Below are 72,089 nucleotides of genomic sequence, written 5' to 3'. Positions count from 1 at the left end.
ATAAATTTGGATTTTATAAATTTGATTAAACTAATACAAAAATTAACAATGCTAACAAATTTCTACTTAACAGGATGGAATTAACTCTTTTATTTTAATTATAAAATTTGAAAATAAGTATTGTGGAATGTTCTTGGGAACCTTTGTTTATCCAATTGAAACCATTTCACTGCTTTTTGATTGTTATTGTATCTGAAACAGAACCAAACATGTTAGAAACAATTCAAACAAATTGTTTATTGATAATATTGATTTAAATTTTTTGTAACATTACCTCTAATAATATTCATTATTTTCAAGATATTGGCAGATAGGCAGTCCTTTCAACAATACCAAAAACATATTAATTCTTCGTCGAATTACACTTTAGACAATAAAGAAGATTTGATTCTCTGAATTTTTAAATATATGTTTGCTGAAGTGAAAACAATAGAAAGTTATGATTTGGGAATATTGTGATTATTAATATAAATTGTAACAATACTTCTAATTACCTCTATTTACTTTCATTGTTTATTAAGAACATATGGCAGCTTATTCTTTTATGAACATATTGCTCAAATATTATCTTAATTGTTTCTTGTCAGTTCAGCCGAATTTCATCCACCGACTTTTAAATCATATTTTTGCTAAAACTAAATCATAAAAAATTAATACTAAATCATTTAATCATCTCTAACTATCATAATGGGGTATACCAATTCCACGACACATGACACGAGTGTCATCATTTAATGTTGTAAAAAATGTTATTCTTCTTCAAATCATTTTTTTGTGATGATGGTGGATTATTATTTTATATTCTAACTTTGCATTCATATTCTTTATTTGAGCAAATATCTTTATTATGTTCTGAGTCATTATATTTCTTCAATTGAAAACCTTTGTATTAGTTTTTGTTCCTGTTTAGCCGAACTATATTGTTGTTACTGAAGGGGCTACAAATATTAAATATGTATTTGCATATCTCATTTTTACAGTTTACTAACCTGTTGACTCAACATTGCAATAATCATTGAGGTTATGATTTTTTTGTAGAATTTAATTATTATTTGATAAACATACATTTGATGAAAACATCTACAAATAACAAAATACGCGAATAGAATTTCCATTAAGGACCAACTATATACTGAAAAAAACCAATCATTATTATAATAATATATAAATTAAAATAATTTACACATGTTTTATATTTATACTTACCTTGATCGATTCCATTTTAAACATTTTAACTGCACACTGCATAACTAATACGTTCTACATTAATCATATAAAACAATAATCATATAAATAATGATTAAATAATTGTTTCAAAAGAATGAAATAATTTGCTTGTCATAGTTCAATATGAAGCGTCCTTATAATCATAGACAGAAAAGTAAAATATATAGAGTCACGAATAACTTTCAATTGTGATTTCGTGCATAGAGTCTCGCATAGATAAAAGAGTAGAACACGTAACCTATCTTTTTGACAGTTTTGTGAAACAACTGTACCACACCGTCCATTTTGTATGTTAAATCTACAAAACAGTGTAACTTAACGGTTACGTTATAAAGAAAACCATGCAATAACGTTTAAAGGTTATAATTAAACGTAACATTTCGTTTTATTAACGTAACCATAAAATACGTCACAACGTTTCTTCTGTGCTACGTTACTTTAACTTTAACTTTTACTTTAACTTTTACATTTTTAAGCACAGGTGACACAACTGCCTCGGGAATGTACGCACAAACTACTTTTTCCGTGCAAAATATATTTTATTTCACAAATATTTAGCTATGCTCTGTTCAACAAAAACAAAAAAACAAGTTGGTGTATATATAATAGTGCAAAATTGTGTGCCATACGCTAGTTACTGATTTAAGACCTTATTTAGGTAAATTAGCTTTGTTTTTTATATATGTGTATGTGTCTGTATATGTATATGTGTATATATATATATATATATATTATATATATATATATATATATATATATATATATATATATATATGTATATATATATATATATATATATATATATATATATATATATATATATATATATATGTATATATTTGTGTATGTATATGTGTATATATATACGTATTGTGTGTATATATATATATGTATATATGTACGTGTTTGTACATGTATATCGTTTATATGTATGTTTACGTATATATATATATATATATATATATATATATATATATATATATTTCAAAGTAACTAGCAGCCCATTTGTCGAAATAAAAAAGGTAAAAAGTATTAAAAACTTTTATTTATACGTTTCGACACAAGATGCGCGTCATCAAGTCGAAACGTGTTTTTTTATTATAGGATTTACTGTTCGGAAAAGAAACAATCAATATATTGAAAAAATCCAGGACTTATCTATTGAATATATATATATATATATATATATATATATATATATATATATATATATATATATATATATATATATGTATATATATATATATAAATTCCTGAAATAAAATAAGAAATCCATTTAAAGTGTTATGGATGTAAGATTCACTTTAACAAAGTTACAAAAAATGAAAAGAGATTCAATATTTCTCCAAAAAAAGCTTATCAATTCGATAATTTTTATTTTAAACATGATGCATCTATAAAAATATTAATGAGGCGCCCTAGAATAAGTTTGATTAGAAAACGAATAACATTCTATTTTATTGAAAATTATCTAGGATAAATCATTAAAATAAATTGCCGTGACAATTTTTCGGTAAAATCCGAAATTTTCCGGTAAAATTTCGGTAAATTAAATTTTGACATTCTGAAAAATTTGCCTCCCCCCAAATTGTGCCGCCCTAGGCCCGGGCCTCACGGGCCTATGAGGTAATTCAGCACTGATTAGGTTTGTTGCAAGGATAAAGAGTAAAGACTTTTGCAGCAAGATTTACAACACTTTGTATTTTACTGAATTAGACCAAAAACCAAAGATCATTTCTAATTGGAGATATCGTTGTAGTAGGTGTTTTCATACATTTGGTGGCTTTCCGTGAACAGAAAAATCGCTTGAGTGGGATGCCACATGATTATTTTGTAGATCAAACAAATATTGTTTAAGTTTTTTATATGTTTATTCAGTTTAATTTTGTCACCACAAATATGAGTTTTTTGCCGCCTTTTACGCAGTTTCCTTTTACAAAATATGTGTCCATTAGCCTTAAGCGGGCACAAAAATGCTTAACAATAGCATTTTTGAGGCGAAAATAGCAAACCGGATCAATGATGTATTTGTTGAGAATACATATTGCATTATCAATATAATCTTTGCTTTTAGAGGTATTTTGAAGCATAAATTGTTGATAATCTTTTTAGAACATATTTACCAATTAGTTATTTTATTTGTTAATGATATATTTTAAGAATGTAATTTATACTTTATGCTAAATGATACTATTCATATATACACTTTTTTATTATATATGTTTATGTCGTGCGAGTATGTATTGCATTTGTATATATACAGTATACTATATATATAGATACCTTGTTTTTTAGCGTGATAACTTAATGCTTGTGCATGGTTGCCAAGAGAGGCCGAAATCACACCATTTGTTTTCTGTTCGTCCGAAAGCATAGCTAGGGCATAGCATGCTCCTCTTTCCTTGAAACTAAAGAAAAAGTTATAAATTAATTTCCCTTATAAATATATTAATGTATAATTAATATTTACATGTATGTACATATGTATATAGCAAATATCACATATTGTATATATATATATATATATATATATATATATATATACATATATAATATATATATATATATATGTGTATATATATATATAATATATCTATATATATATAAAAGAGGATCGTTTAAGTTAGAACACTTATAACTCACGAACGGCTGAACAGATTTAGATAAAAATTGGCAGGAAGGTAGTTTAGAACCAGGAAATACATATGTGACACTTTTTGTCCCGTTTTTCATTCCAATTCAAAATTAGTTATTTATAAACTATTCATTTAGTTTATGACATTTGCTTTCAATTGTCAACTGCCATTTGGTATTATATATATATATATATATATATATATATATATATATATATATATATATATATATATATAACAAAGTCTAATAATCGGGCATAACATCAATAAAAACATGAATTTCTTTTAAAAATTTAATTTAAATCCATACGTTTCGGCTATAATCCTAGCCTTCATTCAGTGGAAACTAAAAATAAAATTAAAAACTAAAACAATTGCATTGGAGTGAAAAGAAAAAATAAAATAGTAATTAGTACTTACAATTAGTTGATCTTAGTGTTAAATTGGAAAATTTTAATAATCCATGGTATTAGGATATGGCAATGCACTACACTATGTATCATAAACATTAACTTGAAATTACACAATATTTTCACAAAATACTGATTTGAAAAAATCACAATGGATAGTGTGTTATTCGTAGACTGGTTGAAGATGTAATGGAGAAAGACATTTTTTAAAAAATATTTTTACCAAGATTCTAAAAAAGTGTGGAACGAATTGCGAATCCTTTGCACGAACGCTTTTATTGTTTTGTAAGAAATTTGGAAATGTTATCTAAATAGAAGAGATTTGTGTCGCACAGCGTGTTGAGTTCATTCCGTTTATTTATTGTCTTATTGTTATAAATAGTTAAAAAAGATCCCTCTATAATTCTTCGTTTAAATAAATTTTGTTCGAATTGTAGTACAGTCGGATTAGAAAAGTCCATACTGTGTTTTAAAGTGTATATATGGTCTGCAAGAACAGCTTTAAATTGTTTGGGGTTTTTTGAATTGTTTTTATGTTGTTGTAACTGTTTATTGAGGTTCTGGCTAGTTTCTCCTATGTAAATTAAATTACAGTCTAAACAATTTATTTGATAGACGAGATTTCTGAGTCGTTCGATATTAAATGGGGTTTTTGTTTTGGTAAAAATAGTGCTAGTAGTTGTACTAAAATTGGTTACAAGTCGAAGTCCAGATTTATAAAAAAGTTTTTTCCAAGGAACATACAATTCTTTAATGTATGGCAAACATATTACACCAGAATGAGTTTCTGAGTCAGGCAAATCGTTATGTACTGTGCAATTGTCCATTTTATTCAAAAAGTACGTTCGTCTGTTACTAGTTACGGAATTTATAAGTTTTAGGGGATAAGAGTTATCTGTTAGAATTTTTGTAATTAATTTGATGTTGTTGTCCCAAAATGTTTTGTCCGTTAGAAGTATTGCGTGGTCCGTTAGATTTATTATAGTACCTATTTTCATTTTGAGTGGATGATAAGAAAAGTAATTAAGGTAACGTCCAGAGTTAGTTGGTTTTTGGTACCAATTTGTTATTAGTTTGTTATCTGTAGTACGTATAAGTTTTATGTCTAAGAAACTTATCGAGTTCATTGTCTCCAATTCCACTGTAAATTTTAATTTTTTATTGACGTTATTAAATTGATCAATTATCATAGTGACATCATCACTAGGGATACAAGTGATAATGTCATCTACATAACGGTAATAAAAAATATGTTTATAGTAATTTTTAAAAATTGTATTTTCAAGAAGTTTTAACGATATTTCTGCTAGAGATGGACTTGCTGGGGACCCCATTGGCGCCCCAAAAATTTGATAATAGAAAGAGTCATTGAATTCAAAATAAGTGTTAGAGACAATGAACTTGACGGTTTCCCTGAACCAGTGTAAAGATAAAGAAGTCAACGGGGAAATTTCATTCCATCGGATTGTTATTGCGTCTAAAATAAGGTCTAGGGGTACATTAGTAAAAAGTGAGACTACGTCTAAGCTAATTAGTTTGTAGTTGTCTGGTATATAATTTATCTTGTGTTTTAAGTCAGTAACGAGTTCATAAGAATTTTTTATGTAGTGTGGTGATTGTTTTGTTATTGTAGTTAAAATATTACTTATGTATTTTGAGAGTTTATATAGGGGGGTATTAATGTCCGAAACTATTGGTCTAAAAGGTAAATTATTTTTGTGGACTTTGGGAAGGCCATAAAGTCTGGGAAAATATGGGTGTAAATTTTTCAGGTCAGAAGTTATTTCTTTTGTTAGTTGTTTGTTTGTTGTAAGTTTGTCTAAAAAATTATGGCACGTGCGGTTTATGTAGTCAGTTGGATCGTTATTGGTAATTTTGTAAGTATTAGTGTCAAGTAATAATTCAGATATTTTATTTATATAGTCTTGTTTGTCTATGATAACAGTGATGTTGCCTTTATCCGCTTTAGTGACCACTATATCCGGATGATTTTTGAGAAATGTTTTGCATGCTTTAAGGTCTCTAGGAATATTATCGTAAGTTGTATTTTTAGTATTAAAGGAATTAATATGTTGGATGAATTTTTTACAAAAAAGATTTCTAGTGTGAATTTTGGTTTTCGGATCTTTAATTTGTTGTAAACCATATTCTAAATTACTAAGCAATTTAATAAAGTTAAAATTACGACAAGTAGCAGGAACTGAAAAATTCGGTCCTAAAGCGAATATGTACAATAGTCTGTCTGGTATGTCGATAGAAGAATAATTTTTTAACCATTTATCAATAATATTTTTATCTAAAATTATTTTGTTATTTTCTAATTTGTTTTGTAATAGTTTATTAAATTTGTTAGTATACGAAAGTTTCAAACTATTGAATTGTTTGTTGTTTCTAATTGTTTCTAAATATAAAAAGTTTTCAAAAATATCGATTTCTACTATGCGACACAACCAATTTGTGATTTTTTTAATCGTATTTCTAAGATTACAAATATTTTTGATACACCTGTTAATTGTGAGTGTAATGTATTTCAAACTAACTTTTTGTAAACTATTGTATTGGGAATTATTACTAATGAATTGGAATTTTTTAATGTCTATTTCGTAAAATTTAGGAACAATTTTTTCTTTGCGACATCTTAATAAAAACACTTGTTTGTTGAAATTTATGATAAGTTTGGAATTGAGCTTAGAAATTTTTTTAAATTGTGAAAAAATGTAGAACCCGTAATTGCGCCTAATAAATTCAAAAAATGACAGGTTGTGATCTGCAAAATGATTTTGCTTTCCTTGTAATCTTCAATTGTTGTCCTGTAGAGTGACCATTTTCCTATTATAATGACGTAGTGGTTCCATGGATAATAATTGTGTAGTTGGAATTTTAGTATTTTATCTTGTATAAAGTACTGAGAGTAATGAATCCTTTTTTCAGCCCAGGAAAAATATTTTGTATGATTCTGAATCAGAATCATACAATATATATATATATATATATATATATATATATATATATATATATGATACGGTTTTTAAGCCACAAGTCGAAAAAATAAAACCAGAACGTAAATATAAATCTTTTTAATACGTTTCGAGCTATTCTGCTAGCTCATCATTCAGCTAAAATACAAACAGAGTAATAAAACAAAGTAACAAAATAAAATAAAACAGAATTAAAATTATACATACCAAACCAGTTTTACAAATTAATAAACATACCAAAATTATTTTATGCAAAATTTGACAATTAAAACATGAATATTTTGTTCTAAAAACAAACAAATATATACGTATTTTTGAACACATTTCGTATATATAAAAAGAAAATATATAGAAAGAAAATAATAGAAAATATCAAGTGGTAATATATTGTTAAAATATTAAAAAAAATCAGATTTACATATATTAATTAAATTTTGATAGCTGTCAAAAAGAAAAAAAGAAGAATTTCTCTTATTAACACCTTTTCTTATTATCATCTTTTCTAAATCAATATAAAGGTATTAATTCCTTACCATTTTTAGGCAGTTTTACTTATTTTTTAAAAAAGATATTTTCTGAAGAAGATTTCCTTTAGTTTCCAAATTTGAAAATACTCTAAATTCTTTGTATACTCCTTTAAAATCAAAAACACCATATAATATAATTGTTGACTCCGTTTACAAGGTGAATTGTATGATTGTGAAAAATTCTATATTGGGGAGAGTTCACAATATATATCTAAGAGAATGCTTCAACATAAATATAATTCAAACAATAAAAATCAATACAAAACAATGCTTTCAGACCATATGCTAAATTTTAAACACACCTTTGACTTAAACAATCCCGTTATTTTATATATTGAACAAAATGTTTAGCTGAGAAGGTTTGCTGAATCTGTTTTAATTTTTTTAAATTCTCATTGTGTTAATAAGAGAAGTTCTTTTTCTTTACTTTTTGACAGCTATCAAAATTTAATTAATATATGTAAATCTGATTTTTTTAATATTTGAATAATTTTTTACCTATATTTGTAGGAAATCAACAATAAAATTATTTCTTTTAAATAAATAATTAACAATTATAATGTTATGATAGTGCCTTTGCCCAATCGTATAAACAGTGAAGTGAACTATAAAACTCAGTATGGCTGACAAATCATATTTTTCTCAAACATGATGCTCTGAAATATAAGATAATTATATACTCAATAATAATCATAAAACATTTTCTAGAATATATTTATTCTTAATTTACGTTATATAAAATCAGAACCTAAATTTGGAATCGATCAAAGGTACATTTTCTCGAATAACTTATTCCCAGTTATATAGTAATATATAAAGGTACGGGGTTGAAAGTTCCAGAACCGTAGTGTCAAAAACCAATAAAGCTAAAGCATTGTTTAATAACAGTATTTGAAAGTAAAGAGAAAAAGATGTATTACTAGCTATAACCTTGATTTGTATGACTTTGATATTGGGAGATAAATGCATGATAATCCATAGTAAAAGTATTTTCTTCTGTTGGTACTTTTTTAGCATTAGTTAAAAATGTGATTATTTTGTAAAATACCTTTAAAATTAAAATAAGACATTAAACCTGTTTGCCATCTGGCCTTTCCAAGTTATCCCGCCTATAGGGTAAAAAGGTTAGGATAACCAATTTTTGAAAGACAGAAAAAGAACACATTTTAACAATGATGAAGTAGCTGGTGGTTTTACTGAACGTTGTCAAATAATTGTTCGTTTGAACTGTGTCATTTGTTGTGATAAAATTGGTTTGATTTTCATAATAAAATTTATATTTGCTCAAAGTCAAATTGGATCTTTGTGCCTTGCCCTTCTCTACATATATACTTTTTATTACTTTTACTTTAATTCATGGTATGTTACTTGAAACTTTTCAAAAAGCAGGTCAAAGAAGATATATATATATATATCTATATATATATATATATATATATATATATATATATATATCTATATATATATATATATATATATATATATATATATCTTATATATAAAATTCTTCTGTAACAATGTAAGTTTCATTAATCCTCCTAAACTGTAATTCGGATTTTCATAAATCTTCCTGAAGTTTGTTCGGGAAATTTTCTAGAATGTTTTGATTCATAGAAATATAGTTAGATTGTAGAAATAAATAGAAAAAATTACAAAAAACCGCTTATCATTGTTTGCCCTTGAAAATATTTGAAGCTTAGTTTGACATTAAAAACAATTGAAGACTGTCATTTGCCAAACATTTCTATTCACTTATAGGCTAAGACAATATTGAAATATAATAAATTCATGATTAAAAATAAAGAAAATGTAATGTCTACATTATTATTGTCGAAAAGCAGCTGAGAAGTGCCAAAAATTAAAATGATATAAGATGCAAATAATATAACATGCGTCTGACAGTCTGCGCATGCGACTGAAGCGCACGGCCAATCGTGTTCTCAGCGTGCGCGTGGTTTGCTTTTGCATGCAATAATTTTGTTTGCGCACTTTGCGAACAGATTCGCCGTACGAATTCGTGCAAAGGAGACGAGCCATAAGTGATTGCGCTCAAAAATATTCAATTTGCAGTCGCTTTGCCTCACTATACTAAGTCACAATACAGAAAAATTACTTATTCAAAAAAATCATTTAGAAGTTTCATTGTGTCAAAAATTCATATGGTTGGCAATTTGTACGGAAAATTTACTCAATGGTGCGCTTTGGGTCTGAACTTTTTTTTTACTGTTTTCCAATTCGTTTGGAATTTTGGAATTAGGCTCATTTTACTCTCAAGTTCAAAAGTGAAAACAATTTAGATCCCTTTGCACTATCTGGGGGGTGCAATTTCTTTTCAGTGGTGTAATAACGATCGGTGTGGATAAAAGAACTAATTATAAGAGAAAAATTTATAATAATGTTTTTCAAAAAAGCAAATACTTTTCAAGTTACTGGCTACTGTAAATTTGTTTCTTTTTTGCGTTTTTCATCGTTTTTTGCTAATATCTTCAAAAATATACATTTTAACAAAAATTATGTAATGAACAAAATTATATCAATAAAAATCCTAATAAATCGCTATTTTACAGTGTTCTAGGAACAATATTAAGTTAATTATAAAAATGGGTTTTTATAGTTCTCCAAATAAGCTTTAAAAGAAGTACTTTTGCGTGTAAAATGAGTGAGCTATTATGCAATTAAAAGACGCATACAATATTTGTTTTTTCATTTAAATCAAATAGTTTATGAGTGCCATTTCCACCAAAATTAAAAATAATTGTTTTCCATCTAGAATTAACTTGGTTTGAGAGATCTTGATGGATTCTAGAGAATACCATAACATTAGTACAAACGATTTTCAAAAAACTCATGATTTCATAAAAAAATCCATTTAAAAAAAAAATAATTTCTTATTATAATATCTCTGAAAGAATACGTATAAAAGTATATATATGAAAATTCAAGGTATTTTTCAGACTAATTATTGCTTTTTATTATTTTTTTGTTACACAAATATTGATAGAGTTCTAATTGTTTAACGAGTGCGCGGCTGTCCAACCGGAGTGTCTTTCGAGCCATTTAACTCTTCGCCGTTTCAAAATAAGAAAAGTCACGGTAAAATTTATGATAGAGAAAGTTGTAGCTCATTTAATAACCTTTTAAATAGTATATTACAAGTTATGATAAAATCAGAATTAAAAGAGTTATAATCCAATTAATGCGAGGGGTGGTGACAAAATGCAAATTGTTCTCACTTCTAAACTTTAGATTAAGATTAGCTGGGAATACGCTTTTTTCCTCTCCATTTACTGCAATAATTTTGTTGATAGTAGGTTGAATAGAGCACATGTGAACAAAATTTGACAAATTAATTCACTTCAAATATGAACTTGATAATAATGTATATTGAATTATTAGTGTGAAAAATGCAATTTAGATATTAAAATACTAAAAGCCAGTTAAAATATGGTACGAAATTATAAAAATTGTAGGCAACATTATTGAAGTAATTAATTAAGTAAGTAAGTAATTATTTTGGGTAGAAAAATCCAAGGTGATATTGTACCTTGACCGCATGCTATATATTAATTCTTTCTGAATTTGTTATACTTTTTGAAAGATTTCAATTTTCAACACGTGTATCTATGCTATGACAATAAATACATGGTGATAAATTTGGAAAATCAATGTTTTAGCCGTGAATAAACAAAAAATCATTCATTTAAACATCCACATCTACAGGTATGTCTAAAAATATTGTATAACCATTAAATTCAATAAAATAAATTGAGCTATTGGAAATAAATTTATTCTATAAATCGCAGTGTATAATTTTTAATATATAATTTTATTGAACATATTTTAATATTTGTTAAAGGGATAATTGAAGTGTTAACTGTGGGAATTGGGAATAATCGTTTTATTTGAAACAGTACTACATTTAACATCACTCCTATATTGGTGTAAATAGTAACTCGAAAAACAATAATGATTATTTTTAACTGAACGGTATAAATATTAGTATAGGATATTAAAAAAACGTAGAGGTGGGTACAGGACAACGTCTGTCGGGTCATCTAGTATATATATATATATATATATATATATATATATATATAATTCATTTTCTATCTCTCCTTGCAGAAATTTGAAAAATTTGTATAAGCTCAGTACTATTATTTACAATTATACACAAAATCCAGAATGCAAAAAGAATCTGAAAAGCTTAAAACATAATCAATAAGTCGAAATACCAAAAAAGACTTGGATTGGATTATACCATAATTTTTATAGAAAGTGTATGAAACTTCCAGTTTGATTGTATTGACAAAATATAGACAAACTAATGGAGTTTATAATACCAGCATTCAAATAACACATCCTTATACACTTAAAATATTAATATTTTTGATTCTCTAGAAATTGTTTAGAATATACCTTACTTAGCAATACAATGTTTGCCGGGTCAGCTGGTATATAATATATATATATATATATACGAGTATATACATATATATATATATATATATATATATATATATATATGTGTATATATATTATATATACTAGCTGACCCGGCAAACATTGTTTTGCTAAGTAAGGTATATTCTACGGCCATGGTACTTATTATCCTGGTAAATAAGTCGATAATAAGCACCATGGCAGCAGACAGGGAGCATCAGCAAACAATTTGGCAACCGCCATATACACTTAGCCGCTAACTCACCAGCGAAGGGCCACATACACTTAACCGCTAACTCACCAGCGAAGAGCCACGTACACTCAACCGCTAACTCACCAGCGAAGGGCCACATACACTCAACCGCTAACTCACCAGCGAAGGGCCACATACACTCAACCGCTAACTCACCAGCGAAGGGCCACATCTAATCAACCGCTAACTCGCCAGCGAAGGGCCACGTAAGCAATCAACCAACTCACCAAGCTAACACAGCATTCAAAACGACCACGGCCACAAACAAATAAAATTAATCACACAATCTCAACCAAAAATTTACAAGAAAGTTCAAGATGGCAGTCAGAGATGCGAAACAATCTTTTTCATTGGAGCGGAGTGATGTAGCGGCCTGTCAACACGCATCGCATTTCTACTGGACAGATAGGCTCATATACTGACAGCACGGAGAAAACAAAATAAATTCAAGTGTCAGATCTGATCTCGCTTTTGTTTCCTCCCTATTCGAATTTGCCAAAATTTATAATTCTTGAAACTTTTTCTTTTCAATTATAAATAAGAAAATACCAATCACATTTTATAAACGATCAATATGATAACACATAGTGTCGTCAATATCAATCTTACGTAAAATAAACCAAATATAAATAATATTTCATGGAATTTATTATTGTCTACAATTTGGAACAATTCTGGTATTTAATATGGACAACACATCCATATTTTAAACAATAATAAATAAAGCTTATTTTGAGCTATCAAACCCCATTTTCATGTCTAGCCTAATATTGTTTCTAGAACACTTTATTCTAGAACATTTTTCTCTTCCAATTAGTTTTTTTTCGATATCCGACGTTATTTTGAAAGAGATACAATTGCACACCCGAGAATTGCCAAAGGAGTCTAAATTATTTTTATTTTTAAACTTAAGAGTAAGATGAACCTAATTTCAAAATTTTATGCAAATTGGAGCACATTACAAACATTGAGACCCAAAACGCTCTATTGACTTGAGTAAATAGTTCGTATCCAATGCCAAATATATAAATTTTTGACACAATAAAACTTCTATATAATTTTTTGAATAAGTAAATTATTTTTGTATTGTGATTTAGTAAAGTAAGGCAAAACACGACTGCATTTAAAAGTTAAAAAATAATAATCTGTCAGATTGAATTATATGCTAAATTTGATGTGCAATCACAGACAGACGCATGCGCAGACTGCATCACCTGTCAGGCGCATGTTGACTGTGAATCTTATACTATTTTAATTTTTGGCACATCTTAGCTGCTTTTCGGCAATAATAATGTAGACATTACATTTTCCTTATTTATAATCATGAATTCATTATATTTTAATATTCCCTTAGCCTATAAGTGAATAGAAATGTTTGGCAAATGACAGTCTTTATTTGTTTTTAATGTCAAACTTAAATATTTTCAAGGTCAAACACTGATAAGCGGTTTTTTTGTAATTTTTTCTATTTATTTCTACAATCTAACTATATTTCTATGAATCAGAAAATCCTAGAAAATTCCCTTAACAAACTTTACGAGAATTTATTAAAATCCGAATAATAGTTTAGGAGAATTAACCATTCATACCCCATTACAGAAGAAATTTATATATATCTACATATATATATATATATATTGAAATGTGACGGCGTGGTTGTTGACTTGGTTGCTTCTGGGTCCTTCTAGCTATGTAGGGGTAATCCTAGCAACCCAAGATCAACTCGTCCACAGATATATGATAAGCGGGGTACTGGTTTGATAAGTCTCCTCGGAACGGGGTGGTTTCCTAGAGGTATTAGCTGGAAGACTTGGTGTAAATAAAATACAAGCTCTTCCGTAATTATAACCACTTTATTGAACAACACTAACAATATGACATTCAATGTCTAATAAACTAGAGTCACTTACAGTGTCTAGGATTTTACTAACTTTTACAAGAACTACTCGACTATTATATACTATAATATCTGGGTCATTAATAATAAAACAAGGTGTTTTTGTAATGTACTGTTTATGGACTAAATAAATTTTATAACAAACTTACTGTTGCTGTCGCAATTGAAACAATTTTTGTTTACAATTGCGCAGGACAGTTGATGCTTCCCCTAAAAAGTCTGACAGTCCCTTGGCAGACATTAAAAAAAAAAAATTATTATTATTACGGCCTGTTCCTCCGTTTGAAAAATTTTGTCGTCCTCGATAAAATCAATTAAAGTGCCACCTTGGTTTATTACTAATGCCCTTCTGAATAAATATAAATTATTAAAAATTTTAATAATATTAATTTTAGTATAATAATATATACATATTCTGATGATTATGTAGTAATTAAAATTTCATAACACAATTCTATACATTATAATATATCAAATTTCATTAGGTGTCAAATTCTGCATTTCTCTAGCCTCGGTGTTACTTTTCTGTTGAGTTGTGCGCTTTGTTATTATGCAAGCTATTAGCAATACCACTACAACTATTGATATTTTAATTAAAATGTATACATATTTAGAGTTGCTACTAGTGTGTGGTATTGCTGCTTCTTGTTCTCTTGCAAATTGTTCTATATTTCTTGCAAACTGCTTTAACAGCTCATCATTATTGATACTATTCGAAAATCTGTAATACTTTGGAACTGTGTCAAGTGAAATGTTTCCAATTTTCAGTTCAATCCCAGATACATTTATTTTATTCATAAAATTATGTGTAACTATATTTTGAAATTTAGATTTAGCTCGAAGCGTAATTTCATGGTTAACTAACTTACATCCATCCGCAAGGCTTATCAGTCCTGTTCCTGATATCTCAGTAATATTTCTCGTATTTCTACAAGAAATACTAATGATTTCTCTTCCAGGACTGACAAATCCCCACGTATTTGCAGAGTGTAAGTTGAAAAATAAAGTGTGATTAAGTTTTAAAAATTTTGTCTTGCAACAATCTGGGATTTGCCCTTTCGAAAGAAACATTTCACTTTCACAATTTTTTCCATCTCTTAAATTGTATATGGGTTTGTTGATTTCCCAAATGAACTGATTATTATCAACAATGATGAGCTGATTAACTTCATTATCGTTCAGCGTTACATATTGAGTCAAATCTTTTTTGATCATTATTCGCGACGACTTCTGTTCAATAAATAAATAATTATTTGAACCGACGTGTTTCGGAATTGCGGTTGCCTGATATAGATCAAACTCATTTTCCGAAACAAGTGGTAATTTGATCTTGAAATTTAATTTATTATTAAAAATATAAATATTAATCTTTGCAATATTATAAATTTGGAGAAAATTCTTATTTAAAATACTAGAAGGAAATCTTAATGAATTTTCTAAATTTGGCGTGATTTTAAAGATTTGACTCTTTAATTGTCGTAAAGACATGACGTATGGGTGCATCTTCCCATGCAAAGCTGAAACGATAATTTCAGTTAATTTATTCTGATAGATTATAAAATTTTCTATATGATAATTGAAAATTATAAACATTTTCTCTATCTCCATCATTATATTAGCAATCTGCAACTCCTTTCCTGTTTTGTTAATAGTTTCAAAAATTTTATCAAAAGTGATTTCGATACTTTCAGTAATTTTATTCAATTGTTTTGTCAAATTATCTAAGGCTTTGAATTCCGACTTGTAAATTGCTACTTGTTGCTTATTTAAATTAATTAAATGATTTTGATTTTCTTGTAAAATTGAAATCTCTTGATCATAATACATAGCGTCGGACTCTGTCAAAGTACCAAAAAGTTGTTTAAAGACTGATCCAATAATGTTTAAAAGTGCGCGCTTGCTTCTTGTGCTGTCGCTTTCTTCTATTAAATCAATAATTATTTCATTTTGTGAATTTATACTTCTAAGTACATTATTGGATGAGTCTAGGAAAGGCTTGCAGATTTCTTCATATAATGATGTGTTGCATCTATTACTAAAAATATCATAAGTTGTTAAAATTCTCTTTAGATTCAACTTATAATCAAATAAATTATGTGAAATTATTAATTCAAAATAATCTCCGCACAACTCAACGTCACCTAGTCTCTCGTAATATATTCCGGGGCTATCAATGTAAGTAATATTGAAGGGGAGAGCCGTTTCGCCCGGAACCACGAATGCCGTGAGAATTGCCAGAGATATTGCCAGAATTTTCGAATTCATCCTGTTGGGAAATGGGTTTTGTACTTGCAAATTCTATTAAAATTTAAATATTGAATTTTTTCAAATTATTATTATGAATATTTATTATTTTACCCTTTACGTCTATCATTGAATTTACACCCTCTTGTTCTATTACCTTAAAAGGTCCCTTATAAATGGGCATAAGCTTTTTACACTTGCCTTTGTAAGGTGTTCTATCCTTCATAAGAACCAAATCTCCAACAGAAAAATTTGCTTCATTAACATATTTATCAAAATTTTCTTTATTCTTTTCTTTAGATTTAATTAAATTTTCGCGAGCAATCGAATTGATCTGTTGAAGCCTGTTTTTAAATTCATGTAAAAAATTTTCATAAGTGTTTTGAGGCTTTGGTTCTTTGTTTACAAATGAAGGTAAGTCCACCTTACGCCCATACACGAGTTCAAAAGGAGAAAATTTAGTTGAACAATGTGGAGAGGTGTTATGTACAAATACCGCGTATTTAACCCATTGGTCCCAGGTGGTTTCATCCTTGCTAATGTATGACCGGATGAAGTTCAAAAACATATGATGGCATTTTTCCAATGAGGCGTTAGATTCCGGATGATACATGGATATATTAATCTTGTCAATTTTTAATAATTTACATGTATCTTTAAATAAAGTGCTCATAAAATTGGTTCCTTGATCAGTCACCACAGCTTCCGGAATTCCAAATCTTAAAATTACTTCGTCTACGAATGCCTTAGCAACTGTTTTCGCCTCCTGGTTAGGAATAGGAATAGCGCCAGCGAACTTTGTTAGATCGTCTATGAACGTCAGCATATATTTGTTTCCATCATTAGAAATCGGGTATGGCCCACAAATGTCCAGGCAGATGCGTTCGAATGGGTACACCGAAGTAGTAGTCACTAGGAGTGGCTCTCTCGTATATCTCGATGATTTACTAACTTGGCATACCTCACACTTGTTAATAAAATTTTCCACATCTTTTTTCATGTTTGGCCATAGATATGCTTCTCTTATTTTGTTGTATGTTTTAACTATTCCTAAATGTCCTCCTATAATGTGATTGTTGTGATATTTCTCTAAAATCCTGTTAATTTCGTTCTTTGATAAATTTACTTTAATAAAATTATTATACATTTTAATTTTGACATTTTTATCTTTAAATATAAATCGAAATATTAATAATATTTCTTCGGCTTTTAATGCCTTGTAATCTTCTAATTTGGTTGGATTAGAAATATTAAATTCCTTGATATCCTTCTGTTCAGCGTAATTTAGTAACGTTTCAATGCAGCTGAAAAAATCCTTTAGTTTTACTGGCTCATTTTGTTTATTTGTTATAAGATAGATGTAATGACAACCATTTTCTGTAGTGTGTATTGCTGAGTGTACTTCGGCGTTTTCGGTAAAGTCATTTCTTCTTTTTGGTGTAAAAATGACTCTTGGAGTGCCCTTGGAAGATAAGTTAATGTTATCGTCGGAGGTTGTAACGTTGTTGTTGATAATTGATCCATTGTTTTTGATATCGACGAATTTGTCATAAGCATTTCTCAATAATAACACAATCTTTTCTTCGATATTGCAATCTCCGTATTTAGTGTCGTACCTTGATAAACAATCTGCGACGACGTTCGCCTTCCCGGGTTTGTACTTGACGTCGAACTCGTACTCATCCATAGCGAGCTTCCAACGTATGTGTCTGGCCGTGGGATCCTTACAGTTATATAGATATGTCAGTGGCTGGTGGTCAGTGTAGATAATAAACTTATGTCCATATAAATAAGGCCGAAACTGTCTAACACTCCATATGATAGCTAATAACTCCTTATCTATTATGGCATAGTTCAGTTCCGCCTTGTTAAGCTTTCTGGAAGCAAAAGCCACTGGCATCTCTCCTGCTGGACCGTCTTGAGCCAGAACCGCTCCTATGGCTTCACCGCTGGCATCCGTCGTCAAGATAAACGGTTTATCAAAATCCGGGTATTGTAATATTGGCGCCTTTATAATAGCTTCTTTTAAAAGATTAAATGCTCTATCTTCCTTTTCACTCCAATTCCATGCCTTATCCTTCCTCAGCAGTAATGTTAGTGGATTAGCAATCCTTGCAAACTCCTTAATAAATTTCCTATAGTAGCCTACCAAACCTAAGAACATTTTAACTTCTTTAGGATTTATTGGTGCTCTAAAGTTTTTTACTGCTTCCACTTTATCAGGATCTGGAGTAACGCCTTTTTCTGAAATCACATGCCCCAAATAGGTCAGCTCCCGCCTTAGGAACTCACATTTTATTGGCTGGAGTTTCAGGTTATGGTTACGAAGCTGCTCGAATACATCTCGTAACCTAGAATTGTGCTCCTGGAGTGTCTTACCGTAAACGATAATGTCGTCCATATACACTAATCCTTTAAAACCTTCGACTCCTGCCAATACCATGTTCGTTAACCTTTGCAGGGTGCTTGGTGCATTCTTAAGTCCAAAAGGCATTCTCTTGTATTGAAACTTCCTTCCGATAGCTGAAAACGCTGTCTTAGCTCGGTCTTCTTTATTCAGTTCCACTTGGTGAAAACCGCTTGCTAGGTCAAGGGTTGTGAAAAACCTCGATTGGCCTAAGTGGTCCAAAATCTCAGCTATATTAGGCAACGGGTAAGTGTCGCTGACCGTAATTTCGTTTAGTTTCCTAAAGTCCACACAGACGCGCCACCTCCTATTGCCGTCTATATCCTGTTTTTTTGGAACCACTAGTAGAGGGAAATTCCATGGGCTATCTGAAGTTTCTATTATATCATTTCTCAGCATCTCTTCTATTTGTTTCTTAATTTCGGCATGCTGTGCCTGAGGGAGTCTATATTGCTTTATAAAAATAGGTTTATTACTTGTAGTTATGATCGAATGTTTTGTGGATTCTGTAAAAGATAATTTATCTCCCTCAAGATAGAATAAATCATAAAAGTCCTCACAAATTTTCAAAATAGAATTTCTTTCATCATTTTCCATATGACTTGTTCTTATACTTTCTTTTACTCTTTTAATTCGATCAAAATTACACTTTATATTATTAGAATTTATATTCAAAATATTATATTCGGAAATAGGATTCAAATTGGGAGAGATTAGATTATTATTAACATTAACGTCATAATTATTTGTATTCAAAACTTTAATTAATATTTTACCATCAATGGGTTTAACTAAACAATTAGCTATATAGACTCCTTCTAGGATTTCAGCAGCCTTACAGAAGAGATCCTTTGCCTTATCTGTAGTAAATGAAACTGCCTTTTCGGTCCTAGCTGGAATCAAATGATTAACAGGAACATCTATAAGACCATTATTTTCTTCTTCAGAAGTTTTAATATTATGTGTGGGATTTTTACCCATTTTATCATTGTGAGAATCTAAGTCTCTATTCATATCCGTGTCTCTATCAGTTGCGTTATCGCAGGGCCCAAAATCTGATAGTTTAACCTTTAACGCACGAACAGAATTTAATTTGTGATTTTCATCCATTGTACCATTGAGGCTTCTTGAAATATCACTTGGAGAATTGTGTTCTGATTCCATCAATTCCCTTGTAGTCTGGTCTGGTATCCTGTTATGTTTATTAATATTCGGATCTAACTCTCTATTATTAATTCGCTGGTTTTTCTTCCTATTTCGACTTTGTTTGAAATTTGATAGCGCAGTGTGTTTGTCATCGCACACCATTGCCGCGTGCTCTTGACCGTCAACCTTGCGATGTGTTGTTTTTGCGGATTCAGCATTTCGCGTCTCTTGGTTATTGTTTGAACAAAAATTAATACGAATCAGTTGATTATTGACATTGATAGAAAGTGTGTTGTGTGAAAAATCTATAATGCCGTTAAATTTTAAAAGAAAATCTAAACCGATTATACCATCAGTTTCAATGCCAGTGTCACCGGAAATAACAGTGAACTTGTGCTCGAGATTGATATCGTCAAATTTTAAATTTAACGGTATCGAACCCAATGTGTGCACGTATTCTCCTGAAATTCCGCGCAATCTTGGCATATCATTCGTGTTAATATAATCAGGTGAGCAAAAATTATATTTTATTAAAGAAATATCGCTTGCTGAATCTACAATAAAAACACACTGTATACCATTTAAGTTTAATATGACCTTATTACTCTCATTAATCCTTTTGCTTGACAATCCAAAACTTCTATATACCCGAGTGCAGGAGTGATCGCTCGAACACTCGGCATTATTCAGTTTTTTTGGCTTTTATTCTGACCGGACCGTCTGTGATCTTCGGAGCGTCTTGGCTGAGGGCTAGGAGGTCGTGGTACAGACTCACTGCGTCGAGGTGGTTCGCCGACGTTCTCCATTGTTTGACGAGGCCTATGGTCGACCTTAAATATAGTCCTCCGTCTACAATTAGAGTATTGATGTCCCGAAATCTTGCATCTTTTGCAGAATGGTGCTCCGGTCTCTTTCGCTGTAGAATTAGTTGTCAGTGATTTTGTATTTCCACCGTAGTGATGTCCACTCCTACCTAGGTTTTGTTCCTCTTGAATAGCCATCAGTACAGCATCCTCTAGATCAGCATGTCTGGCCGCTTTAATTAATATTCTGAGTTCTGGCCTAAGGCCATTAATGAATACCGTCAAAGCTAGCTGATTGTGAGCGGATTGTAATGAGCGCAATGATGCTTTATCATCTGTTTTTGATTGGTCACACATTAACCCAAGGATTTTTTCGATTTTCTCTGAATATTTTCTAACAGATTCGCCTGGCAATTGTCTTATATTGGCAAGTTCTAATTGTAATTCCGGTATAGAACGACGTTCCCCAAATTTTGAAATTAATAAGTCTTTAACTTCATCCCATAACAAGTTTTCTGTATTTCTAATATAATTAAAAGCAGACCCCTCTAATTTAGTTAAGGCTATTTTTAAAAGTTGTGAAGCTGTTGCAGAATTTGAACCTTTTCTTAACGTATCTACTGTATAAATAAACTTATTTAACTCTGATGGTTTTCCATCAAATCTAGGAATTAAATTTATAGCTGAATTTATTGCTACAGGGTCAATTCTTGTGTCTTCTTCCTCTAATCTAAACTCATCTATTTGTGTTGCGAACGTGGATCTTCTGGGAGAATGCGCCATTGTTTTCAGAGAGAAAAGAAAAAAGTCACTTACTTGGGGAGTAAAATCCTAGTAGTATTGTCCAAAAAGTTCCGGTTGGTTTGGCTGCCACCTGTGTCCTTTGAGTCCTTCGTGCGTTCGGGGTGGAATATGGCCCTTTAGCACTTCACTGTCTCAGGAAATCCCACCGCTGCCACCATGAAATGTGACGGCGTGGTTGTTGACTTGGTTGCTTCTGGGTCCTTCTAGCTATGTAGGGGTAATCCTGGCAACCCAAGATCAACTCGTCCACAGATATATGATAAGCGGGGTACTGGTTTGATAAGTCTCCTCGGAACGGGGTGGTTTCCTAGAGGTATTAGCTGGAAGACTTGGTGTAAATAAAATACAAGCTCTTCCGTAATTATAACCACTTTATTGAACAACACTAACAATATGACATTCAATGTCTAATAAACTAGAGTCACTTACAGTGTCTAGGATTTTACTAACTTTTACAAGAACTACTCGACTATTATATACTATAATATCTGGGTCATTAATAATAAAACAAGGTGTTTTTGTAATGTACTGTTCATGGACTAAATAAATTTTATAACAAACTTACTGTTGCTGTCGCAATTGAAACAATTTTTGTTTACAATTGCGCAGGACAGTTGAATATATATATATATATTTATATAAAAAAATAAGTCGGGTTTTCCTTTCTGACGATATAACTCCAGAACGCACAAACCGATTTCGAAAATTTTGCATTCATTGGAAAGGTCTCGGGCTCCGCATGGCATCGTGCCTTAATGTAAATTGCTGGAACTTCACGCACCGTAATTAAAATTCGAGTAATGACTGAATTTCACCATTCAATCAAATATTGCTGGCGATTTGGTGACATACCAATGATTCCGACTGGTCTTCCGTTAGACTTCAAACGATTGCAATTTCCAGTTTGCCTTGCGTTTGCAATGACAAGTCGTAAGGCCAATCGCTTAGTGTTTGCGGGATAAATTTCAAATAGTTTATTTAGAAAATCATTGTTTTTTATATGGGCAGTTTTACGTTGCCTGTTCACGAGTTGGAAAACCATCCGTTTGTTTGTGTTAACGTCAGACCAAAAAACAAAAAATGTGGTTTACCAAAGAGCATTTTAATAAAACGGATAATTTGCGGATTCACTTTCATTTACTTAGGGAAGTTTAACTAAAAAATACTTAATTTTTGTAATCAAAATAAATTGTGTAATAAAATACTGTTGTGTAATAAAATCAATTTTTTCCTTTTCAAATATAAAACAAACAAAAAGTTTCTTCATCTTTCTCTCGAAACCATCTGGTGGCGGAACAGAGTTTGTCGGGTTTGCTAGTATATACATATATATATATATATATATATATATATATATATAAATATATGGTTTGTTCAGTATTCATTCAGCTCTTGAAGCGTCAACATCTAGTACATAACTCGAGTAGATCGAACGTAAATATTTGCAGTTATTTTCCGTTTTATTGTGCCAGTTAAAGTGAACAAAGTGAAATTAGAATGAGCGTGTTTTAACAAAAGCTGTTCCCCATTATGCTGGAGCAAAATGAATTATGTACCTCAGCAATAGTGAGACAAGCGCTGGTTGTTTTAAACAATACAGACATCGTGGAAACTAGTATTTCTCCAAATAATCAATCAATGGAACAAGATGAACCTGCATGACAAACAACTTCTCATACAAAAAAACGAAGGATCAATGATGCCCTCAAACACACCTATACTGCAATCAACACACATACAGGTTTGAACCGCTAACAAACAATCCCACCTTTTCTACATCTCAACCACGCTCCTTAAAGCCACCGCCTATTTTTGCTGAGCTAATAACAAAGAAATCTACAAAATGAACAAGCTTTACAACTGCATAATTAGGATCAAACCGCCTAACGCGCATAAACGTATAGTCCAATGTGCGCGTCGCCAACAACTTGACCATACTCGTCGTTATTGCAACCGGTTATTTACCTGCTTTCGCTGGGCCTCAAACCACGCCACAAAAGATTGCCCTAATGATAAGAACGTTGTACTTACTTGTGCATATGCTTTAAGCCTGGTCATGCATCCAACTACAAAGGCTGTGAGCGTTATCAAGAGTAATTCATCTATGCCAACCTGTAAATCAAATAACTCACCTAGAATTTTACGACTTGGCTTATCAATAAACTCAAGCAAAGTCACCTCCGACCGTAGCTATAGTGACGTAATAAAAAATAATGTAAACAAATCGGGTTATGCGGAACACTTAAGTTCTTCGCAGGTAGCTAAACAACAAGCGTCATCTGCAATTAACAGTGAAGGCCAAATCGAAAATATTATGACACAATTTTTATCAGAATTTAAAAACATGTTTCAGCAACTTATGAACCATAATAGCATGATTCTGAACATGCTATCTTCACATGCTAACATCCGTAAATAATGGCTAAATTTCTAAGGATTGCGCTATGGAACGCCAATGGGCTTATTTCAGAGATTCAATCTCGGTCAAAGTAAAAGCTTCTCCTTACGACCTCACATTCACAGCCGTCTACTGTCTCCCAAGATACAATATAAAGAGAGAACACTTTCAAGCATTTTCGATACGTTAGGTACAATATTCTTAGCAGGTGGTGATTTAAAAAAAAAGCAGTGTTCACGACTTGTTAATCCGCAAGGAAAGGAGGGTAATTATGTTATTCAACAAAATAACTACGTCTCGCACTCTACAGGTACACCAACATATTGGTCTTCAGACCCGGCTAAGATTCCGGACCTACTTGACTTCTTTATTTGTAGTCGGATTGACTACAAATGCAAAGAATTTCAACCCAATTATGATTTGACATCTGACCATTCAACTATCATTGCTTTGGAAACCTTTAAACAAGCTGCTAAACACAGTTAGAATCTGCACCCCGCAGAATCCTAGTGTCAGTCAAGGTCCAACCGTAACGCTAGAAATAAAGAAGCTAATAGCCAGAAAACGAAAGATTAAGAAAATATGGCAAAGAACACACGCACCACAAGATAAATCAGTTTTGAAACAAATCAGTAACTCTCTAAGAATCAAAATTAAAGAAATTTTCAACAACAATTTCAATAACTGCGTATTGAGTCTAAGCAGATTGGACAACTCCTTGTGGAAACCAATACGCAACAAAAAAAGTTTTCTAACAAAAGACCTTTCCATTCGGTTTGAGACTCCTAATAACTGGACTAGAAGTGATGCTGAGAAAGCTAACGTTTTTACCAATCACTTATCCACAGTTTTTACACCAAATGTCATAGATTCTAATCACGACAATTTGTCTCCTGTAAGCTAACCTAACAACTTTTGCTTCTTCACAGTGAAACGAATCCACAAGGAGATCCATCGGCTGAAAAACAACAAATCCGTCGGAATCGCCTTAATATCAACTACGATGCTGAAACAACTTCCGAGAGTGGGATATGTTTTTATTACTCATGCATTCAATGCAACACTGAGACTAAATTATTGGCCAACTTCTTTCAAATTGTCTTCCATTATAATGGTACCAAAAGTTGGAAAAGACCCCAACATTGTTGGTTCATACAGGCCAATAAGTCTACAATCAATAATTAACTTCCCGTAGGGTAAGTTATTGTAATGGGCCAAAAATCGAAATTGAAAATTTTCACATTTCTCGACGTTTTGAAGGTTCATGAACATTTTGGCATACCTCAGAAAAAATTGATGTATGTGTGTGTATGTATGTATGGATGCAAATTTTCAGTCACGTTTTCGGGCGCACGGATCAACCGATTTGAATGGTTCAAAAACATTCGATTCCTATTGATAGAGAGATGAGCTGATTAGTTTTTGGCAAAGGCAGGTCTAGCAGTTACGGAGATAAAGAGCAAAGAGTGCAGACAATAAAAATCGAGTTTTTGAGAGAACGGAGCATCCGATTTGACTGATCTAAAAAACATTCAATTAGTAATGATTGGGAGAAGTGTTTATCAGATTTTGGCAAAGGCAGGCCCAGCCATTTCGACGATACGGGGCTAAATGTGTAAAAAATGGAAATTTTTGAGAGAACTAAACGTCCGATTTAAATGATGAAAAAACTTTATGCTTGTCTTAACAAAATAATTGATTTTGAAAAAAAAAATTGTTTCAACTTTTAACCAGGTGATTGTACTTGTTGTACTTTTGCCGATGATATTGTAATCTTAACTACTGATCTAGATCCCAAAAAAGCCTCACAGAAACTGCAATGTCATCTTAACAAAATCGAAACCTGGTCCAAAACATGGAAAATAAAAATCAACGATGCCAAATCAAAGCATATAACCTTCCCTCTGAGAATAGATATCTGTTCCCAAGTATCTCTAAATCAATGTACAGTACCACAATACCACAAACCGATGTGGTCAAATACCTGGGCAGGCACTTGGATTCCAGACTAACCTGGAAGCAACACATCAAAGACAAAATTTAACAAATCAAGTTTAAAGCCCAAGAAATCGATTGGCTTATAGGAAAAAACTCGAAGCTCTCGCTGCATAATAAAGTACTGCTGTACAATTCGTCATAAAACCCGTTTGGACTTATGGAATCGAGTTATGGGGATGCGCGAGCAAATCAAATACAGTAATGATGCAAAGATGTCAAAACAAAGTACTAAGAAATATAGTCAACGCACCGTGGTACATAACTAACCACGCTATTTATAAAGATTTAGATATTCCATACATCACAGATGTTATCAAGGACAGAAGCTCGATCTACCTCTCAAAAATTGAGTGCCACTACAACCAGCTCATTACTTCTCTAAACGACACTTCATCACTAAGAAGATTGAAAAACTGCTGGCCAAGCGACCTTAAATGAAACACTAGGCTTTACTCATTGGAGAGAACTCTAGATATTTTTTTCTTCTTTTTTTCTTTTTCTTTTATTATTATTATTCTTATTATTTTGCTTTTGATTCCTCTCATTCAAGTCACAATAGCTTATAAGATTAAATTGTATCTTGATTGCTATTAATAAATAAATAAATTAAAAAAATGTTAAGAACTATTATGTATTTATTATGATATTTTATGTTTATCACAAGTTCATTAAGATAAGTTTATAATTTTATATTGTGAGTTGATACCATTTATATGAAACTATATATAAATCGACTTGCAGCGACACTAGCTCTCCTACTATTGAAAATAGTAGTAAAGAGCTACACTAGCCTCCACACTATTAGGGACCCTAATGTGTGGAGGGGGTCAGGCTACCAGGTATATAACCAAAGCAGCTACCGTCCTCGATCTCTTTTCTCTTCTACTGGTCGAGCAGGCAACACCTAGGAAAACTACGGAGTCCAACCGAGGAATACCAAGAATACCAGAATTCAACCAAGAAGATTTTGTAAATTATTATAATTTTGTAATAAACTTTATTTTTCATTTATAGTGTCTTGATTTTTATATGTGGGACCACCCCACATAATTGGTGACCCCGACGCTGAATTGGACCACATAATTGGTGTGAGCTGAATTACTATAGAGCACTATCCGTACAGAAGACAATAAAAAACAATGAATAAAGACATGCAGGACACTAAAGGGGAACTGGATGCAATCTCACGCACACTGCATCTACCGCCATTTTTAAGTGAGAAACCGACATTGTGGTTCACAATAGCCGAAGCAATATTTTCTCGATGCCGCATCATCAATGACCTGGCTAAATATGAATTTGTAATAGCTCAGCTAGATTGCAAATATCTACTCCAGATAGAGGACGTGATAAATTCTCCGCCTGCAGAGAACAAATACATAAAACTAAAGGAGGAATTAATCAAAAGGCTATCAATTTCCGAACGGCAAAGGATAAGACAATTACTTTTGCAAGAAGAACTTGGTGATCGAAGTCCTTCTCAGTTCCCACGTCACCTTCGTTCATTGGTCGGAACAACTACAGTCGACAATTCACTCCTACGAGAAATCTGGATTCAAAGACTACCGGTCCAGACTCAACAAATATTGCAAACCCAGATCAATGGAGACCTAGAAGAACTTGCATCGCTCGCCGACAAAATATGTGAGATTGCACAACCGCCAGTAGTCGCAGCAACTAGTAACAACCAACAGCAAGACATCATACAAAAACTAATTGATAAAAATGATCAACTAACACAGCGTGTGGAAGATCTTACAGAGCAATTAGCCAAGTTAACCTATCGTAGCAGACTCAACCTATCAGCAAATAGAAACTGTAGCCCATTTCGACAAGACAGGTCTAACCACTTCTTCAGGCCGAGAAGTACTTCTAGATCGCACAACCGAAAAACATTCTGTTGGTACCACGCCAAATTCGGAAAGAAGGCAAGAAAATGCGAGAGTCATTGTTCGTTCAGAGAGGAAAACTCCAACGGCAAGGAGTGATGGCGACCTATCCTTGCTCTTCATCAAGCCGTCGCCTCTTCATAAGTGATCGCAGAACTAAGGTACAGTTTTTGGTCGACACAGGTTCAGACGTTTGCGTGTATCCAAGGCGCTTAACTGCTAAACCTAATCCTCAACTAAACTATACTTTGTCTGCAGCCAATGGAACCAACATACGCACGTACGGGGATATTATTTTACAATTAGATTTTGGACTAAGAAGAAATTTGACTTGGAGATTCATCGTAGCAGACGTAACAATGCCTATACTTGGAGCAGACTTCTTGGCGTACTACAATATCATTATCGATATAAAGAATTCTCGTCTACATGACAACCTGACATCACTGTCATCTCCAGGATGTGTCACATTCTCTCGGATACAAAGTGTCAAGTCTATATTTGGAGATAGTGCTTACAATAAATTATTAGCTGATTTTCCATCCATCACCAGACCATCAGGCTTGTGTCAAGAAAGCAAACACAAAACATTTCATTATATCAGAACCACTCCAGGACCTCCAATTTCTTCTAGACCACGGCGCCTCAGGCCAGAATTACTTCGCGTAGCCAAAGAAGAATTTAAGAATATGGTAGAATTAGGCATTGCAAGACCCTCCGATAGTTCTTGGTCTTCACCTCTACATCTGGCACAGAAAAAGGATTCGACGTGGCGTCCATGCGGAGATTATCGGCTACTCAACTCACGCACCATTCCAGACAAATATCCTGTTCGTCATATTGCGGACTACGCCCATAATTTAGCAGGATGTACTATATTTTCAGTGATCGACTTAGTAAAAGCCTTTCAGCAAATTCCAGTCCATCCTGATGACATTGCAAAAACAGCAATAATAACACCATTTGGGCTGTATGAATTCCCGTATATGACTTTTGGACTGAGGAATGCAGCACAAACATTTCAGCGATTTATAGATGACGTTACACAAGGTCTGGATTTTTGTTACGCATACCTAGATGATATTCTTATATCATCTACATCGCTAAAAGAACACCAAGATCATCTCCGCCAATTATTTGAACGCCTGAAAGACCACGGCGTTGTCATAAATCCAGCAAAATGCGTATTAGGTGCACCCAAAGTTACATTTCTTGGTTATGAAATTTCTAAAGATGGAACTTTGCCACCACAAGACCGTATCAACGATCTCCAAGAATATCCGCTACCGGCAACCTACTCAAAGCTGCGACGCTTCATAGGAATGATTAATTATTATCGAAGGTTTATTCCTCACATAGCTGAATTTCTTGCTCCGCTACACAAGCTGCTCTCAGGATCTACCAAATCTGGATCACAACCAATTTCTTGGACCCCACAGCTTCAAGATAACTTCGAGACTTGTAAGAAAGAATTGGCTAAAGCAACATTACTAGCACACCCAGTTCCAAATGCTCAAACAGCATTATTTAGCGATGTATCTAACCATTCTATCGGTGCAGTATTACAGCAGTACATCAATGGCACTTGGCAACCTTTGGGCTTTTTTTTTCAAAAAAACTATCTGAGAAACAACAACTTTGGCCAGCATATTATCGAGAACTTTTGGCTGGATACGAAGCAGTGCAACATTTTCGAAGCTTACTGGAAGGGAGACATTTCATTTGGTTTACTGACCACAAACCTTTAATTCACGCCTTTTCCCAGCGAAAGGACAAGCTGCCGCCAATACAATTAAATCAATTAAGTTTTCTGTCGCAGTTTACAACAGATGTTCGCTATGTTAGTGGACAACAAAACATTGTAGCCGACGCTTTCTCAAGAACAGAAGCCATAACATCGCCTTTGGATCACTCCGTTATTGCTGAATCGCAAGTCGAAGATGAAGAACTGGTAACGCTCTTAAAATCAGATACTGCTCTCAACCTGAAACGCATCGCTATTCCAGGAACCAAAGAACAATTATATTGCGACATATCTCAAAATCGATTACGTCCTTATGTTCCTGCTGAACATAGACGACATATTTTTAATACTCTGCACAATCTATCTCATCCAGGTATAAAAACCACAACTAAACTCATCACGGATAGATTTGTTTGGCCTGGCATTCGCAAGGATTGTAGAACCTGGGCTCGAAGCTGCATCTCATGTCAACGCTCCAAAATTGGTCGGCATATAGTCACACCACTTGGAGAGTTCAAAGTGCCACCCGCCAGATTTCTGCATGTTCACATTGACATTGTCGGACCACTTCCACAATCAAAAGGCTTCAAATACCTATTCACCGCTATAGACCGTTACACACGTTGGCTTGAAGTTTTTCCTCTATCAGATATTACCGCAGAAAGTGTAACCTGGGCTTTCCTGTATTCTTGGATTTCACGCTTTGGTGTTCCTTCTCAAGTAACTAGCGACCAAGGACGGCAATTCTGTTCAGCTGTTTTTCAAGGAGTAACCAAACTACTAGGAATTTCCCACATTCCTACTACAGCATATCACCCGCAATCGAATGGATTGATTGAAAATGCTCACAGGCCACTGAAAACAGCCCTCATGTGCCATGCAGACCCGTCATGGATGGATTCTCTACCAATTATTTTATTAGGAATTCGAGCTTCTGTTAAAGAAGACATTAAAAGCAGCAGCGCCGAATTAGTATATGGAGAGCCGCTTCGTCTACCTGGCGAATTTTTAATCAGCACACGCAAGGAGATACCAACAAGCGATTTCTTGAGAAATCTACATCGACATTTCGAAACAATACATCCAACTCCTACATCTGCACATGGATCGAAAAGGACTTTTGTACATAAAGAACTAAGTAATGCAAAATTTGTATTCCTTAGGGAAGACGCTCTGCGACCAGCGCTTTCTTGTCCATACAGAGGTCCGTATGAAGTCATAGATCGAAACTCCAAAACATTGAAAATTAAAATTGGAGAACGCAATGTAAGAGTATCCATCGATCGTGTCAAGCCCGCTTTCACCACAGAAGACGACCAAAGTACGAGTCCAACTCCATCCAGCGCTACACAACATACCTCCAATCAATATAGAACACGGTTTGGACGGGTAGTTCGTCCTCGCATCCAATAAAATTAATACAATTTTATTGACTCGCCAGGGGGGTATTGCAGCGACACTAGCTCTCCTACTATTGAAAATAGTAGTAAAGAGCTACACTAGCCTCCACACTATTAGGGACCCTAATGTGTGGAGGGGGTCAGGCTACCAGGTATATAACCAAAGCAGCTACCGTCCTCGATCTCTTTTCTCTTCTACTGGTCGAGCAGGCAACACCTAGGAAAACTACGGAGTCCAACCGAGGAATACCAAGAATACCCGAATTCAACCAAGAAGATTTTGTAAATTATTATAATTTTGTAATAAACTTTATTTTTCATTTATAGTGTCTTGATTTTTATATGTGGGACCACCCCACAGACTCTTATCTGACAATAAAGGTCGAATCAGTTAAAACTGATTATTTTCGAGCGGCAGTTAGTGATGATTGAACCGTTAACAAGTACAGACTAAAATATCAAAACTTAATTATGTAAGTTATAATTTAAAATAAAATCGAAAAATTTTAATAAGTGTTTGTTTTTACATATTAAGAAGAGAATCAGTACATTCAAGCTCGAGCAACCGTACTAAACGGATCGAAGCGAGGAGTAAATACAACAATAGTTGTTTTTTAGGATGTTGTGATTGATTGCTTTTTTGAAGGACCAATTGTAAAATACTTTTATTATAACCGTATATATTTATTTTATATTAATAATAAGTTATAAGTGTATTTACAATAATTTTAATACTGTTTTTGATTACGTATTGTTTGATTGATTGATTTGTATGATTTTAGATTGATGATTTTTTGTTTATATATCCTGTTCTGTAATAACATGATCATACGTGCTTTTAATAAAAATATGAACTTATTCTTCAATGTTAATTAAAGTCCAAGATCTTCGCATGAACGCGGAAGCACGCCATCCCAAATTTGTCACGTCCAATACAATATATAATGAGTCAAAATTATTTGTATAAACTAGTGATGTCTTAGCCAAGAGCCTAGACCAGTGATGTCTTAGGCGAAAGTCTAGCCGATTGATTATGTCTTAAGAGTAGTCTTAGATATCTTAAGTGGAGATTATGTTTGTGAATTAAAAGAAATAAATACAGTGTAAAATATTACAAGTGGATTTTTATTGGAAACCAGAAGTTTGTCTCTTCCAGCAAATACCTTATTGAAAGTACCCATTATTCTGAAGAGAACTCTCATCAAACCAGTCGATCAAACATTATACCTACTGCTCGACCCAAGGCATCAGGAAAGGTTGGACGGACATTATTACCATATCGTATAAAGAAGCTACTACAGTAACCAATATCCAGGACTGTGGATCTTTCAACAAACGGACCTCCAACCCATACCTAAACCCCACACCAACACCTCATTTCATGGTGTCAAGCGGTGGATTTCCTTGTAGTGAAGTGTTAGTTTTGTGAATTGTGCTTGGTGAATTCTGGATCCGGTTTTCTTCGCACCCAGAGGCTGCAGAGTAATTAAACTAAAACGGAGTATCCAGCAAGCAGCAAGACCAGGACTAGCACGAAAGGCACCAAAGGTGGCAGCATTACCGATCTCCCCAAATCGACGCAGACTTCTCGATTATGGCTCACTCCCCAAGTAAGAAAAACCAATCCTTCTTTTGGCAAAACTACACATCCAGACCAGAACATCATAGTCTTCATTTTTTTTTTAGATTTTGTTTGTCAATTAGAATATAAACTAGTTGAAGGTGCATTTAGCCTTAAGGCAAGTTGCATGAACTTCCCGAAATGTGTAAATAATATAATAAATCAATCCGACTTTATAATAATCCAATAAGCAATTTTATCTGTGTTCCACAATAATTTTTTATTTTATAAACTTTAAAAAAAGCAACTTGATTTGCGTTTCACAATATTATTATTACGAAATTTATATTTATCAGTATCATTGATTATAAATAAAAAAAACATTTTTTATTTTTTTTATTTTTTTTAATATAATAATCTGAATACATAAGTGGTTCTCATTGTGACAAAATTGTATCGACGCATTCGCAACGAACAATGTAAAAAAATAGTAGGCACATGAAGTCATACATATTTAACTAATACGCTAGTACACGTTGGTTGGTTGTAAGGATTAAATTGCGTCTCTGATCATAACAAATACAATGGACAAAGGATTTTCGGATTAAACTGACGGTGGTAGTTGAGATATGGTGGAGCCTAGCGGAAAATCTTATTCCGAGTATTGGGGAAGATTGGATGAATAGATGTTAATTGTCATCAACGACACCAAATTTTTAACTATTTATCCGATCTTCTACAATATTTAGATTATGTCGAATTATTACAGAAGCTGTCATAAGATTGCTATCACAAAAACAAAATAAATGATATATGCCAAAATAATAATAACTAAACGAATGTTATATTAACGATTCTGAAAATGCTTTCAGTGCAACAAATGAGATTTAATAATAAAATTGCTATAATAGAATGCGTCTGATGCGTATGATGAGGATGGGACGATGTATATTTGCGATGCAGTGACTTCAATGTATTTTCAAATTGTAGAAAACTATGATAATTATTATAACTTGACTGAAGTAAAGAATTTCTTGGTCAATTCACGACCTTGGAGACGAAGTACATTTTAAAGGCTATTGATTCAATGATAATTACGATGATAATTATTATAACTTGACTGAAGTAAAGAATTTCTTGGTCCTTGGTCGACCTTGGAGACGAAGTACATTTTAGAGGCTGTTGATTCAATGATAATTACGATGATAATTATTATAACTGACTGAAGTAAAGAATTTCTTGGTCCTTATTTCACGACCTTGGAGACGAAGTACATTTTAAAGGCTATTGATTCATTGATAATTACGATGATAATTATTATAACTTGACTGAAGTAAAGAATTTCTTGGTCCTTGGTCGACCTTGGAGACGAAGTACATTTTAGAGGCTGTTGATTCAATGATAATTACGATGATAATTATTATAACTGACTGAAGTAAAGAATTTCTTGGTCCTTAATTCACGACCTTGGAGACGAAGTACATTTTAAAGGCTATTGATTCAATGATAATTACGATGATAATTATTGATAATTACGATGATAATTATTATAACTTGACTGAAGTCAAGAATTTCTTGGTCCTTAATTCACGACCTTGGAGACGAAGTACATTTTAGAGGCTATTGATTCATTGATAATTACGATGATAATTATTATAACTTGACTGAAGTAAAGAATTTCTTGGTCCTTGGTCGACCTTGGAGACAAAGTACATTTTAGAGGCTGTTGATTCATTGATAATTACGATGATAATTATTATAACTTGACTGAAGTCAAGAATTTCTTGGTCCTTAATTCACGACCTTGGAGACGAAGTACATTTTAGAGGCTATTGATTCATTGATAATTACGATGATAATTATTATAACTTGACTGAAGTAAAGAATTTCTTGGTCCTTGGTCGACCTTGGAGACAAAGTACATTTTAGAGGCTGTTGATTCAATGATAATTACGATGATAATTATTATAACTTGACTGAAGTCAAGAATTTCTTGGTCCTTAATTCACGACCTTGGAGACGAAGTACATTTTAGAGGCTATTGATTCATTGATAATTACGATGATAATTATTATAACTTGACTGAAGTAAAGAATTTCTTGGTCCTTGGTCGACCTTGGAGACAAAGTACATTTTAGAGGCTGTTGATTCATTGATAATTACGATGATAATTATTGATAATTACGATGATAATTATTATAACTTGACTGAAGTCAAGAATTTCTTGGTCCTTAATTCACGACCTTGGAGACGAAGTACATTTTAGAGGCTATTGATTCATTGATAATTACGATGATAATTATTATAACTTGACTGAAGTAAAGAATTTCTTGGTCCTTAATTCACGACCTTGGAGACGAAGTACATTTTAAAGGCTATTGATTCATTGATAATTACGATGATAATTATTATAACTGACTGAAGTAAAGAATTTCTTGGTCCTTAATTCACGACCTTGGAGACGAAGTACATTTTAAAGGCTATTGATTCATTGATAATTACGATGATAATTATTGATAATTACGATGATAATTATTATAACTTGACTGAAGTCAAGAATTTCTTGGTCCTTAATTCACGACCTTGGAGACGAAGTACATTTTAGAGGCTATTGATTCATTGATAATTACGATGATAATTATTGATAATTACGATGATAATTATTATAACTTGACTGAAGTCAAGAATTTCTTGGTCCTTAATTCACGACCTTGGAGACGAAGTACATTTTAGAGGCTATTGATTCATTGATAATTACGATGATAATTATTGATAATTACGATGATAATTATTATAACTTGACTGAAGTCAAGAATTTCTTGGTCCTTAATTCACGACCTTGGAGACGAAGTACATTTTAGAGGCTATTGATTCATTGATAATTACGATGATAATTATTGATAATTACGATGATAATTATTATAACTTGACTGAAGTCAAGAATTTCTTGGTCCTTAATTCACGACCTTGGAGACGAAGTACATTTTAGAGGCTATTGATTCATTGATAATTACGATGATAATTATTGATAATTACGATGATAATTATTATAACTTGACTGAAGTCAAGAATTTCTTGGTCCTTAATTCACGACCTTGGAGACGAAGTACATTTTAGAGGCTATTGATTCATTGATAATTACGATGATAATTATTGATAATTACGATGATAATTATTATAACTTGACTGAAGTCAAGAATTTCTTGGTCCTTGGTCGACCTTGGAGACGAAGTACATTTTAGAGGCTATTGATTCATTGATAATTACGATGATAATTATTATAACTTGACTGAAGTCAAGAATTTCTTGGTCCTTAATTCACGACCTTGGAGACGAAGTACATTTTAGAGGCTATTGATTCATTGATAATTACGATGATAATTATTATAACTTGACTGAAGTAAAAAATTTCTTGGTCCTTGGTCGACCTTGGAGACGAAGTACATTTTAAAGGCTATTGATTCATTGATAATTACGATGATAATTATTATAACTTGACTGAAGTAAAGAATTTCTTGGTCCTTGGTCGACCTTGGAGACGAAGTACATTTTAGAGGCTGTTGATTCAATGATAATTACGATGATAATTATTATAACTGACTGAAGTAAAGAATTTCTTGGTCCTTAATTCACGACCTTGGAGACGAAGTACATTTTAAAGGCTATTGATTCATTGATAATTACGATGATAATTATTGATAATTACGATGATAATTATTATAACTTGACTGAAGTCAAGAATTTCTTGGTCCTTGGTCGACCTTGGAGACGAAGTACATTTTAGAGGCTATTGATTCATTGATAATTACGATGATAATTATTATAACTTGACTGAAGTCAAGAATTTCTTGGTCCTTAATTCACGACCTTGGAGACGAAGTACATTTTAGAGGCTATTGATTCATTGATAATTACGATGATAATTATTATAACTTGACTGAAGTAAAAAATTTCTTGGTCCTTGGTCGACCTTGGAGACGAAGTACATTTTAAAGGCTATTGATTCATTGATAATTACGATGATAATTATTATAACTTGACTGAAGTAAAGAATTTCTTGGTCCTTGGTCGACCTTGGAGACGAAGTACATTTTAGAGGCTGTTGATTCAATGATAATTACGATGATAATTATTATAACTGACTGAAGTAAAGAATTTCTTGGTCCTTAATTCACGACCTTGGAGACGAAGTACATTTTAAAGGCTATTGATTCATTGATAATTACGATGATAATTATTGATAATTACGATGATAATTATTATAACTTGACTGAAGTCAAGAATTTCTTGGTCCTTAATTCACGACCTTGGAGACGAAGTACATTTTAGAGGCTATTGATTCATTGATAATTACGATGATAATTATTGATAATTACGATGATAATTATTATAACTTGACTGAAGTCAAGAATTTCTTGGTCCTTGGTCGACCTTGGAGATGAAGTACATTTTAGAGGCTATTGATTCATTGATAATTACGATGATAATTATTATAACTGACTGATGTAAAGAATTTCTTGGTCCTTAATTCACGACCTTGGAGACGAAGTACATTTTAAAGGCTATTGATTCATTGATAATTATTGATAATTACGATGATAATTATTATAACTTGACTGAAGTCAAGAATTTCTTGGTCCTTAATTCACGACCTTGGAGACGAAGTACATTTTAGAGGCTATTGATTCATTGATAATTACGATGATAATTATTGATAATTACGATGATAATTATTATAACTTGACTGAAGTCAAGAATTTCTTGGTCCTTGGTCGACCTTGGAGATGAAGTACATTTTAGAGGCTATTGATTCATTGATAATTACGATGATAATTATTATAACTGACTGAAGTAAAGAATTTCTTGGTCCTTAATTCACGACCTTGGAGACGAAGTACATTTTAAAGGCTATTGATTCATTGATAATTACGATGATAATTATTGATAATTACGATGATAATTATTATAACTTGACTGAAGTCAAGAATTTCTTGGTCCTTAATTCACGACCTTGGAGACGAAGTACATTTTAGAGGCTATTGATTCATTGATAATTACGATGATGATTATTGATAATTACGATGATAATTATTATAACTTGACTGAAGTCAAGAATTTCTTGGTCCTTAATTCACGACCTTGGAGACGAAGTACATTTTAGAGGCTATTGATTCATTGATAATTACGATGATAATTATTGATAATTACGATGATAATTATTATAACTTGACTGAAGTCAAGAATTTCTTGGTCCTTGGTCGACCTTGGAGACGAAGTACATTTTAGAGGCTATTGATTCATTGATAATTACGATGATAATTATTATAACTTGACTGAAGTCAAGAATTTCTTGGTCCTTAATTCACGACCTTGGAGACGAAGTACATTTTAGAGGCTATTGATTCATTGATAATTACGATGATAATTATTATAACTTGACTGAAGTAAAGAATTTCTTGGTCCTTGGTCGACCTTGGAGACGAAGTACATTTTAGAGGCTGTAGATTCAATGATAATTACGATGATAATTACTATAACTGACTGAAGTAAAGAATTTCTTGGTCCTTAATTCACGACCTTGGAGACGAAGTACATTTTAAAGGCTATTGATTCATTGATAATTACGATGATAATTATTGATAATTACGATGATAATTATTATAACTTGACTGAAGTCAAGAATTTCTTGGTCCTTAATTCACGACCTTGGAGACGAAGTACATTTTAGAGGCTATTGATTCATTGATAATTACGATGATAATTATTGATAATTACGATGATAATTATTATAACTTGACTGAAGTCAAGAATTTCTTGGTCCTTGGTCGACCTTGGAGATGAAGTACATTTTAGAGGCTATTGATTCATTGATAATTACGATGATAATTATTATAACTGACTGAAGTCAAGAATTTCTTGGTCCTTAATTCACGACCTTGGAGACGAAGTACATTTTAGAGGCTATTGATTCATTGATAATTACGATGATAATTATTATAACTTGACTGAAGTCAAGAATTTCTTGGTCCTTGGTCGACCTTGGAGACGAAGTACATTTTAGAGGCTATTGATTCATTGATAATTAATGACATTTGTGATTTTCATATTTTTTTTGGCGTAACATAATAAACCACGTCCATTTCGATTGTAATTTGATCGGTAGACTACTCTAAATGTTGTGTCATCAATGTCCACTTTGTCAGAAGCTTTCGTTAGCGTTTCGCTTAATGTAACAATATCGCCTCTGCGAAACCACCGATCAGCATTTATATGAGACATTTTGTTTTTTAGTGTACCAACATTCTGATATATCAATACCGGAGATGTTACGTCTTTTAATATATTATAAGATAAGTTTAATGTTTTGGTTGCGCGTAGGCGATTTATTTCGACCAATGAACGTTTCATGGTAACATCATTTGCGCTTGTAGATGGTTGTGTATCAAAACTGCCCAATATATATAAACCGCTCAATTTTTTCACTCGACTCAAAGCAACGTAAAGCATCGACTTATCTCTTCGCTCTTTTTTAGTGAAATCTAGACATATCGCGTCATAAGTTTGACCTTGGGCTTTATGAATTGTCATAGCCTCTGCAGGTACTAATGGGAATTGATTACGAATAACATGATATTTTTCATCATCGCCGGCATTCGTCTTGATGGCCATTCTTTTAATCGGTGTCCAATTGGTATTTATTTGATGTTCTATCATGTATTCGTAATGACATAATCTTGCCTTTTTTCCTACCCGTTGCATCTGAAAGTCGAGCCAAACGATTTCGGGTTTATTAGTTTGTCCATTGAAAGTCACCAGTCTCAAAATCCCGCACGCTCCATTGACAAGTCCATCCTCGATATCTATGTTGTAATTAATCATGTATTTTATGCTGATCTTGAAATTTATTTTATTTTCTAGTCTGAAATCATCACCAGCTCTAGTTCGCAACAGTTTATTCATAGATTGCTTTAGATGTTCGGCTGAATTGTTCGAAAATGAATTTTCAGCTTCTGACACAATTAATACATTGGTGTTACTTTCAATTTTCATCTCATTGTACATGCTTACATTTTTGTTCGTTCCGTACAATCTGATAGCATATTCAGGAACATCATCCGGTTTCACCTCTCGTTCCTTTATCAATGCCAGATCTTCATTGGTCAATGCGTCATTAGCGAGATTATTTAGAGCATTAATAAACAACAAATCATCTCTTTGCCTCATTACTTCAGTTAGTTCATAGAAGTGGAATTCATTCCAGAGTGGATTGACGTCAAAAAATGCTTCCATCTCGTTGTGACGAGAAACTTGATACACCGGCCTATCTTTCACAGGCGGCAACTGGTTCAAGTCTCCCACCGCCAATATTGAAACGCCTCCAAATGGTTCATTTACGCCTTTGATTTGCCGGAGACGTGTGTCAATTCGGCTCAACGTGGCACTGCCTACCATAGAAATTTCATCGATAATCACGAGCTGAACTTTCGATAATTTCTCTCGAACTGTGTTGACTAAGTCGCTAGAAAGCTGGACTAAGTTAACGCCAAATTGCTTGGTGGGCAAAACAAATGCGGAATGAAGCGTCATACCATTGATTAGGAAGGCTGCTTTTCCGGAGGGAGCGCATAATAGAACAACTATTTTGTCCATATCACCTCCTGGCAAACTATCGAAATAGTTGGTAATTAGCTGATAAATTGCCTCAATAACCGTGCTTTTGCCAACGCCGGCTGATCCACTTAGGAATATTTGAAATGGCAACTTGCCCAACTTGTAACAGTGAAGGATATGCAGTACAAATTCTTTTTGCTTTGCGTTCAAACAAATCATTAATTTGTACAGTTCCTCTTGTGAAATTCTCGTTGGGCATGTGTATCTACTTTTAATGACAGGCGTTTTGGTTTTACTAACACCATCGTTTTTGACACCGCCTTGTTGAAATATATCAACGTCAAAACCCTCTGGCATATCCGCTGCATCATCATTGTCAGGATTGGCATAAAGTTCATTGTCAACCAATTGCATGATTTGATCGATGCAGTCATCGCTGATAATTGAGAATTTTGCCTGATTGTCCTCAATGATGTTTTTGAAACGATTGTATTGTGTCTGAAAGTCAACATTTTCCACTTCTGTCTGTTCATTCCTCCATGGCTTGAACAGGAGAAGTTTCTCTCTATAATAATTAGCAGCATCTTGATCGGCCCTGTATCGAACATATCTGATTATAGCAGATTTGCCCCGCCTTGCATTATCTTCATTTTGTTCCTCACTGCCTTTGTCCTCGTCGAACGCTTTATGCAGTTTGCGTACTTCGTAGTTCGCAGCAAAATCTGCTAAACATATATATTCGAGGTGTTTTGGCCGTTTGGTGTATCTATCAAATATGTCCGCCATAAAGATCTCTGTTGAATCTTCATTCAACTTTTCTAAACAGTTGCTCGATTTCAGCATGTGAACGCGCTCCTTTGAAGGACTGGTGTTGATGAATATTGTTTTTCTGCTTTGTTTTGACAGTGACAGAGAAAGTACATGATAGGCCGCTTCCTGCGCTGACATCAAGTTGTGGTTCAAGAATAAATTCGTAATTTTACGGAATTTATCTTTCACGCTAACATTGTTGTTATCACAGTCTGCGGCTGCCTCGCGTAGTAGCTTTGATAATCCTCCTTCGATTTTACTGATGTAATTCGTAACATAGCTTATCGCGCCATACTCATCGATTATAAATTGTAAATCTATGTTCGATTCGAACAAATGCAAAATATCGCGGTTGTAAGAGTTAATGCCGACTTCCATACTGGAGCGCTTCAAAAATAATCGGCTTTGTTTGAGCGTACTGCGTATAGCCAACAGATATTCTGCCTCAGACATATCCAATTCCTGCAGAACATCGTCAAAGCTTACAAATTTCCGTTCCGCATAGAAGGTGTTCATCAGTTTGTCAATTTCCTTGTAAGGCCTTTTGGATATTTCACCTTCTTGCAGTGGCTCCAATATCATAGTGCTTCTCATTACAGGATGCGGTATTTTGAATCTGCAGGTTTTTGCTTTTTGTCCTTTATAACACGTATGACCATGTCTATGCATTTGCAATTTCACGTAAGGGTCCTCAGGATCATATTTGCACGTTAGGAATTTATCAATAAAGTCTATAAAGTTATTGTTCTGATTAGAATCTGCCTGATATTTGGGTGCATTCTGTAGCCATAGAAGAATATGCTCGTGAGGACTCCCACGTTGCTGAAATTCAACACGCTCATAGCTGTCTACAACCTTATGGCAGCCAAAAATACTATCTCCTTGCCTAAGTAACCACATCAGTTTATTAACTTTGAAATCAAAGTATCTGGCGCAGCTGACGGGATCATTCCTTATTAGGTTGGTCTTGATGTTCTGATCCAATAAATAAGCGTCCCGTGTTGATATACTTCTATCAAAGTTACTATATTTCATGAGCGTTTTCAATAGCTCAGGCCAATGTGACTCTGCTGCAGATAGTGTTAGGAATAGAGTCGGTCTGCCAAGCTGTCTGATCATAGCTAACAGTTTCTTTTTCTTGTCCTGCCAAAATGCTGGTGAAGATCTGAAGTTCTTCAAAAGACGATACCCGTCATCGAATTCAATCAGGCTGTTTAGGAAATTTCTATTCTGTACATCCGAAACGGTGAAACTCGCTTCGTTACCTTTTCTGCGCCTCAGACATATGTTCAGATTTGCTGAGCACGAAATTTCCATAAACTTCTTTGCCATGAATAGTATTCGTGTCGGTACGCATGACCGACGATCGTGTCGTCGAATCTCAGATTTTGTTCGGTCCTTGTATGATAATTTTACATTTGGTGAAAAAGTATGTCCTGCAAAAATTTTAGGGAAGCAAAGTTCATCAACATCTTCAATCTTGTGCCATGGCAAAGGTAATTTATTTTGGCCAGGCGCAATTACTTTTACCATTTCAGCTTGTCCTTTCGCTGTGATATCATTATTGTCGATCAACATAGTTTCATCATTATTGATTTGATCCAAATCAAAAACTGCCTGCGCATCGACATTGATATTTGGCACAAGATTGCAATTTTCGTTGATGTTCTCTTGATTTGAAAAAGAAACAGTATCGTTAATTGCATCGCTCTTATCAACTATAAAATTTACTTCTTCATTCATTAAGTTTTCGCAATTATCGAAATATTTTTCATCAAATGTTATTTCATACTTTTTATACAAGGGCGTGTTAATTAAATATCTGATAGCTTTGCAAATGAATTTCGGTCGAACCGACTCGAACATGTAATCGCTCTTATGATCTAGGTGGCGCTTCAATTTCACTTGTATGGTTTTCATTTCGCTAAATTTCCTGGGCAAAACCTTTAAACATTCATTCACTTCGATGGGTATGTTGACCACGCTGCCTTTCAATCCAAGTTGTGGTTTGAGGGCATACGGTTTCAGAGATCGGATCTGCATAAAATTTATAACTGGCGACACCATGCGCTCCTCAAGATCTGTCAATTGTTCTAAATATTCGGGAACCTTTTCAAACTTCAGTCCATTACTTGTTGCCAGTTTATAAATTTCTCCACGATATGCATGGAGACCGCACGTGGAACATATCCATCCAGAGTTAAAATTGACAATACGCGACATAAATTCATCCACATCTATTGCATTATTAATTAGAGAATTTTGTGCATTTAGTTCTTGAATTTTTTTAACAACAGTATCTTCGCGAAATTTTGATATTGAATGCTTAAAAAACAGCCCTTCGCAGCAACAACATATATGAGAAGGCGTTTCTTCCCTTAATTTAATAAATTTTAATTTCAATTTGGCCAATGTATTTCGCTTAGATTCCTGTTGTAAGCCGCTATAAATTTTATTTCTAAAATTCAGAATATCAACATCTCTGTTCTTACTTTGGCTTTCTGCATTAATTTGCAACTCTTTCTGGTATTTTGTTGCGTCATTCCTATTGTGCCTCATTCTGCATTTATTCTCTAATCGTTCATTTTCGGCATAGATGTTAGACTTGCGAATGTTTCGCATTCGGCGGATGTTTTTATGGCGTTCTTGACATTTATATGTAGCATTGCTGCGTAAACTATTTTTTCGGAGAACGTTATTGTTCTGTTCATTAGATCTATAAATGATATTCTTTCTCAAATTTTGATTTCTCAAAATATTGGTTGCGGCTTCATTGGTTTTGTATTTGATATTTTGCCTTAAATGTTTATTTCTCGAAATGTTTTTAGCAGCCTCGCCTGTCTTGTATTTGATGTTATGTCTTAATTTTATATTTCTCGATACGTTTTTTTCAGCTTCACCTGACCTGTATTTGAAATTTTGCCTTAAATTTTTGTTTCTCATAATATTTTCGACACTCTCTTTGGCTGTGTAATTACTATTTTTGCGAATCAAATTCATCCGTAGTTGATTCTTTCGTCGTTCGCGCATCGCATTTTCTTGTCGTCTCCTTTTGGCGATTTCATTACGCCTGTAACGTGCGTCTTCTCGCGATTTCTTCATGCGATTCCTGTTTTTCTCCTTTTCCGCTTCCCTATATTCACATTCGCTATTCCTCTTTGTTGCCATGCACTCATTTCGCTTCGAACGCCTGTTCGTCAAACGTCGGTCCGTGGCCGAACACTGCGAACCCGTCAACTTCGACGTCCTAACGTCAAGGGCGTCCGAACTGCGTATTTGGTCATCGTTGACCCTAAGCAATGGCTTACCTTTGTCTTTAGCTTTCTTGTGCACCTTTCCATTTGCATTCTTATAAATGCATTTTTTATTTTTATTTTTACTTCTGAATGATTTACGTTTCACATTCATTTTTCAATTTTCAAAAGTAGTAAATCTAAAACCATTATCATGTTATTTGCCAATATATTTATTGAATTATATAAATATATTATTATACTGTTCGAAGCATAAAGACATATGCAATTTAACCTCTTTTTATTTGTATATTAAATAATGACCAGTTATTTAAAAATCAAAATAAAGATAAAAAAAATATTCATGAGTTTGACAAGTGTCAAATCACAAAGTCACTAATTATCAAAAACCATTTTAATTAATTACTCATACATTATGTAATTCATTTATGTTGTACAATTAAGTAATATATTTATATATAAAATTTAATTATTCCGTAAAATAATCTTTTTAATTATATATTAATATATTTTATATATTATTATTAAAAAAATTGTTCATATAAATATAAATATTTACGAGATTGACAAAAAGGCATTTATATGCACATTAAGAAAATCATATATATATATATATATATATATATATATATATATATATATATATATATATATACAATATATATATCTTTTATTACTTATGTATAAGAACGTTACAACTTACAAACGGAATATATTTTATCTTACCTCAAATTATAAATATTCACACGTTTTGGCACTAATTTGTAAACACTAATATTTTTCAATTAATATTGATTCTATAATATCAGATACTTGATGTATTTTGTTTTATCGTCGACGGTAATGTGATTAGTACAAAACACGTGACAAAAAATATCTCTAAGTTTAATATTTTAAATTCCATACGACATCACTATTTTAGGATGTCCGTTTAGGGTAATAACTCTATCGACTTGTTAAATACCACCAGAAAGGCAAAAAAAAATCAACGTTTTATTGCGAAGAAACGGATGATTCAATCTTCAAAAACTAATCACCACTACTACCAAATGATATCTTTAAAATGATTTAGGAAAACTTATAATTTTTTCAAAGTTTGATTATGAAACGACATATCATAGGATCGTAATATTTTTAGTATTTACTATGAACAGTAATATTTACCAGAAAATTACAAAAAGCGATTTTTACAGAAAACTAATCCGTACGATTTGTAACCATGTTCTTTAGAATGGTTGTTGAATTTCCAAAATGGATTCAGGGTTGTGAGCTGAAACGTGGACAAAAAATTTTAACATTACTGCCCATGAAGAGTAATAATAGAGCAATTCCGTTTCACACTATATGAGTGGTTTCAGCATATAACAGATGGGGCTACTGAGCTTCATATATTTTTCACAACATATTTGTGATTTTGTTGAAAACATATTTTATACCCGTATATTTTTTGTCTCATTTCATTTAGTCAAATTAATCAGGAATATCTTTTCTATATCACATATTCTAATAAATCATCTAGAATTGAACCTAATGGCTAATTTACATGCTACGGTTGTTGGCGACATCTATGATATGCTGAAAAAATTACTAAATTATTAAATTAATTGATGTAATGTCATAGCGGCCGTGTTTGCCATATATTTATACTTGTTTCTTTATGCTTCTGCCTAAATTTGAAATTTTTCTTATCAGTTTTGTAGTTTATGAGGAAACGTCGATGAAATGTCTAATTTTGACAGACGCTTAAAAACGTTGCTAGAATTTTTCAAACTTTGATGATTTTTAAAGATTAAACTACTTGTCGTAAGGTTGTAATATTCCAATAAGTTGTATAAGACCATGATATATATCATTGAAAAAAGTTACATAAAAATCCGTATGAACTTTTCTTTTCAACAGTTAATTACAAGAAAACGGCTCGGTAGATTTTCACCCAAAACTAATCAGTACCATTCCCAACTAATATCTTTCGAACAGTTTTTGACTATTTAAAATCGGTTCGGTAGGATGAGCTTAAATGTGGACGAAAAGTTTAACACTTTTTCTCAAATTACAAAGAAACGGCTTGGCAGATCGACGCACAAAACTGACAAACGATAGTCCTCATCGAGATACATCAAATGGCTTTTAAATTTCTGAAATCGGTTCAGGCATTTTTGAGAAAACGTCGATGAAAGGTCTAACTTTGACAAATGCCAAAAAAACGATACCAATTTTTGCAAACTTTGACAAATTTTTAAAGCTAAACTAATTGTCGTAGAGCCGTAATATTTTAGTATGATCTAGAAGACTATGGTATCTACCGTCAAAAAAATAATAATAAAAATCGCCGAAAAAAATTTTTTTAACACTTTATTACAAGAAAACGGCGCGGCCGATCACTACCAACAACTCATCAGCACGATTCCCAATCAATATCTTTCGAACGGTTTTTGAATTTTCAAGATCGATTCAGAACTGTGGGCTAAAACGTGGACGAAAAATTTTTCACTTTTCTGCTATTTACAAAGAAACGGCTTGGCTGATCGTCGCGCAAAATTGATAAACGCTAGTCCTCATCGAGATACATCGAATGGCTTTTAAATTTTTGAAATCGGTCCAGCCATTTTTGAGAAAACGTCGATTTACGGCAAAAAATCTGTTCACACACACACACACACACACACACACACACATACTTTTTCCAAATTTGGTCTCATTCGATTCAGAATGGCTTGAAACGTCGAGAAAACATAAAATTAGCAAATCGGATTTTTTGATGAAAACATAAACTTCTCCTTCGGGAAGTTAATAATAATATTTTGTCAATTTGAATTTTTTTTTTTAAGTATTAGGATTTTGGTTGTACTTGGGTAACATTTTTGTAACAATGGGTAGTTCGATTATTGTTCACACCACTATTATTTTGTTGACTTCACGTAACCATCAAGGTTAAGTTCAAGTAAATATTGTTAACTAAGCATTTTTTTAACAAAAACAATTACGAGCATTGCCAGGTCCGAATTTCATAACAGAAATATTTCAAAGTAAAATAATTGTAAAGATTAGTAACAAAGTCATCAAGTAATAATATAAAAGACTCAAAAAGTAATATTGAAAAGTTAGTGACTCTAGTTAATGACTTTGAGTATCCTATCAAGAGTAAATTTACATCTGTTGATCTTTCATAACGTCGCGATTTTTAATGTGGCTTTAAATGCCAGTATCAGGGCGAAATGCCTAAAGGATTTAGTGTAGCCATTGTGCCACTTTTCAGGCGATAGTGACAATCCTTCATTTCAGATAGCCTAATATTAAATTGTTCAAAAGAAACAATAGGTATCTGACAAATAAATAATTAATAAGGGTAGGAAAAACCCGAATGGAGACTCGTAAGGTTAGTGATAATTTTTTTACGTTGATAAAGTTAGTAACCCGGCTTTCGAGCGGTCTAACGCCAACATCGTAGATATCGCAGTTCAGGATGATACTATTTTCAATTCAATTAATATTTATTCCCTGCAATCGCGAATCATTTTTTATGTTGATAAAGTTAGTAACCCGGCTTTCGAGCGGTCTAACGTCAACATCGTCGATATCGCAGTTCAGGTTGATATAATTTAAAAACTTGGCTTCTGATGACTATTAAGCCTCAAAGGTAAAGTGTGTGCAATAAATTGCAAAATTACCCTTCTAAATATAATAATCCCATTATTGTACTATTTTTTTATTAACGGTATCTAAATCCTTGAGTAAATTTTAGTTAAATTTATATAATTGTACATAATTGTACATTCGATCAATTGGGTTAACATATTGTAAGAAGATTCATCATATCATGTAACATGAACGATACAAATTTCAAAATATTAATCAACTTAATTTATTTATAATTTATTTTTGCGAACTTTCGAATTTTTATGAATCTTGACGTTTATAACTTTGACTTTGTTTCTGTAATTGTCTGAAAATTTGAGTTTATTTCTAACTTTCAACATATTTATATCAATTATAATACCAATAATTTGAAATTTTATTTTTTGGTTTATTGAATTATTTTACAAAAAAAAAAAATTTAATACACTCGTGATTATGCATTTAATTGATAATAAATAACTATGAATTTCGAACGTTCAATTATAATAAGACCAACAACAAAAATAGAATTTTTATCACCTCTAAGTATTTATTCAATTACAACAAAAGTAATTTTGATGCATAGTATCAATAATTCACATGGAAATAAAATACAGAAAAAAAAATAATAATTTGTATCAATTATTCTGAAATTGAATGGCCACTCATTTTTTATTAACTTCCCGAAGGAGAAGTTTATGTTTTCATAAAAAAATCCGAATCGCTAATTTTATGTTTTCTCGACGTTTCAAGCCATTCTGAATCGAATGAGACCAAATTTGGAAAAAGTATGTGTGTGTGTGTGTGTGTGTGTGTGTGAACAGATTTTTTGCCGTAAATCGACGTTTTCTCGAAAATGGCTGGACCGATTTCAAAAATTTAAAAGCCATTCGATGTATCTCGACGAGGACTATTGTTTGTCAGTTTTGTGCGACGATCGGCCAAGCCGTTTCTTTGTAAATAGCAGGAAAGTGAAAAATTTTTCGTCCACGTTTTAGCCCGCAGTTGTGAATCGATCTTGAAAATTCAAAAACCGTTCGAAAGATATTGATTGGGAATCGTGCTGATGAGTTGTTGGTAGAGATCGGCCGGGCCGTTTTCTTGTAATAAAGTGTTAAAAAATTTTTTTCGACGATTTTTATTATTATTTTTTTGACGGTAGATACCATAGTCTTCTATATCATACTAAAATATTACGGCCCTACGACAATTGGTTTAACTTTGAAAATTCGTCAAAGTTTGCAAAAATTGGTATCGTTTTTTTGGCATTTGTCAAAATTAGACCTTTCATCGACGTTTTCTCAAAAACGCCTGAACCGATTTCAGAAATTTAAAAGCCATTTGATGTATTTCGATGAGCACTATCGTTTGTCAATTTTGTGCGACAATCTGCCAAGCCGTTTCTTTGTAATTTGAAAAAAAGTGTTAAACTTTCCGTCCACATTTAAGCTCATCCTACCGAACCGATTTTAAAAAATCGAAAACTGTTCGAAAGATATTGGTTGTGATTGATGCTGATTAATTTTAGGTGAAAATCTACCGAGCCGTTTTCTTGTAATTAACTGTTGAAAAAAAAATTTAAGCCGATTTTTATGAATTTTTTTTGGCGATATAAATCATGGTCTTATACAACTTACTAAAATATTACGGCCTTACGACATATGGTTTAATTTTAAAAATTCATCAAAGTTTGAGAAAATGAGTAGTTTTTTTGACGTTTGTTAAAATTAAAATTAGACGATTCTCTTGGTATAGCGACAGAGTACTTGGTCTTAATAAACGTAATAAATCATTAAAGTCCTACGAAAACTGGTTCAATTAAAAAATTATTGATTTGTGAAAATTTGCTTTTAGAAAATACTCCGATTAACGTGTTCATTCGTTTTCAATTATGTGTAATAAATTCACTCGGAATACTTTTAATCACTCATAAATTAATTTATTTTTTATTGATTAAGTCGATTAATTGCACATATCGGGAAGTTCATGTAACTTGCCTCAAGGCTAAATACCAAACCAACTAGTTAATATTGATATTCTAAATATGATAATTTCAAATTAATACTTTTATATTGTATATTTTTATAGTACAAATGGAATGTTCAAAATAGAAATTGAAAATAAAAGTTATAAAATCAAGAGGGCCCAGGAATGTATTAATGTAGAAGTATGTGACAACACACAATTATTAGATTACAAGACGAATTATCACTATCTTCCATTTCTATCTAGATGTAATGCATCAGAATGGCAACAAGTGTGCAAGCTATTTTTTAAAATTTTTGAAGATTGATGCAGGATTCTCATATAGTTAGAATTCAGTTAGAAATAATAGCGCGATTTTTAAACATCCTATTAAAAATATTGAACTGAATCTGACGCAGAGTATTTTGATCATTATTTGAAATTCGAATTAAATAAATAAATTATCATACAAAATTAAACAATTTATGATAATATTAAATTTCTAAAAAAAGAGAGATCTTGCACCTTGTTAATATTCTTATGCAAATAGAAAAGTTGTTTTTATTATTTTATCGAAACTAATTAATGATAGTGATAATGGATCAAACGATTATTTTTATCACATACATTTTTGAAAGTTTTATTGATGTGTAAGTAATATAAATCAAATATGACCTATTTGATATTTAAAATTTTGCATACATAATCATTTTAATGCCGTGTATACAAATCAGACACACAAATTATGCAACTATGCGAATTCATATGATATTAGATTGCATACTCTATCCAATAAGAATATCCTAATGATGTAACTAATTATTGTTTATAATATTTTGCTGTATTATCAAAATCCTACTTTTGAAATTAAACAAACTGCTGAAGCTAAATCAAAATAATTTTAATAAACTGTTAAAAATCACAATATGCAGCAAAATGTTACAACAATATTAGATTTAAAAAAAAAAAGGTTTGATGTTAATTTTTTTACCAATATTATCATCAGAATTGTTATCTAATTATTATATTTCAGACATATTACAAAATTTTATACTTTTACTTTTTCATATTTTGCAAATAGTTTTCAAATTTTTCCCTCTTTTGCTATAATCAATTGTACCAGATATTATTTTTCATTTATCGAGGACGATAAATTGTTTTAGAGGGGAGGAACCCCAATAAATTGTAATTTCTTTTTTCTTTTTAATTGTTAGAGGACTAACAATATTCTTTAGGGGTGGCGTGTTCTGTAATAACATGATCATACGTGCTTTTAATAAAAATATGAATTTATTCTTCAATGTTAATTAAAGTCCAAGATCTTCGCATGAACGCGGAAGCACGCCATCCCGAATTTGTCACGTCCAATACAATATATAATGAGTCAAAATTATTTGTATAAACTAGTGATGTCTTAGCCAAGAGCCTAGACCAGTGATGTCTTAGGCGAAAGTCTAGCCGATTGATTATGTCTTAAGAGTAGTCTTAGATATCTTAAGTGGAGATTATGTCTGTGAATTAAAAGAAATAAATACAGTGTAAAATATTACAAGTGGATTTTTATTGGAAACCAGAAGTTTGTCTCTTCCAGCAAATACCTTATTGAAAGTACCCATTATTCTGAAGAGAACTCTCATCAAACCAGTCGATCAAACATTATACCTACTGCTCGAACCAAGGCATCAGGAAAGGTTGGACGGACATTATTACCATATCGTATAAAGAAGCTACTGCAGTAACCAATATCCAGGACTGTGGATCTTTCAACAAACGGACCTCCAACCCATACCTAAACCCTACCACCAACAACATTATTTCATTTCAATCCATATAACCGCATGCTTTGATTGGCGCGAACATTCTCCCGGCCTTGAAATATAGATTTCAAAATAATTGGTAATCTTCATTAATGTGAATTAATTAAGTAGATGTTAGTGGTTTTGATAACACTCAAATTTCATGAACTGCATTTCTTGATTCTTATTGGAAAACATAGTTTATCGTTTTTTTTTTAAGTGCTATAAAACCAATCAGTAATAATCAGTTCAGTATTTTCTAAATTGTCTTATTGGAGCACTGTAACATTGTCTCCTTAAACTGGTTATTATGGTTGCATTTGCAGACGAAAAAAGTCTGCATATTCTGACTCCATATTCCACATGCTCTTGTGTTTTGAAGTTGCTGATGTTGAGTAAGCGTGTTTTTGAGGATATCAAGCATTGACGCATAGCAAGTTGATGTTTAAGATTTTTGAATATGAATGTGATCAGGATCTTTTTTATTGGATCTTAAGCAACATTCAACAATGTTCCGATCTGCGTTTGATTTCTTCCGAAATGTGAATAATTTGTGGCTTGAAATATAAGCCATGATTTAATATGATTCCACGATATAGTTCCCTTCTTCGTGTTATTAGTAATCTTGTTTTAGTTCAATTTATTTGCAGAAGTTCATAACATTTCATATCAAATCTTATCGTTCTGTTATATGAATAGATTTTGCAAGATTTAGGCATTGCTATCAACCATTTTGTCGCTAAATCAGATATTAGTTCGAATATAATACTAATATTCATTATATCTTGTGTTTAAGAGACATGCGATAAAATAACATAGAAAAGCCTCCATTTTTTCATTTAATCTTGTTAACAAATATAAGTGGTGAAGATATAATATTTAAATACTCATGTGTTTAGGTATGGTATCGATAATTGATAAATGAATTGATTTTTGGGGAGCGCTAAGGGGTGACATTTGTGATAAGTTAAAGTTTTAGGTTTGAGTTTTGATTTGAACCCCAACGTGCAAAATTCCATTTCGCCTAAGAATGATGTCAATGTCTTTAGTTTTAAAGATTTGTTAATGCGTACTTAAGTTGGGTATGTTTTGCTTGATTGTCATGATTTGTTTGATTTTACGAATTTATTAAGTGATTTATTCATTTTGTTAATAATTAATAAACTCTGTGATGTTCTGTTCTTTGTCATTTTAGTATTTGTACAAAGTTGAGATTCATAACACGTACCAGTTTAATAAGTACATGATATACTTGCAATTCAGATTCATATTTCAATCGCAAAAAACTGTAAAATTGTCAATCGTGCGATGCAGTCTTTAGTTAGAAGCCAAGATGGACCTTGGCGCGTTGCAATGCTTTAGTTAGAAGTCAAGATAAATTTTGACACTACAAAGATTTTAATAAATTAACTATGTGTATAAAATGGCGTTCGATGTAATGTCTAGAGATCGGACATGTAACCAGTAGTTTGCATACATTTCTGTTTTGAATAAATAAAATATATTCGCAAAAGCGATTTTATATTTATAAAAATAGAGATTTTATTCATATTAGAGTGATAGTAAGATCGCTCCAATATAATTTTTTATCAAACGCGATACTCAATGCCCGTTTCGTATTTTGCGCAAGAATTTTTAATAATATTGCCTCACTTAGTTTGAGGTATAAAAGTGCGATATATTTTGATAGTTCTATTCTAGATGTTCCACTATCAATTTTATTTTATAGCTAGAATTTGAAGTGAAAAACATATTCATTCCCGCGCTATATGTATAGATATGTAATTTCGTGCTTAGATGATTTGGAGTCGGAATTAAAAGTTTTGAATGTTCAAAAACGGACCAATGTTTTTTGCAATGTTGTTTTGATTGATGTTTATTTTGTTACTGTAAGTTTTTCTCCGAATTGTTTGGTGCATCCCTCTGTCGTTTATCTGAACTAAAACTTGTTCGATCACTCTCTTTATATCGACCGTTAGTATTGAAGTACAAATTTTAAAATTTGGTATAATGAAACACATTTCATTTCGAATATTCGGTCTAACAAGTTGTAGCTTAGTTAACAGCAGACTCGTATTGGACTTTCAAGGCGTTTCCAAAATTACGCGAAAATTAGTTGTTAAAATGATTGACTTTAACACGTCTTGATGAGGTAAATATAAACTTATTTTAGGTATGCTTGCCTTATGAAGTTATCATATTCGGTGAATTGGTTTCTGTTTGCAAGTGAAATATGAGGTTTTAATGTTACTTGTCTACTATATTCTATGTCTTTGATATTTTTTGCAAATTGAATTATAGTACCAAAACTTCCGTCAATAGTCTTAATTGTATTAGTAATAGAATGCTCTTCGCGTTGTTTTTCCGTTTCAGTAAAGTATTGTTTATCGTCGTATAGTTCGCGTATTCCTGAAGATGTATCTACTTCAAAGTTAGATTCATGATTTGAAACCGAAATTGATTTAGAAATGTTTATTTGAGGTAAATAAAATTGATGCTGTGTTATGTTACCTGCATTATTTGTTCTTTTGGTATAATTAGATGCATACATGAGAATTTAAATTGAATTCCGAACTAGTATCTGGTTTATTCAATGCTGCTAGACTAAGCTTTGATAATGTTGTCAAGCATTTTTGGTATTTATCAAAAAACTCTTCTAATTCGTTATCAAATAAATTATCAATTTCTTCTTCATCATCAAGTAAAGTTGCTATTTTGATAACCGTATCTTCAAATAAGTCAAAAATAGGTCTTACATATTCTATAAAACGGCTTATTTCAGAAATATTCAATTCACACACAGGCAAGTGTGACCATTGATTGCAAATCTTTTCGCAATATGCTAATTGCGATTTAATTTCTTGTTGCTTCGTTTTGAGTGATTTTAAAGTTTTTAACGATTCCATCTTGTCACAGATCGTACTAAACTTTATTAATTAAATAAGGAAAGATTGATAAGAAGTAAATGTAATTGAATAACCTGTTTCTTGCTTTGCTTGTGCTTGTAGCTGTAGCTCCAAATTTGAACTTCCTATCTTGATTTTGAACTTTCTCTTTATTTAATCTTGGTTTACTTGGTATATGCTTGTTTTGCTTGATTTCAAATTTGATGTAATCGATTGCCTTCGATTGCTGGACTTCACATCCGACTCGTCTGGACCAATGTTTTTTAGGATGTTGTGATTGATTGCTTTTTTGAAGGACCAATTGCAAAATACTTTGATTATAACTGTATATATTTAGTTTATATTAATAACAAGTTATAAGTGTATTTACAATAATTTTAACACTGTTTTTATTACGTATTGATTGATTGATTGATTTGTATGATATTCGATTGATGATTTTTTGTTTATATATCCATATAACCGCATGCTTTGATTGGCGCGAACAATAGTGTTACATAAGGATCGATGAGTAAGGTACGACTCAAATAGAAATAAATCTGAACAATGGAATATAAACAGAACCCGGCGGAGCATCAGTATTTGCAGTTATAGATAAGAAGAACAATCACGGAGGTTGAAACAGGTATTCAAATAGGTAAATCGATTTATGTTATCAATAATGATGAGATTTTGGAGAGTGATTTCTCTGAAGAAAGTGATAGTGAATTGTTAAATACAACAGTTTGGCCGAGCAATGTGGAAAATATCTCGCGGAATAACAATAATACATCGATAAATTAAGTGAATTTAAATATTACAAATGGTAATGATAATAAAGTTATAGTGCGAAAAAGCAATAAGCTAGTATAAAAACGGTTAATATACCCGAAGAATTAATCAAGAAATTGATAAAATTGGATTCAAAGAAAGACAAGGTAACAACATTAAATGGAAATATGGAGGATAATCCAGGATGCAGCAGCACTGAAAAAAGTAAAAGTTAAATAGAAATGATGGATGAAGAAAGCAATATGATAAATGAAGATAACACAAAAAATAATAAAATAGTATTTAAAGACTATTTCTATGCTAATAAATTAATCAAAGATAAAATTTTGAGAAAATTTAACATACGAACGTACATCCCGAGACATAAATTATACAGAACTGGCATTATTTTTAACGTTGAACCCGACATGGATGAGCAAGAAATCATGGATATTATTAGATCGAATATCAAAATATTAGAGGTCAAATGCATTAAAAAAAGAAACATAGAAAAAATAAATATGAAATCACAAATGGTAAAAATAGTATTCAGGGGTAACTGAACGGTTAGGTGTGCAGTCAGTCCTTTCATTCAATCTGTAATGCAATGTCACAAGTGCCGTTATGGACATATAAAAAACCAATGCAAAAGCAAGATAAGGTGCCGAAATTGTTCAGAAGAACGCTCTCATGAAAACTGCCATATCATGTTAGACTTTGTATGTACAGTATGTCATGGAAATCATTAAGCAAATGACAAATAATGCAAATTCTTTAAAGTAAATAAAGAAATAAAAAAAAATGATGGCACTACATAACATATATTATCTTGAAGATAAAAACATGATGCGGAAAAGAGGACAATCCAGGATTTAATTTATCGTTTCCGAAACTAAATGGCAATACCGAAATGGATTTACACAAGCACAAGAATAAATATGAATTATTGAATAGTTTAGATGAACAAGAAATTAACATTGATTAATGTTAATGAATAAACCAAGAAATGTTGTGTATAAACGTCGAGCAGAATACTTGAAGCCGATCAATCGATTTAACAGAGACCAGATAACTGAGAAGTCTGAAAAAAGAAACCAAGAACAACTAAGCTTAAATAGTAATAAGACCAATAAAAAGGAAGAAAATAAACGACAATTAAATCATTTTATAGAATTGGCATTAAAACTGCAAGAAAAAATAGAAGGTGAGATAAATAAAGAATGTAAAAAAATAGATGATATTATATTAAAATGGAATACACGTACCATTATGAATTACTTAAACCAGAACAATAAAACAGGAATAGATAATCAATCGTAATAAAGATGAAACACACAATAAAATAAGTGTAGATAATTTTAACGGAAGTTAGAAGATAGTTAAAAAATAATAATTACTAATACCAACCAAATATGGATAATATTAATATTTTACAATTAAATTGTATATCTTTAAGAGCAAATAAGGAAAGCATCGAAAATTTTATGTTTCATAAGAAAATTCATATGGCAGCTCTTACTGAAACATGGCTGAAACACGGCCAAATATTTAAATTCAAAGGGTACAACATATTTTGACAGGACAGGCAGGACGGCTACGGTGGTTTGGCCATATTGATAAAAAATAACATTCCGTGCGAGGAATTTGCACATTCACTAAGTAACCGAGATATTCAAATGACCGCGGTAATAATTAGATCGACTACTCCATTCTGTTTGGTTTCAATTTATTGCGCACCACAGGCAACATAGAATCTATATTTAATCAAAGATATCATCAAACAAATTTCTGTTAGAATAATAGTAACAAGAGATTTCAATAGCAAACATATAGCTTGGGCTATTGAAATAATTGACAGGAGAGGAGGTATTATCTATAACATGGTGGCTAGCCTTGATCTAGCCTTCTCTTTATTTAATCTTGGTTTACTTGGTATATGCTTGTTTTGCTTGATTTCCAATTTGATGTAATCGATTGCCTTCGATTGCTGGACTTCACATCCGACTCGTCTGGACCAATGTTTTTTAGGATGTTGTGATTGATTGCTTTTTTGAAGGACCAATTGCAAAATACTTTGATTATAACTGTATATATTTAGTTTATATTAATAACAAGTTATAAGTGTATTTACAATAATTTTAACACTGTTTTTATTACGTATTGATTGATTGATTGATTTGTATGATATTCGATTGATGATTTTTTGTTTATATATCCATATAACCGCATGCTTTGATTGGCGCGAACAATAGTGTTACATAAGGATCGATGACTAAGGTACGACTCAAATAGAAATAAACCTGAACAATGGAATATAAACAGAACCCGGCGGAGCATCAGTATTTGCAGTTATAGATAAGAAGAACAATCACGGAGGTTGAAACAGGTATTCAAATAGGTAAATCGATTTATGTTATCAATAATGATGAGATTTTGGAGAGTGATTTCTCTGAAGAAAGTGATAGTGAATTGTTAAATACAACAGTTTGGCCGAGCAATGTGGAAAATATCTCGCGGAATAACAATAATACATCGATAAATTAAGTGAATTTAAATATTACAAATGGTAATGATAATAAAGTTATAGTGCGAAAAAGCAATAAGCTAGTATAAAAACGGTTAATATACCCGAAGAATTAATCAAGAAATTGATAAAATTGGATTCAAAGAAAGACAAGGTAACAACATTAAATGGAAATATGGAGGATAATCCAGGATGCAGCAGCACTGAAAAAAGTAAAAGTTAAATAGAAATGATGGATGAAGAAAGCAATATGATAAATGAAGATAACACAAAAAATAATAAAATAGTATTTAAAGACTATTTCTATGCTAATAAATTAATCAAAGATAAAATTTTGAGAAAATTTAACATACGAACGTACATCCCGAGACATAAATTATACAGAACTGGCATTATTAACTTCCCGAAGGAGAAGTTTATGTTTTCATAAAAAAATCCGAATCGCTAATTTTATGTTTTCTCGACGTTTCAAGCCATTCTGAATCGAATGAGACCAAATTTGGAAAAAGTATGTGTGTGTGTGTGTGTGTGTGTGTGTGTGTGTGTGTGAACAGATTTTTTGCCGTAAATCGACGTTTTCTCGAAAATGGCTGGACCGATTTCAAAAATTTAAAAGCCATTCGATGTATCTCGACGAGGACTATTGTTTGTCAGTTTTGTGCGACGATCGGCCAAGCTGTTTCTTTGTAAATAGCAGGAAAGTGAAAAATTTTTCGTCCACGTTTTAGCCCGCAGTTGTGAATCGATCTTGAAAATTCAAAAACCGTTCGAAAGATATTGATTGGGAATCGTGCTGATGAGTTGTTGGTAGAGATCGGCCGGGCCGTTTTCTTGTAATAAAGTGTTAAAAAAATTTTTTTCGACGATTTTTATTATTATTTTTTTGACGGTAGATACCATAGTCTTCTATATCATACTAAAATATTACGGCCCTACGACAATTGGTTTAACTTTGAAAATTCGTCAAAGTTTGCAAAAATTGGTATCGTTTTTTTGGCATTTGTCAAAATTAGACCTTTCATCGACGTTTTCTCAAAAACGCCTGAACCGATTTCAGAAATTTAAAAGCCATTTGATGTATTTCGATGAGCACTATCGTTTGTCAATTTTGTGCGACAATCTGCCAAGCCGTTTCTTTGTAATTTGAAAAAAAGTGTTAAACTTTCCGTCCACATTTAAGCTCATCCTACCGAACCGATTTTAAAAAATCGAAAACTGTTCGAAAGATATTGGTTGTGATTGATGCTGATTAATTTTAGGTGAAAATCTACCGAGCCGTTTTCTTGTAATTAACTGTTGAAAAAAAAATTTAAGCCGATTTTTATGAATTTTTTTTTGGCGATATAAATCATGGTCTTATACAACTTACTAAAATATTACGGCCTTACGACATATGGTTTAATTTTAAAAATTCATCAAAGTTTGAGAAAATGAGTAGTTTTTTTGACGTTTGTTAAAATTAAAATTAGACGATTCTCTTGGTATAGCGACAGAGTACTTGGTCTTAATAAACGTAATAAATCATTAAAGTCCTACGAAAACTGGTTCAATTAAAAAATTATTGATTTGTGAAAATTTGCTTTTAGAAAATACTCCGATTAACGTGTTCATTCGTTTTCAATTATGTGTAATAAATTCACTCGGAATACTTTTAATCACTCATAAATTAATTTATTTTTTATTGATTAAGTCGATTAATTGCACATATCGGGAAGTTCATGTAACTTGCCTCAAGGCTAAATACCAAACCAACTAGTTTTTAACGTTGAACCCGACATGGATGAGCAAGAAATCATGGATATTATTAGATCGGATATCAAAATATTAGATGTCAAATGCATTAAAAAAAGAAACATAGAAAAAATAAATATGAAATCACAAATGGTAAAAATAGTATTCAGGGGTAACTGAACGGTTAGGTGTGCAGTCAGTCCTTTCATTCAATCTGTAATGCAATGTCACAAGTGCCGTTATGGACATATAAAAAACCAATGCAAAAGCAAGATAAGGTGCCGAAATTGTTCAGAAGAACGCTCTCATGAAAACTGCCATATCATGTTAGACTTTGTATGTACAGTATGTCATGGAAATCATTAAGCAAATGACAAATAATGCAAATTCTTTAAAGTAAATAAAGAAATAAAAAAAAATTATGGCACTACATAACATATATTATCTTGAAGATAAAAACATGATGCGGAAAAGAGGACAATCCAGGAATTAATTTATCGTTTCCGAAACTAAATGGCAATACCGAAATGGATTTACACAAGCACAAGAATAAATATGAATTATTGAATAGTTTAGATGAACAAGAAATTAACATTGATTAATGTTAATGAATAAACCAAGAAATGTTATGTATAAACGTCGAGCAGAATACTTGAAGCCGATCAATCGATTTAACAGAGACCAGATAACTGAGAAGTCTGAAAAAAGAAACCAAGAACAACTAAGCTTAAATAGTAATAAGACCAATAAAAAGGAAGAAAATAAACGACAATTAAATCATTTTATAGAATTGTCATTAAAACTGCAAGAAAAAATAGAAGGTGAGATAAATAAAGAATGTAAAGAAATAGATGATATTATATTAAAATGGAATACACATACCATTATGAATTACTTAAACCAGAACAATAAAACAGGAATAGATAATCAATCGTAATAAAGATGAAACACACAATAAAATAAGTGTAGATAATTTTAACGGAAGTTAGAAGATAGTTAAAAAATAATAATTACTAATACCAACCAAATATGGATAATATTAATATTTTACAATTAAATTGTATATCTTTAAGAGCAAATAAGGAAAGCATCGAAAATTTTATGTTTCATAAGAAAATTCATATGGCAGCTCTTACTGAAACATGGCTGAAACACGGCCAAATATTTAAATTCAAAGGGTACAACATATTTTGACAGGACAGGCAGGACGGATACGGTGGTTTGGCCATATTGATAAAAAATAACATTCCGTGCGAGGAATTTGCACATTCACTAAGTAACCGAGATATTCAAATGACCGCGGTAATAATTAGATCGACTACTCCATTCTGTTTGGTTTCAATTTATTGCGCACCACAGGCAACATAGAATCTATATTTAATCAAAGATATCATCAAACAAATTTCTGTTAGAATAATAGTAACAAGAGATTTCAATAGCAAACATATAGCTTGGGCTATTGAAATAATTGACAGGAGAGGAGGTATTATCTATGACATGGTGGCTAGCCTTGATCTGTTAATTCTGAATGACGGGACGCATACGACAACACACACGCTTAGAAAAAAATCAGCCGCCATAGATCTGACCTTCTGTTTGCCTTCTGTTCATGATAGACTTCATTGGAGCGTAATACCAAATAATGCACGCTCTGACCATTTGTCAATCTTAATAAAGATGAAACGCAACTCTAAAACGAAAGTGGGATGGTATCCAGGCAGAAAATGGAAAACTAAGGCGACAAATTGGAATGAGTATAGATTAGATATAGAAGACACTTTAGAGACATCAACCATTCCAAAGGATTTTGAAGATATGTATAATTTTATTCAAGAAACAATAAATAATGCAGCCACTAAGCACATCAAACAGTACAAATTACCAAGAGCGGATACATTTAAATTATTGGCATTATGGTAGGATAATGAATGCGAAATTCAAGTTAGAAAAAGAAGCAAAGCATTTAAGAGACTAAAAGCTCGATTCAACTACAATAATTATCTGGAGATCCAAAAAGTCACAGCACAAACTAGAAAATTATTTAAAACAAAAAATAGAGAAAAATGGTTTGAATTCGTGAATTCCATTATTAGAAATGCAAACATTAATAAATTATGAAACATGGTAAAAATATTTAATAATAAAAATAATATTGAGACCCCAATTCAGCAAATGAGTGACAATTTCTGTGAGACAATTTTGAAGATCCACATTTCTGACATTGTACCTGGTTCCGTACAATATTGCCAAGACCTACCAGAAGAAACAAGTGATGACTACGCAGTTTAAGAAATCGAAGGACGCATTGATTATGATGAGCTAGAACTGGCGCTAAAAGGAAAAACAAACAGCTCACCAGGATTTGATAAGATCCTATATAAAATGATTAAAAAATGCCCCAAAGCTTTCAAATGCCTAATAGTTGAAATGTTCAACTTTATATTGAATTAAAGTTGGATCCCGGAAGATTGGAAAATTGCGGTGCTAGTAGCAATACTAAAACCGCAAAAGGATCCAAGTGACCATATGTCCTATCGACCAATATTTCTTCTTCATTGTCTCACAAAATTCTTTGAAAGTATTTAAAAAAAAAAAGATTTGAATGGTATATAGAAAAAAAATGGTATATTAAATAAATATCAATTTGGCTTTAGGAGAGGAAATGGTACAATCGACTTGTTAAGCGAGTTACTTGTAGATCTATATAGTGCGTTGTCAGATGAAAAAGAAGTGCTACTAGTTACGGCAGATATTAAAAAGGCATATGATCATGTGGATCATAAGCTTCTCAAAAAGAAGCTACATAATTACAAGATTCCAAACAATATTATCATTATTATAATGTCACTGCTATCCAATAGAAAAATTTACGTGAGAAACAATAATCGTCTAAATCAGGTAAGAATTCTGATAAAACGCCTTCCAAGACACCGAAGGGTTCGGCATCTGAACCTGCCTCAAATCATTGTCTCACAATCCACAAACGACACAATTAACCGGGTTGCAGTAAAAATACCACCGTTCTGGAACAATAGCCCGGACCTATGGTTTGCGCAAGTCGAAGCGCAGTTCGAAATTGCTTCAATAACAAACGAAAACACAATTTTTTTTTGTGTAGTCGCCCACCTGGAAGAGAAGCACGCACGCGAAGTGGAGGACGTGATTCGTGAGCCACCAGCAGAGAATCCCTATTCTTATTTAAAAAAAGTCCTCGTAGGCAGGCTATGTGCATCAGAAGAGACTAGGATCAAGCAGCTACTTTCTGAGGAAGAATTAGTCCATCACAATTTTTGAGACATCTGCGCTCCTTGGCCGGTCACACAAAAATAGGTGAAACAATATTCAAATCTTTATGGATACAACGGCTGCCTGCATTCGTTCGCGGCATTTTACAAATCCAAAGTGACCTACCTTTAGATAAATTGGCAATCACAGCGGACAAAATTCTAGAAGCTCAACCGTTGGTCCCGCATGTAGACTCAACAAAGCAGACGCACCACAATCAATCTACCGACATCCACTACAAAAACACCCTGGAGGAATTAACAAAACAGGTACAAAATTTGCAAGAACAAATTCGACGTTTAGGTAGATCAAGATCGAGAAGCAGCGAACGACAAGAAACCACGAAATGCTGGTATCATCAGCAATTTGGAAAAAAGGCGAAAAAATGTCAAAAACCATGTACGTGGAAAACATATAGCAGAGTACGCAGCACAAAAAACGAGGAGACCGATCAGTAGTGGCGACAACTGATCATCAATCGGCTAAAGGTCGCCTTTTTGTTTTTGATAAGAACAATAACATTAAATTTCTTGTAGATACCGGTTCAGACGTTTCATGCTACCCCAGGAGAGCCTTCAGTAAATGCAACAAATCAGAGTATGAACTACAAGCTGCCAATGGTACCCCAATTCGAACGTATGGACCAAAGAATTTGCGTCTTAATCTCGGGCTGCGGAGACTATTTGACTGGAAATTCATTATCGCAGACGTGGACACACCAATAATAGGTTCGGATTTCTTAGCATTTTTTGGGCTTCTACCAGACTGCCGAAATAAACGCCTAGTCGACGGAAGAACCGGGTTACACACCGCGTGTGTAACTCATACATCACACCAAGAAAGCGTTAAAACACTCATACACAAGGATCCGACAATTCAGAAACTACTATCAGAATTTCCAAATCTAATCAAACCATCTGGCACACAGCGTCAACCACTCCACAGCACAAGACATTCCATTATCACAACGCCAGGCCCACCTGTAACATGCCGTCCACGTCGTCTAGCACCAGACCGATACCAGATTGCCAAGGATGAATTTGAATCAATGCTGCAAGAAGGCACAGCACGTCGATCAAAAAGTCCTTGGTCTTCCCCATTACACCTGGTCAAAAAGAAAGATGGAGGGTGGCGACCGTGCGGCGACTATCGCGCACTTAATGCGAGGACAGTGCCAGATAGATATCCAGTCCGTCACATTCACGATTTCTCAACAAATCTCCAGGGATGTAATACATTTTCTGTTATAGATTTAGTGAAGGCATACACGCAAATACCGGTGGAAGAAAAAGACGTACCAAAGACAGCAATATCAACGCCTTTTGGCCTGTTTGAGTTTCCATTTATGTCTTTCGGTCTCAGAAACGCTGGACAGACCTTTCAGCGCTTCATAGACGAAGTGTTGATAGGATTAAATTTTTGTTTTGCTTATATAGATGATATTTTGGTTTTTTCCAGAAATGAACAAGAGCATCGAGTGCATTTACGAGCAATATTTGAACGCCTTCACCACCATGGAATTGTAATAAATCAGACAAAAAGTACCTTCTGTGTCCCGCAAATTCAGTTTTTGGGATACGAAATTTCAGCAACAGGAACCAAGCCACCATCTGAACGTATCGAAAATCTGAAGAATTTTCCTCGTCCAGAAACAGCAAAGTCCCTCAGACGATTTTTAGGTATGCTCAATTATTATCGCAGTTTTATACCTAACGCAGCTTCGAACCAAGCAATACTACACGATGCAATATCATCTATCAAAGGCAATAAATCTATCTCCTGGACTCCAGAACTGGAAAAAGCATTTCAATCCTGCAAAGACAAACTTGCGGAAGCAACGCTACTCCAACATCCAATTCATGGTGCTAAATTAGGATTATTTACAGATGCTTCCCAGCAGGCAGTAGGCGCCTGTTTGCAACAATTGGTTGAAAACAAATGGCAACCCCTAGCATACTTCTCTAAAAAGTTGACTCCACGTCAATCGACATGGCCAGCTTATTACAGAGAATTGCTAGCGGTATATCTTGCTGTGCAGCACTTCAGGCACATCCTTGAAGCACATCAATGCACAATATACACTGATCACAAACCATTGACTTTTGCATTCAACCAACGCCATGAAAAACTACCGCCAGTTCAATTAAACCATTTGAACTTTATTTCACAGTTTACAACAGACATAAAATACATCAGAGGCCAGGAAAATATTATAGCTGATACATTGTCACGCGTCGAAGCCATTACAAAAGACAATTTACTTAATTTTGAAATCCTAGCACAGCACCAGAAGGACGATGAGGAACTTAAACGCCTTTTAATGCAAGACACAAAACTACAATTAGAAGAAATTCCTGTACCAGGCACAAACATTAAGTTGTTTTGCGACACGGCAAAGGCTCAGCCACGACCTTATATCCCGGCACCATTGCGGAGACAAATATTTAACTCATTACATGGTTTGAGTCACCCTGGGATACGAGCAACTTCGCGTCTCATTACTGCACGGTACGTATGGCCATCTATACAGAAAAACTGCCATGATTGGGCTAGAGCTTGTCAGGATTGTCAAAAGTCCACGGCACGTACATGCACCTCATGGAACATTTCCCTTGCCAACAGCAAGATTTGCACACGTACACATCGATATAATCGGTCCTTTACCTCCTGTTAACTCTTATAAATATTGTTTAACAGTCATCGATCGATTTACCAAATTGCCAGAAGTATATCCACTACAAGGAATATCTGCAGAAGAAGTAGCGGTTGGATTTTTATCATGCTGGATATCCCGCTTCGGAGCTCCAGTCAAAATAACGACGGATCGAGGTACTCAATTTGAATCTGAATTATTTAGATCATTAAATAAATTGACAGGTACCATTAGGATCGGGACTTGCAGCTATCATCCATGCTCCAACGGACTAATAGAACGCTTCCATCGACAACTCAAGGCTGCGATAATATGTTACAAAGACAACACATGGTTGGAAGCACTTCCGCTAATTCTATTAGGCATTCGAAACGCTTACAAACCTGATATCAAGACATCAGCAGCTGAAATGGTGTATGGTGAACCACTCCACCTTCCTGGAGAAATTTTTGAATTACACAGAAATCCTCAAAATTTAAGACATCCGGCTGATCTAATCTCGAGACTTCGACAACACGTAGCGCATCTTCAACCAAGTAAATCCAGTAATCACACAAACAATAAACCGTTTATTTTTCAGGACCTACAAACATGCACGCATATTTTCCTCCGCGACGATACTATCAGGAAGTCACTCCAACAACCATATCAAGGTCCATACGAAGTCCTTAAGAGAGATGACAAAACAGTAACCATACGAACACAGAAAGGCAGTACACGAGTGTCCATTGATCGCGTCAAACCAGCCTACATCATCGCAGATCCAGTAGACCAACCCATCCTCACCAAAGCAGAGAACAGTTATTTCACTCGATCAGGCCGAAAAGTTCATTTTCGCATACCATGACCTCCAGTCTCCGCGGGGGGCTCCTGTGGGAACCATCTAAATACGAGGTTGGACAACTGATGGCGCCACAAGTTTATGCCTCAACTGCAATTGTCACCGCTTGTGGAACCCGCCTACGTTGCACCAGATGTCACCACGATAAATCCTATAGACATCCCCACTCCTTGGCGCTCAGAGTATTTAACGCATAGCGCAACACTGAGAAATTCTCTTTCACCTCAACCATCAAGGAGTCAACAAGTACTGACTTGGGACCACGGACAAGTAGCCAGCCGGAAGAAGCAATATAAAATTCTAATTTCAATGTAAATATTAGATATATAATAAATAATATTATATTTAATATTTGAATTATTTGAGTGGAATATATGTGGACGATACCCACACACTGGTCCACCATCGACGGTAGTACTTACGATCTCGGTAATATAATTTGTATTGTATAGTATTGTTAGTTCTTTCGCGGTTATTCTTTCTTTCATTTAAGTTTATAGTAGTGTAGAGTTATTTATTATTTATCGATTTTGATTTTTGATTGTTCGCGGCGATTCGGCATTTCTTAATTACGCGATAGGTTAAATGTATATATTTTGTTGAAGTTTTTGTTATTATAGTTGAGTGTACAAACGATTGTTAAAACACTTAGAACTGTACGTAAACAAATAGATTTGAAAATTAGTTGTTATTTTGTGTATCAAAATGATATTGATTACGGTTATAGAATTTGATGATGTGTTTAATGCGCGATTGTAAAGCCATTTTGCAAAATGTGTTGATGCGAAAATGAAAAATCACGTGGTTCGAGTGATTATTAGAGATTTAATTTGTTGAAGTCGAACTGTTGTTTATACTAATTTTGAAATGGTGAATCTATTTATTTTGTGTGGTTTCGATCGTTTTTTTTCAGTCGCGCGGGTTTCTTTGTTCTTTTTTCTCGGTTTTTAGGAAACGCTTTTGTTCGTCCAAATTAGATATGTTTTCATATTAGTCGTAGTTATATTTTCATATACGTTTGTGAAATTTGTTTGTTAGGAAAAATATTGATTATTTCTATAATGTTGATTAATGTTTATTTACTTTGTGGATTTATTTGATTTCATTTTTGTATAAAGAAATTAATTTGTTTTACAAAATTTGTTACTAATTGTTCGAGATATTTTATTGTAGAAATTATAGATTCAGTTAAAAATATGTAATTTCGGAGTTATCGCTTTGGGAGTTTTTTTTTGTTTTGAGATTTTGGTAAATTCCTTGAAGATTTTGTAAAATATCGTATCGCAAGAGTACGAAAACCGTAGTATTTATTTTTATTTCCTGGGTCTTACAAATTTTAACTCACAAAAACTGCAGGAAATAAATTTGGTTGATTTGACCCTAGGATTTTGGGTATTCTTTAAAAATGCGTGTAGCAAAACGCTTTAGTCAAAACAATAGGAAACGGGGAACTGAATTCGAGACGGTCCCGTCTGTCCGTAGGGTCGCACGTCCGAGAATAGCGATATTAGCCGCGTCGCGGGCGGTAAGCATTCGTGATGCAATAATTTAAAAGTTTTTTTTAGTGTTTTAGAAAGTTATAATAGTTGTAAAATGATAGATTTTAAAATTTGCAGGAATCCTTTTTCCTCGGCCTGGGGTTCACAATAATTTTTGAACGCATGAAACTGTTTCTATCCGTGCCAATTTCTTTTTCATTTTAGAATTTCCGTTTGCGTTACTGCGTTTTGCTAGTTAGTTTTAATTTTTTGTATCTCAAGATTTGTGGCCTTTTGAGAATTGCAAAATTTCAATTCCCCTCCGCCCATATGGACTGCCAAATTTGATTTGGAAACGCGTCAGAAGGCAATTGCTAATAACATTTTAATTGTAGAAAATTATCATTTAGTAGATCACCACTAGGGTTTATACAAAAACCGACATTTCATAAAACCGGTTTTCGAATTTTTATTTTACTAAAAAAACGGTTTTAACCGGTTTTCGAATTTTATATAGAAAATAAAATTTTACTCGGATATTCTGTAATGTATCCGCAAATTTAGTGTAATTTAGAGCAATATTTGACTGAATTTATTTATTGTTTAATTTTATAGATAGTAAACAAAATTTTTTAATTTTAGTTAGTAGAACAAAAAAATATAAGTTTATCTTAATTAAAAAACTTTGTCCTCTTTTGACGCTATCCATGAAGCAATTCATTTTTCCAATTCTTCGAAGGATTGAAATTGTTGATTTCATTTATTTATTTATTTATTTATTTATTTATAAGCAAGCCGTAATCAATAATAATAGATATTATTTCAGACTCTTGTCTGATCTGCCAGGCCGTGTGCCATCCAACGGAATAGGTGAAAGTCAGAAGGGGCGACATCTGGGGAATACAGCGGGTGGGGCAAGACATCCCTTTCAGCGTTTCCAGGTACTTTTTGATCACTTTTGCGACGTGAGGCCAAGCTTTGTCGTGTTGGAAGATGACTTTGTCATATCGCTCTTGATATTGTGGCCGCTTTTCTTTTAGCTCGCGACTAAGGCGCATCAGTTGCGTTCGGTAGCGATCTCCTGTGATGGTTTCATCCGGTTTTAAGAGCTAATTGTTCATCTTTGAAGGTTTTTCTGTTCCACCACTATGTTTGTCTTTGGTATCGAAATCACCATTTTTAAAACGTTGAAACCACTACCGATACGTTTTTCCCTCAGAGCAGCATCACCATAAGTTTTTGAGAGCATTCGATGCGCTTCAGCTGCATTTTTTTTGAATTGTAACAGAAAAGTAAAACTTCCCGCAAATGGCGAGAATTGGGCGCATAAACGGACATTTTCGAGCGTGAATAATACGAAAACAAGAACAACTGTCACTGAAACGGAGATGACAATTCGTTAGGCATTGTTCACACTCACTTTAAAGGCATTATTAACTTCCCGAAGGAGAAGTTTATGTTTTCATAAAAAAATCCGAATCGCTAATTTTATGTTTTCTCGACGTTTCAAGCCATTCTGAATCGAATGAGACCAAATTTGGAAAAAGTATGTGTGTGTGTGTGTGTGTGTGTGTGTGTGTGAACAGATTTTTTGCCGTAAATCGACGTTTTCTCGAAAATGGCTGGACCGATTTCAAAAATTTAAAAGCCATTCGATGTATCTCGACGAGGACTATTGTTTGTCAGTTTTGTGCGACGATCGGCCAAGCCGTTTCTTTGTAAATAGCAGGAAAGTGAAAAATTTTTCGTCCACGTTTTAGCCCGCAGTTGTGAATCGATCTTGAAAATTCAAAAACCGTTCGAAAGATATTGATTGGGAATCGTGCTGATGAGTTGTTGGTAGAGATCGGCCGGGCCGTTTTCTTGTAATAAAGTGTTAAAAAAAATTTTTTCGACGATTTTTATTATTATTTTTTTGACGGTAGATACCATAGTCTTCTATATCATACTAAAATATTACGGCCCTACGACAATTGGTTTAACTTTGAAAATTCGTCAAAGTTTGCAAAAATTGGTATCGTTTTTTTGGCATTTGTCAAAATTAGACCTTTCATCGACGTTTTCTCAAAAACGCCTGAACCGATTTCAGAAATTTAAAAGCCATTTGATGTATTTCGATGAGCACTATCGTTTGTCAATTTTGTGCGACAATCTGCCAAGCCGTTTCTTTGTAATTTGAAAAAAAGTGTTAAACTTTCCGTCCACATTTAAGCTCATCCTACCGAACCGATTTTAAAAAATCGAAAACTGTTCGAAAGATATTGGTTGTGATTGATGCTGATTAATTTTAGGTGAAAATCTACCGAGCCGTTTTCTTGTAATTAACTGTTGAAAAAAAAATTTAAGCCGATTTTTATGAATTTTTTTTTGGCGATATAAATCATGGTCTTATACAACTTACTAAAATATTACGGCCTTACGACATATGGTTTAATTTTAAAAATTCATCAAAGTTTGAGAAAATGAGTAGTTTTTTTGACGTTTGTTAAAATTAAAATTAGACGATTCTCTTGGTATAGCGACAGAGTACTTGGTCTTAATAAACGTAATAAATCATTAAAGTCCTACGAAAACTGGTTCAATTAAAAAATTATTGATTTGTGAAAATTTGCTTTTAGAAAATACTCCGATTAACGTGTTCATTCGTTTTCAATTATGTGTAATAAATTCACTCGGAATACTTTTAATCACTCATAAATTAATTTATTTTTTATTGATTAAGTCGATTAATTGCACATATCGGGAAGTTCATGTAACTTGCCTCAAGGCTAAATACCAAACCAACTAGTTATCTATGTATTTCAACCAGCCTCAGCCAGTACAGCCACATATCGGAAACGGCGGAAGCAAAGTTGTACACCTAATACATTTTTAAATTAAAAAAATGCATTAAATTAAAAAAAAAATAAAAAATATTAGATACATGTTGATACGTACTTGTTGATATCAATTTTAGTTTTAAAAACAATTAGGCTAAACTCGGGTATTGCCTGTTCCGATCAATTGTAATTAATCAATTTTAAACATTCTAAAAGTTTTTTTGTTTAATAAAATATGATTTCACGAAACTGAGAACATCTATCAAATTGCTACTTAGACGTGTCCTTTGTTTACTCACAAAATTTTCTGAAATAGAAAATATTTTCATACTTGCGACCAAATTATGCTTAATTGTTTTTAAAGCCTAATATAATAATTCTAAGTTTTTTATTCTTTAATTTGTGGCTTCTGGGGTATAAAACTCATTGCTTCAAGTAGAGTAGAGCAAGTTACTTCTTCAAGAAGAAGTCATATATATATAAAACCTTTCTCGGAACCATTTCAGACTGATAAGATATTAAATGCTATTGAACCGATATGATTTCAAGAATCAAAACACTTTCATCAATCTTTTAAATTTAGCACAAATCCTAATCACCACAACCCGAACCGCTTGTATTTAGATTCAGCGTTCAAGCTCCTAGATGACAATGTTTTCTCTTATGCGTTTAAGCCGACCGAAGAATCTTTGGTGATGTTTAATTAATTCGGACTTATTCAACCCCGGCAATTGAAATCAGACGAGCCCATTGACATTACGGTAGACTACGATTCATCATGTCTATAGAGAAAATAGGAAAGAAATGTAAATGTTCATAGTGGATAGTTTGTTTTTATTGTTCGTTTTCATTTGAATATAAGTTTGAGGCTATTTTTGAAATAATCTTTTTGATTTTGTCGTAATTGTTAACTACCCGAAATAGTTTCGCTAATTTTATGTTTTCTCGACGTTTCAAGCCATTCTGAATCGAATGAGACCAAATTTGGAAAAAGTATGTGTGTGTGTGCGTCTGCATCAACAGATTTTTTGCCGTCAATCGCCGTTTTCTCAGAAACGGCTGGACCGATTTCAAAAATTTAAAAGCCATTCGATATATCTCGACGAGGACTATTTTTTGTCAGTTTTGTGCGACGATCGGACAAGCCGTTTCTTCGTAAATAGCAGAAAAGTGAAAAGTTTTTCGTCCACGTTTTAGCCCGCAATTCTGAATCGATTTTGTAAATTCAAAAATCGTTCGAAAGATATTTTTTGGGAATCGACCTGATTAGTTTTTGGTAGAGATCGGCC

The 72,089-nt window shown here is 32.7% G+C and overlaps 3 protein-coding genes across 3 annotated transcripts in view; 1 reads left to right on the top strand and 2 right to left on the bottom strand.

Annotated features, from left to right (window-relative positions):
* Positions 1-3,631, bottom strand: part of LOC113371448 (L-threonine ammonia-lyase) — a 280,098-nt gene extending 276,467 nt beyond the window's left edge. Inside the window, exon 1 of the mRNA XM_026612075.1 lies at positions 3,511-3,631. Coding sequence (XP_026467860.1) covers positions 3,511-3,601 — 91 coding nt within the window. The 5' untranslated portion in view covers positions 3,602-3,631. The remainder of the gene's footprint in view (positions 1-3,510) is intronic.
* Positions 3,632-27,307: 23,676 nt separating this feature from the next.
* LOC113371447 lies at positions 27,308-28,156 on the top strand. Its single transcript, XM_026612074.1, has one exon. The coding sequence runs from the start codon at positions 27,308-27,310 to the stop codon at positions 28,154-28,156; it is 849 nt and encodes a 282-aa protein (XP_026467859.1).
* A 10,678-nt stretch (positions 28,157-38,834) lies between these two features.
* LOC113371446 lies at positions 38,835-44,591 on the bottom strand. The gene has a single exon (XM_026612072.1). The coding sequence runs from the start codon at positions 44,589-44,591 to the stop codon at positions 38,835-38,837; it is 5,757 nt and encodes a 1,918-aa protein (XP_026467857.1).
* Between the last annotated feature and the right edge of the window lie 27,498 nt (positions 44,592-72,089).

Source organism: Ctenocephalides felis, unplaced genomic scaffold (assembly GCF_003426905.1).
Source record: "Ctenocephalides felis isolate EL2017-DRISC unplaced genomic scaffold, ASM342690v1 CF-g0.4_SCAFFOLD_01492, whole genome shotgun sequence".
Taxonomy (NCBI): Eukaryota; Metazoa; Arthropoda; class Insecta; order Siphonaptera; family Pulicidae; genus Ctenocephalides; species Ctenocephalides felis.
Note: the sequence above shows the minus strand (reverse complement) of the source record. Positions and strands in the feature narration are given on the sequence as shown.

Bases quoted from the DNA above. Each gene is read 5' to 3' on its own strand.
- LOC113371447 (XM_026612074.1), top strand. From the start codon at position 27,308: ATGAATAAAGACATGCAGGACACTAAAGGGGAACTGGATGCAATCTCA.
- LOC113371446 (XM_026612072.1), bottom strand. From the start codon at position 44,591: ATGAATGTGAAACGTAAATCATTCAGAAGTAAAAATAAAAATAAAAAA.